A 72089-nucleotide genomic window follows, 5' to 3' on the forward strand; every position below is an offset into this window, starting at 1 on the left:
TCTAGCAATTTCGGGTCACTTTGGCAGTGGGACAGACACAGGGGCACAAAACCATGGGTAGGAGAGAAGGTCAGGATAAGCCTGGTTGGTGTTCACTTTCAAGCTTTCCTTCACTAGAGTCAGGCGCACCGCAGGGAGAGGAGCATCTCATCTCAAGATATTTGCAGATTTATTCACAGAACTTCCCACATATCTGGGTGAGGATATACAACTTGCCCCTGGAGGAAAGAGTTAAATGAATCGCTAAGGCACAAAATGTTCCCGTAAAATTGCTTCCATATTTTATTAGACGCAGACGAGCATGAATTATTGTGAAGCCAACAGAGAAGTTTGCAAATTTGGTTCTTGCCTGTCTCCATCAACAACCCCCCCTTACCTAAATGGTTATGGCAGGACTGGTTGAGGGATGCTGGTTTGGGGTGGGACCACTGAATAAAGAGCTCATTCACTTATTAATTCATCCAGACATCAGATGTTTATGGGGCACCTACTGTATGTCAGGGAAAGCAAGCGCAATTACAGCTTGCAGGTATCATTCCTGTTGATCAACCTTCCAACACCACCACCAAGGTCCTTCTGAGATGTGCCATTTTTGTTTTACGGTTATGCTGGGGATGGCTTTTTGGGGAGGAAGCTTCCTTTTGAGCCTCTCAGAGTGCCACTGTCTTATCTATGCCATAGAAAAGAAGGCACATTCCACGGTCAGAAATGCAAATTAACATTAAATTCCACTTTCCCACAATCTCCCCACTTGCATCAAGGTGTGAAACTCCTTGGGGGGAAAATGGACACAGTTGTGCAAAACTGGTTTTCTAGCTGAATAGATCTGATTAGTTTCTTAGACTCTGTGTGGCTCTGCCAATTTATTTTTTCTATTTATTTATTTATGAGACAGTCTCACTCTGACGCCCAAGCTAAAGTGCAGTGGCACGATCTCGGCTCACTGCAACCTCTGCACCCCAGGTTCAAGTGATTCTCTTGACTCAGCCTCCTGAGTAGCTGGGATTACAGGCAAGCACCACCATGCTCGGCTAATTTTTGTATTTTTAGTAGACACGGGGTTTTACCATGTTGGCCAGGCTGGTCTCGATCTCCTGACCTCAGGTGATCCACCTGTCTCGGCCTCCCAAAGTGCTAGGATTACAGGCATGAGCCACTGTGCCTGGCCACTAGTTTTTCTCTTTTAAAAAGATTTTTGGCCAGACACGGTGGCTCATGCCTGTAATCTCAGCACTTTTGGAGACCAAGGTGGGAGAATTGCTTGAGGCCAGGAGTTTGAGACCAGCCTGGGCAATATAGTGACACCCCATCTCTACAAGAAATAAAAAATTAGCCAGGTGTAGTGGTGCATGCCTGTAATCCCAGCTAGCTAGAAGGCTGAGGCAGGAGGGTCACTGGAGCCTGAAGTTCAAGACCAGCTGAGGCAACATAGTAAGACCCCATCCCTGCAAAATTTATAAAAATTAGCCAGGTGTGATGTCACAAGCCTGTAGTCCAAGCTATTCAGCAGGCTGAGGTGAGAGGATCACTTGAGCCCAGGAGGTTGAGGCTGCAGTGAGCCATGATAGCACTGCTACCTTTCAACTTGGGAAATAGAGCAAGACTGTCTCAAAAAAATTTTTTTTATTCATTTATTTTTGAGACAGAGTCTTGCTCTGTCTCCCAGACTGGAGTGCAGTGGTGTCATCTTGGCTCACTGCAACCTCCGCCTCCCAGGTTCAAGCGATTCTGCTGCCTCAGCCTCCACAGTAGCTGAAATTGCAGGCGCATGCCACCATGCCTGGCTAAGTTTTGTATTTTTAGTAGAGACAGGGTTTTGCCATGTTGCCCAGGCTGGTCTCGAACTCCTGACCCCAGGTGATCCACTTACCTCGACCTCCCAAAGTGTTAGGATTACACGCGTGAGCCACCGCACCTGGCCAAAAATTTATTTTTAAGTTTTTTCATTTCAATAGCTTGAGGGGTACAAGTGGTTTTTGGAGACGTGGAAGAATTGTATGGTGGTGAAGTCTAAGATTTTACAGCATCTGTCACCTGAGTAGTTTACTTTGTATCCAATAAGGAGTTATTCATCCATCACCCCCTAACATCATCCTTCTTCTAGGTCTCCAATTTCGCCACTCTGTATGTCTTTGTGTACCCATAGCTTATTGGTGGGAATATGCAGTATTTGGTTTTCTGTTCCTGAGTTACTTCACTAAGGATAATGGCCTCCAGTTTCGTCCAAGTTGCCGCAAAAGACATCATTCTTTCTTTTTTTTTTTTCTTTTTTTTTTTTTTTTTTTTTTGGAGACAGGGTCTTTCTCTGTCACCCAGGCTGGAGTGCAGCAGTACACGGCTCACTGCAGCCTTGACCTCCCAGGTTCAAGCGATCTTCCCAGCTCAGCCTCCCAAGTAGCTGGGACTACAGCTGTGCACCACCACATCTGGCTAATTTTTAAATTTTTCGCAGAGATGGGGGTCTCACTATGTTGCCCAGGCTGGTGTCGAACTCCTGGCCTCAAGCAATTCTGTCTTGGCCTACCAAAGTGCTGGGACTTCAGGCATAAACCACCTCACCCTGCCCCTATTTCTTTTTTTTTTTTTTTAGATGGTATCTTGCTCTGTCACCCAGGCTAGAGTGCAGTGGCATGATATTGGCTCACTGCAACCTCCGTCTCCTGGGTTCAAGGGATCTTCCCACCTCAGCCGCCCTAGTAGCTGGGACTACAGGTACATGCCACCATGCCTGGCTAATTTTTGTAGTTTTAGTAGAGATGGGTTTTCACCATGTTGGTCAGGCTGGTCTCAAACTCCTGGCCTCAAGTGATCCACCTGCCTTGGCCTCCCAAAGTGCTGGGATTACAGATGTGAGCCACCACGCCAGCCTCATTCTTTTTTTTATGGCTGAGTAGTATTCCATGATACATACACACCATGATATATACATGCTGGAGTGATTGGTGTCTTTCACAGACACTGTCTGTCCCCACAGACAGGAGGGAGTGAGGGTAGTGAAGAGCTTGTCTCTGCTGGCTTTGGCCTGAGCTGCTGGTAGGAACAATCGTGGCTGGCCCCATGGCCTGTGGGTGCTGGCTCAGTCGAGGGGTAGGGGGTGGGTCCTCAATCCATTCCAGGAGGGCTTCCAGGGCTGTGTGGAGCACAACAAATTGACATCTAGAGGCTGTGGAATCTTTTCTATTTTTTTTTTTTTTTTTTTTTGAGACGGAGTCTTGTTCTGTCACCCAGGCTGGAGTGCAGTGGCGCGATCTCGGCTCACTGCAAGCTCCGCCTCCCGGGTTCATGCCATTCTCCTGCCTCAGCCTCTCCGAGTAGCTGGGACTACAGGCGCCCGCCACCACGCCCGGCTAATTTTTTGTATTTTTAGTATATTTTTTAACAATCAGACGGAGTCTCTCGGTTGCCCAGGCTGGAGTGCAGTGGCACGATCTCGGCTCACTGCAACCTCCACCTCCCAGGTTCAGGCGATTCTCCTGCCTCAGCCTTCAGAGTAGCTGGGACTACAGGTGTGTGACCATGCCTGGCTGATTTTTGTGTTTTTTTTTAATTTTTATGTATTTATTTATTTTGGAGACAGAGTTTCACTCTTGTTACCCAGGCTGGCATGCAGTGGCACGATCTTGGCTCACTGCAACCTCCGCCTCCCGGGTTCAAGCGATTCTCCTGCCTCAGCCTCCTGAGTAGCTGGGATTACAGGCACCCGCCACCATGCCCGGGTAATTTTGTGTATTTTTAGTAGAGATGAGGTTTTGCCATGTTGGCCAGGCTAGTCTCAAACTCCTGACCTCAAGTGACCCACCTGCCTCAGCCTTCCAAAGTGCTGGGATTGTAGGCATCAGCCACCACACATGGCCCTGGAAGCTGTGGAATCTGCCTCAAGGGAGACTTTCTGAGGAAAACCAGAGGCCGCATTGATGGCCCTTGGCCTGGGTGGCCACACAGCAGCCCAAAGAAGGGGCTTGAGCAAGGGAGTTCTCCTGGCCCCCAATTTAGGGGCAGAGAAACAGCTCAGCAAGACCGAGAACTCATCTCTGATTACCCAGTGAGTTGTGGAGATCGGATTTCCACTTGTCATACTGCCTTTACATCTTGGCTTTTCAGAGAGAAGCTGTGCATTTGACCCCTTTCAAAGGCAGAAAAGTGTCAAAAAATTTACCAGGGGCCAGGCACGGCGGCTCACGCCTGTGATCCCAGCACTTTGGGAGGCTGAGGCAGGTGGATCACCTGAGTTTGGGAGTTCAAGACCAGCCTGGCCAACATAGTGGAACCCCGTCTCTACTAAAAATACAAAAAATTAGCCAGGCTTGGTGGCAGGTGCCTATAATCCCAGCTACTCAGGAGGCTGAGACAGGAGAGTCGCTTGAACCTGGCAGGCGGAGGTTGCAGTGAGCTGAGACCAGGTCATTGCACTCCAGCCCTGGAGACAACAGATTCCGTCTCAAAAAAAAAAAAAAAAAGAAAAATATACTGGAGAGGCCAGGCACGGTGGCTCATGTCTATAATCCTAGCACTTTGGGAGGCTGAGATAGGAAGACTGCTTGAGGCCAGGAGTTTAACACCAGCTTGGGAAACATACTGAGACCCTGTCTCATAAAAAAAAAAAATAAAAAAAAAAAAATTAGCTAGGTGTGGTGGTGTGCACCTGTAGTCTCAGCTACTGAGGAGGCCAAGGAAGGAGGATCACCTGAGCCCAGGAGTTTGAGGCTGCAGTGAACCATGATCATAATCATGTCAGTACACTCCAGCATGGGCAACAGAGGCCCCTATGTAGGAAAGGGCACCTTTTGCAGCATCTCTCTTTTTTTTTTTTCAGAGATGGGGTCTCGTTGTGTTGGCCAGGTTGGTCTCAAACTCTTGGTCTCAAGCAGTCCTTCCACCTCGGCCTCCCAAAGTGCTGGTGTTATAGGCATAAGTCACCATGACTGGCTGGCATCTCTTTTTGGGTTAAATGGTGAGAATGACCCAGAAAATCTAGAAGTTTCTTCTTCTGCAGTCTGATGGCTGCAGTTTAAGATCAAGCCAGGCAGGCACAGAGGCTATCTGCCCTTCATTCCAAATCATGGGTGCCTGGATTGGTTAGAAATTTGGAAAACAGGCCTGGAACAGTGGTTCCTGTAATCAAAGTGCTCACACCTGTAATCGCAGCACTTTGGGAGGCTGAGGCAGGCGGATCATGAGGTCAGGAGTTCGAGACCAGCCTGGCCAACATGGTGAAACCCCGTCTCTACTAAAAACTCAAAAATTAGCCAGGTGTGGTGGCATACACCTGTAATCCCAGCTACTCGGGAGGCGGAGGCAGGAGAATTGCTTGAACCTGGGAGGCGGAGGTTGCCATTAGCCGAGATAGTGCCATTGCACTCCAGCCTGGGCAACAAGAATGAAAACTCTGTCCCCCCGCCCCACAAAAAAAAGAAATTTGGAAAACAGAATTGGCTAGAAACTGGAATTCACACTACCCCCAGGATGCAGAGGGCTCAGGGAATGGGTGGGTGGGGGAGTAGTGGGTGTCTGGTTCTCATTAGTTGAGTGCTCATCAGGAGGACCCCCCAGTTGAAACTTTCAGATTTATACTAAAAAAATACCCAGAATGTCCACGGAGAAGAATAAATGTGGTTGCACCGTGGCTTGAAGAATTGAGGAACCTTCCAGAGCAGAGTTTTACCTGTGACTTCTCAACCTGGTCTTCTGGAAATGTCCTGGTCTCAGGGCCAGAAGATCCGGGCTAGAGTCTGGCTCTGACATCTCTCCACTGTGGGACTTCAGGCAAGTCCCTGTAGTTGAGCTACAATGCTTTCCCTCTGCAATGGCGGGAGAGAGAGGCATATGCTTTATGGGACATTCAGGGGCATGTAAAGCTCACATTAAATGAGATAATCTGTCTGCTCACTTTGATTTTCACATCACTGTGCAAGCACAGATTACCATTACCAACCAGGTGGGAGGGTGTCAGAAGAGACAGGAACAAATGTCTTCTAAAACTCAGGTTAGGCCAGGTGTGGTGGCTCACGTCTGTAATTCCAGCATTTGGGGAGGCTGAGGCAGGTGGATCACCTGAGGTCAGGAGCTTGAGACCAGCTTGGCTAACATGGTGAAACCCTGTCTCTACTAAAAATACAAAATCAGCCAAGCGTGGCAGCACATGCCTATAATCCCAGCTGCTCAGGAGGCTGAGACAGGAATATTGCTTGAATATGGAAGGTAGAGGTTGCAGTGAGCTGAGATTGCACCACTGCACTCCAGCCTGGGCAACAGAGCTAGACTCTGTCTCAAAAAAAAAAGAAAAGAAAAAGAAAAAACAAAATAAGATCCAGCTTAGACTTAGGAAGTCTCTTCTTTTCTTTCTTTCTTCCTTCTTTTCTTTTTTTTTTTTTTTGACAGGGTCTTGCTCTATCCCCCATGCTGGAGTGCAGTGGCACAATCATAGCTCACTGCAGCCTCGACCTCCAGGGCTCAAGAGATCCTCCCACCTCAGCCTCCTGAACAGCTGGAACCACAGGCCTGGCTAATTAAAAAAAAATTTTTTTTGTAGAGACAAGGTCTCCCTAATGTTACCCAGCCTGGTCTCGAACTCCTGGCCTCAAGGCATCCTCCAACCTTGGCTTTCTAAAGACCTGGGATTACAGGTGTGAGCCACCATGCCTGGCCTGGTCTCTTCTTTTCATCTGTGAGTTGGAGGCACAGTCTTCGGTAGCTCAGCTTCCTGGAAGAGGGAACGAAACACTGAGCATGCCTGGGGCCTGGGTTAGGGCAGAATTCTTGGTGGATATGGGAGGAAGGGGTGAAGTGAGGAATTTGAGCAGCTGTCAAGATGAGGAATTCAAAATGTCAAAGGACAGAGAAAGATCTACAAGAAGCACTAACATATAATCTTTTTTTTTTTTTCTTGCGATGGAGTTTTGCTCTTGTTGCCCAGGCTGGCATGCAATGGCATGACCCTGGCTCACTGTAACCTCTACCTCCCAGTTTCAAGTGATTCTCCTGTCTCAGTCTCCTGAGTAGCTGGGATTACAGGTGCCCACCACTACACCTGGCTCATTTTTGGTATTTTTAGTAGAGACGGGTTTCATCATGTTGGCCAGGCTGGTCTTGAACTCCTGACCACAGGTGATCCACCTGGCTCGGCCTCCCAAAGTGCTGGGATTACAGGTGTAAGCCACTGCACCGGCCTAATGTGTCATCTTAATTGACAGCCATAAGCATTCATTCATCAGATATCACTTGTGGTTTTTATTTAATGGGTATATTTCTTTGAAGGTGATGCCACATTGGAACAGGATCTCATGGAATTAATTTGGATTATATTTAGGGATTGACCATCAAAATTTTGGAACTCAGCTGTTGTGTTCGGTTGAACCACTTATTAACCCAAAGCTAGGTGCAGTGGCTCACACCTATAATCTCAGCATATTGGGAAGGCAAGGCAGGAGGATCGTTTGAGCCCAGGAATTAGAGATCAGCCTGAGCAACATAGTGAGATCTGGCTAAAAAATTAGCCAGTCCGGGCATGGCAGCTTGCATCTGTAGTCCCAGCTATGCAGGAGGCTGAGTGGGGAGGATGGCTTGAGCCTGGGAGGTTAAGGCTGCAGTAAGCCATAATCACACCATTGTACTCCAGCCTGGGCAACAGAGCAAGACCCCGACTCAATAAAATAAAATAATCATGCAAGATCTGAGCTGTTGTGTAATTAAATATTTGTTCTAGAATGGGCGGGGCGTGGTGGCTCATGCCGGTAATCCCAGCACTTTGGGAGGCAGAGGCGGGCGGATCACGAGGTCAGGAGATCAAGACCATCCTGGCTAATATGATGAAATCCCATCTCTACTAAAAATACAAAAAAATTAGCCAGGCATGGTGGCGGGCACCTGTAGTCCCAGCTACTTGGGAGGCTGAGGCAGAAGAATGGCATGAACCTTGGAGGCGGAGCTTGCAGTGAGGTGAGATCACGCCACTGCACTATAGCCGAGGACAGAGCAGGACTCTATCTCTAAAAAAAGAAAGAAATAAATAAAATAGAAGAAAATTCTAGAATGAAGAGTTTCCCTGGTTTCTGAAAGGGAGCTTCTAAATCCTTGGAATTTGCCGAGCGATAGGAGTGTGTGTTACTCACACACTCTGCCCCCGCCTGAGTGTATGTTAATGAGGTGACTCAGGATGGGAGCTGGCCATGCCAGAAATTCCAACCATGTGATTACAGGGTTGGAGCTTTGAGCCAGGGGATATCAGCCCAACCTGTAGGGTGGGGTAGGGTGGGAGGCTGGAGACTGACTTCGGTCACATGGCCAATGATTCACTGAATAACATCTATGATGAAACCCCAATAAAAATTCTGGACACTGAGGCTTGAGGGAGCGTCCTGGTTGGTGAACATAGAGGTGTGCCAGATTCTATGGGGACAGGGCCTGGAACCCGTGCATTTGGGACCCTCCCCTGAGGCCTTGCCCTATATGTCTCTTTGTTTGGTTGGTCCTGATTTGTACTCTTTATAATAAAACTGTAATTGCAAGTATAGAACTTACTTGAATACTGAGTCATTTTAGCAAATTATTGATCCTGAGGAGGGTCATGAAACCCCTTTCCCTCCCAGATTGGGGGCCAGTCGGTCAGAACTGGATGTGGCTTGGTGACCCCTGAAATGGCCTCTGAAATGAGGGTGGTCTTGCTGGGAACCGTGCCCTTCAACCTGTGGAGTCTGATGTTAACTCCAAGTGCCCAGCATCAGAAATGCATCGCAGTAATTGCAGAGCCAAGAGAACACCACACCTTATTTCATTTTGTCAGCCAAGTAGCTGGGACTACACCACTACGTACACTATGTACACCACTATGCCTGGCTAATTTTGTGTTTTGTTGTTGTTGTTTTTATAGGGATGGGGTCTTGCTATGTTGCTCAGGTTCATCTCAAATTCCTGGCCTCAAGCAGCTCTCTTGCCTCATCCTCCAAAAGTGCTGGGATTACAGGCATAAGCCACTGTGCCTGCCTCTCATTTCTTCCTTCTAACCCTTTATTCTATAGGGAACTTATTTTAACATGTGATATGAAGAGTCAGAGGATATGGGTCCAAATCTTATCTTTGCCATCAGCTATGTTACCTTTGATTCATGGAAACAAAAATGACCTCACCTACCTTACAGATTGCTAGTGAATCTGCTGTGAGTTGGTGCATATAGAATTAGTGAGATTTGTTTTAATTGGTTTCCTAGCTCATGGACAAGGGGCTGCCGCACATCACCCCATCTATCAGGAGACCGACAGTAAGAACTGGGGCCGGGCGCAGTGGCTCATGCCTGTAATCCCACATTTCGGGAAGCTGAGGAAGGCATGTCTCTTGAGGCCAGGAGTTTGAGACCAGCCTGGCTAACATAGCAAAACCTCATCTCTACTAAAAATACAAAAAAAATTAGCTGGGTGTGGTGGCATGTGCTTGTAGTCCCAGCTACTCAGGAGGCTGAGATCGTGCCACTGTACTTCAGCCTGGGCAACAGAGTGAGACTCTCTTTCCCCCCAAAAAGAGAGTGAGAGAATAGGAACTGGAATGGTTGGAGAAATCTATGTGGAAAATGCAATCCTGAATCATTATTAAAAATAAGGAGAGGCCAGGTGCTGTGGTTCATGCCTGTAATCCCAGCACTTTGGGAGGCCAAGGCGGGTGGATCACGAGGTCAGGAGTTTGAGACCAGCCTGGACAACATGGTGAAACCCTGTCTCTACTAAAAATACAAAACTTAGCTGGGTGGGTTGGCAGGTGCCTGTAGTCCCAGCTACTTGGGAGACTGAGGCAGGAGAATTGCTTGAACCCAGAAGGCAGTTATAGTGAGCTGAGACAGTGCCACTGTACTTCAGCCTGGGTGACAGACACTGTCCCCCCAAATATAGAGAGAGAGAGAATAAAAACTGGAATAGTTGGAGAAATCTATGTGGAAAAGGCGATCCTGAATCACTCATTAAAAATAAGGGCCAGGCGCGATGGTGGCTAACACCTGTAATCCCAGCACATTGAGAGAGTGAGGTGGGCAGATCACTAGGTCAGAAGATCGAGACCATCCTGGCCAACACGGTGAAACCCTGTCTCTACTAAAAATACAAAAAATTAGCCAGCCATGGTGGCACATGCCTTAGTCCCAGCTACTCGGGAGGCTGAGGCAGGTGAATTGCTTGAACCCGGGAGGCAGAGGTTGTAGTGAGCTGAGATCATACCACTGCACTCCAGCCTGGGCAACAGAGTGAGACTCCATTCCACCCCTCCCCACCACCCCCGCGAAAAAAAAAAAGATGAAAGATTTTCATTTCTAGCCATGAAAGGAAAACACGGATCAGAGTTCCACTCCAGCCTTAAATGACCAGAACACCAGATAAATGGAAGAACCAAGTGTTTTCAGAGATTGAAAAATAGACAACACAGGACATTGATCCCTGCAAGAAGAACAGCAAATGAGGTGAGCTGTAGGAGTGCCCCAACTCACCACCTGCAGAGAGGTGCCATGGCTAATCCCAATGGACAGGGAGCACAGCAAAGCCAGGTGGCCTTGCAGAATTGAAGGGCCAGAGTGTGGTTCTAGGGCAGGTGGCTGGAATTGGCATGGATGTTTCTTGGAGGTAAGGAAGCCAAGCCAGAGAGAGAGATCCAGTGATTCATAGACCAGCCTGGGTAACATGGCAAAACTGTCCCTACCAAAAATTAGCCGAGCGTGGTGGTGCGCACTTGTAATTCCTGCTTCTCAGGAGGCTGAGGCAGGAGATTCATTTGAACCCTGCTGGGAGTGGAGGGTGCAGTGAGCTGAGATCCCACCACTGACCTCCAGCCTGGGTGACAGAAGGAGTGAGTCTCTGCCTGAATCTTTGAATACTGCTTTGTGCATGTGTAAGAAGAAACTACCCAAATTGGGGGGTGAGGAGAGGGCATCCCTATCCTTCCCAAACTGGGTCACTATTGTAATGGTAGGGGTGGAGGATACTTCTAGGTAACATTGAAGTGGTGATCAAAGTCCTCCTTAAAGCGTTCCCCTTTAGTGATATCCAACTGCCCCCCTACTCACTGGCAAATTTTTATTTACCTGGAACACCAACCCCAGATCTTTTTATTTTTTCTTTTCAGACAGGGTCTCCCTCTGTCACCCAGGCTGGAGTGCAGTGGCATGATCAGAGCTCACTGCAGCCTCGACCTCCTGGGCTCAAGCGATCCTACCTCAGCCCGAGTAACTGGGACCACAGGCATGCCTCACCACGTCCAGCTCACTTTAAAAAATTATTTTTTGTAGAGATGGGGGTCTCCCTATATTGAGAAAGCAAGTCAGGGTCTTGCTCTCTCACCCAAGCTGGAGTGCAATTCTGCAGTCATAGCTCATTGCAGCCTCCAGCTCCTAAGCTCAAGCAATTCTCCTGCCTCAGCTTTTCAAGTAGCTAAGATGACAGGTGTGCACACTATGCCTGTCATAGTGTGCCTGGTTTATTTTGTTTTTTTGTTTGTTTTTTGTTTGTGTGTGTGTGTGTGTGTGTGTGTGTGTAGAGATGGGGTCTTGCTATGTTGCCCAGGTTGATCTCAAACACCTGGCTTCAAGCAATCCTCTCACCTAGGCCTCCCAAAGTCCTAGGATTACAGGCATGAGGCACCACACCCAGTCTGAGCCCAAATCTTCCTATGTCTATACTGCTTTCTCTCCAAATGCAAGAACCTAAAAATACGTTCAGCCCAAGGCTACATCCTGACCACAAATACATAAAAACCACCGCAAACACAACTATGGCCTTCTCCATTCACTATTGGGGACTGAAATTGTTGTTGTTGCTGCACACGTAATATTTTATATATTCCTAATAATAACACTGTGAATGAAGGATGGTAAATGTGCTTTGCCAGCTTTAAGAAACCTAGTACACAGAGAGGTTTATTAACTTTTCCAAATCTGCACAGCAAGGGGAGAAGTGGAACCAGAGTTGAGGTTATCTAGTACTTAAGTTGATTCTTCCCATGAAATAAAAAATAAACTTGTAGGCCAGGCACAGTGGCTCACGCCTGAAATCCCAGCACTTTGGGAGGCTGAGGTGGGTGGATCACCTGAGGTCAGGAGTTTGAGACTAGCCTGGTCAACATGGTGAAACCCTATCTCTAAAAATACAAAAATTAGCCATGTGTAGTGGTGCACTCCCAGCTACTAGGGAGGCTGAGGCATGAGAATTGCTTGAACATGGAGGACAGAGGTTGCAGTGAGCCAAGACTGTATCACTGCCCTCCAGCTTGGGCAACAGAGCAAGACTCCATCTCAAAAATGAATAAATAAATAAACACATTCATTAAGATACTCCTTAGTATTCATCATCATTCCCCAGACACCTGGAAAATAAGAAACTCTACCTTTTCTGTGCATGAAACCAAACTCTGCAGTAAGAACCCTTCTTGAGTCTGAATTTATTAGAAAATCTGCATTTATAACATGCTGGATCTCTGTAGGATGTAACTTTGCGTCCAGATGAAAATACGGTTTGACAGCACAATCATGCTATGAAAGCAAGATCATGTTCCAGACGGCATGCCCTCAATAGATACTATTTAGCACGTGCTTTGTCAGACATCACAGAGTACCTGGGAAGCAACAATACATAGAACTCCTCTCTCCTGAGCCCACAGTCCAGTCAAAGAGAGGCAAAGAAATATCGGCAGTGCCTAGCAAGAACACTGGGAGAGCCAGGTTCGGGCTGCAACAGGGGTAGAGCATGGGAAAGGTTCCCTCAGCCTGGCACAGGTGGGGTAAACTTCCCCACAGGGGGACAGCTGTCAGGAGACTCGAACAGTGAATAGAAATCTTTTCAGCCATGCATCGTGTGACTCATGCTCGTATTCCCAGTACTTTGAGAGTCTGAGGTGAGAGAATCACTTAAGGCCAGGAGCTCAAGACCAGCCTGAGAAAAACAAAAATTTTGTTTTTTGGTTTTTTTTTTTTTTTTGAGACAGAGTCTCGTCCTGTCACCCAGGCTGGAGTGCAATGGTGCAATCTCAGCTAACTGCAACCTCCACCCAGCTAATTTTTTGTATCTTTAGTAGAGACGGGCTTTTCCCATGTTGGCCAGGCTAGTCTTGAACTCCTGACCTCGTGATCTGTCCGTCTCAGTCTCCCAAAGTGCTAGGACTACAGGTGTGAGTCACCACGCCCGGCCCCCAAAATTTTAAAAATAGGCTGCCCATGGTGGTTCATGCCTGTCGTCCCAGCTACTCAGGAGGCTGAGGCAGGGGAATCGCTTCAGCCCAGGGGTTCAAGGCTGCAGTGAGCTATGATGGCACCACTGCACTGCAGCCTGCGCAACACAACAAGACCCTGTCAAAAAAAAAAAAAAAAAAAGGCTACCACAGTGGATCACACCTCTAATCTCAGCACTTTGGGAGGCCAAGGCAGGAAGATCAATTGAGCCCAGGAACTCGAGACCAGCCTGGGCAACGTAGCAAGAACCTATCTCTAAAAAAATAAAGAAAAAAAAAAGGATCTTTTAGTTGGTGATTTTGGTGCCAACATGGGCATTCCAGGCAGAAGAAACAGCTCAAGCAAGAGCAGGAGAGCAAGCGAGGGCAGTGGAAACAGATCAGTGGCTGGGAGTGAGGGGAAGAGGATGAAAACCCAGGAGAGAGCAGAGGACACTGAGTGTCCTGACCAGGGGTTAGGGCTTTGTCCTGTGGGCCTCGGGGAGCCAATGACAGGACTCTCAAATTTTGATCTGTGGCTAGATGCAGTGGCTCACACCTGTAATCCCAGTGCTTTGTGAGGGTGAGGCAGGAGGATCACTTGAGCCCAGGAATCAAAACCAGCCTGGGCAACATAGCAAGACCCCATCTCTACAAAAGCAAAAAAATTAGCCAGACATGTTGGCATGTGCCTATGGTCCCAGCTACTCAGGAGGCTGAGGTGGGAGGATCGCTTGGGCCCAGGAAGTTTAGGCTGCAGTGAGTAGTGATCACACCACTGCACTCCAGTCTGGATGAGAGAGAGAGACCCTGTCTCACAAACAAACACATACAAATTTGGATTTGCCAGAAAGGCCACTTGGGCACGGGTCATAGGAGGCTGTCTGGAAACAAAGCCAGTAAGGAGGCCACCTCTGAGGATCAAGTGAGTGGGGCAGAGGCCTGGCTGCTGGCGGGGAGGGAACGTGGATGGGGCAGTGGGAGATGAGCCCAAAGCTGAAGCAAGGGGAGCAGTGCAGTGGACGCGGGGCAGGCCGGGAGAGGCGAGTGATATCTCTGCCCCGAGAGAACACACAAGCAGAAAGTTCAATACCGCTTACCTGATGAAAACCTGCAATTGTTTCTGCTCTGTACTCGCTCTGAATAATGGGCTTCTCAAACTGGGTGGCCAGCTACAGCTGAATCAACTCCAGGTGCCTGTAGTCATGATACCAAGAGTAGTAGCTGTTCACACGGATCATGTCCACATATGGAGCCTAGGACCAGAGCAGCAGAGCCCGTTCAGCGCCAAGACCACATGACTCAGTACTCACATGCTTTAGGGGCTCTTCTGGCAGAGAAGGTAAGAAGGGGATGTAATCCAGGCACTATGGGAGGCTGAGGCAGGAGGATGCTTTGAGGCCAGGAGTTCGAGACCAGCCTGGGCAACACAGCAAGACCCCGAATCTAAAAATATAGTAGTAAGACAATTAACAGGGCACAGTGGCTCATGCCTGTAATCCCAGCATATTGAGAGGCCAAGGTGGGAGCAATGCTTGAGCACAGGAGTTTGCGACCAGCCTGGGCAATGTCACGCGACCCCATTTGTACAAAAATAAATAAATAAATAAATAATAACTAGAAGGGGAAGAGCCACCTCTTGAGGCTGAGAACATCCAAGTTCACCAATTTAGATCCTGAAATTATCCTCACAGGCAGGAAACATGGTCACAAAGTGGCCCAAGGGAGGCAGGCCTGTGACTCTGCACCAACGTGCGCAGCTGAAAAGGGCTGTGAGAGGCAGAGCAGCTGCCAACACGCAGTCCTCAGCCAAAGCCCAGGGCCCCTGCCCCTGGAACTGACTCCCCTCCAGGCAGCAGTCCCATCACTGGGCTTCCCCTCACCTTGCCCTGGAGAAGCACTCCCATCCAAGGGGCCGATGCCGTCAATCTCACAGAAAATCTTTTTTTTGTTTGTTCTGGATACAGAGCCTCACTCTGTTGCCCAGGCTAGAATGTAGGGGCGCGATCTTACCCACTGCAACCTCTGTCTCCCATCGTCAAGCACTTCTCGTGCCTCAGCCTCCCAAGTAGCTGGGATTAGAGGCGTGCGCCATCATGTCCAGCTAATTTTTTGTAGAAACAAGGTTTCACTAGTTGGCTGGGCTGGTCTTGAATTCCTGACCTCAAGTGATCTGTCCACCTTAGCCTCCCAAAGTGCTGGGGATACAGGCATAAGCCACCATGCCCAGCCGTCACAGAGAATCTTGAGGCAGCTTTCACCGGGCAGCATTGTGGGCTGCAGAGGGCCTGAGAGTCCCACCTAGGAGCACGGCAGAGATGACCAAGCCACCGTCAGCTTCAGTAAAGTGGTGCTCAGGGCTGAGCAGCAGAGGCTTCTGTGTCCAACTGCCTAGTTTCTAACGCATCCTGAACACACTTCTTTCTAGTAAGAATGCTGGCCGGGTGCAGTGGCTCACGCCTATAATCCCAGCACTTTGGGAGGCCGAGGTGGGTGGATCACCTGAGGTCAGGAGTTTGAGACCAGCCTGGCCAACATGGCAAAATCCCATCTCTACTAAAAAATACAAAAATTAGCCGGGCATGGTAGTGTGTGCCTGTAATCCCAGCTACACCGGAGGCCGAGGCAGGAGAATTGCTTGAACCCGGGAGGGGGAGGTTGCAGTGAGCCAAGATTGCACCTTTGCACTCCAGCCTGGGCAACAGAGCAAGACTCCATCTCAAAAAAGAATGCTAATGGCAGCTTGTGCCTGTAATCCCACCACTTTGGGAGGCCAAGGTAGGAGGATCACTTGAGCTCAAGAGTTTGAGACCAGCCTGGGCAACATAATGAGATCCCATCTCTACAAAATAATTTAAAATTAGCGAAGCACAGTGGTGCACACCTGGAATCCCAGCTACTCGGGACACTGTGGCAAAAGGATCGCTTGGGCCCAGGAATTCAAGGCTGCGGTGAGCTGTGATCACACCACTGCACTCCAGCCAGGGAAACAGAGAAAGACCTTGCCTCTACAAAAGAAAAAGAAAAACGCAGGCTCCAACCCTGGAGTTACTGAATCAGGATCTCAGAATGCAGAGATCTGCCATTTCAAAAAAACTTTCCCTAGATATTCTGATCAGCCAGGTGTGGGCCAGATGAACTCTAAGCTCCCTTAAACCTTTGACATTTTATGAGTCTATTAAATCAAAGTACAAAAAATGCTGAGTCCAAACTGAGCAAACCAATCCCATCTATGGGATTTGTCCTATGCCCAGCCTCCTTGTATTGAGAAAGCCACACTTGCCTGGCGAATAAGCAGGGAGAGAATTCTCATTAACCTAACGATCATCTTTGAAAACAGACTAGCTGAGGCTCGGTGTGGTGGCCCACACCCATAACCCCAGACCTTTGGGAGGCCGAGGCACAAGGATCACTTGAGCCCAGGAGTTCAAGACCAGCCTGGGCAACATGGCGAGACCCTGTCTCTATCTTTTTAAGTAAGAAAACAAAATTTTAAAAAAACCCAGACTGGCAGCTCATGGTCCTTTCCAGCTGTTCTACGATCAGGCTTCAGGACAAGCCAAGGCAAAGGTGGGGAAAAAATGGGGTGGGGACCCCCAGGCTCACCCCTTTATCTGCTGCACAGTTGGAGTTGGTCACAAAGGTCACAGGCCAGGAGGGGTCCAAGACTTTGGTGTGAGCGATCGCCATCCTGTCTACAAAAGGCAGAAGACACAGGTTCTGTCAGTCCAGGAATGGCTCAGACACCCTCCCATCCTCTCTGTCCCATCTTCCCCCGCCAGAATACAACACAAGACCAGGCATGATGGCTCACACTGGTTATCCCTACACTTTAGGAGGCTGAGGCAGGTGTACCACTTGAGGTCGGGAGTTCAAGATCAGCCTGGCCAACGTGGCAAAACCCTGTCTCTACTACAAATACAAAAATTAGCCGAGCATGGTGGCACACGTCTGTAACACCAGCTACTCAGGAGGCTGAGGCACAAGAATCACTTGAACCCAGAAGGTGGAGGTTGCAGTGAGCCGAGATCATGCCACTGCACTCCAGCCTGGTCCACAGAGCAAGACCCTGTACCAAAACAAACAAACCAACAAACAAAACAAAAAAGAAAAGAGAAAAAAAAGCATGAAGCCACTGCTTTCTTCCCTAACTTCAGATGTATTTATGTAAGGGCACACGATCCTGTAGTCCTAGACTGAGCTCTCTAACATCACTCTTTCCTCCCCTGCCTCCGAATCCTGTTCCCCCAGAGGAGTAGCCACCCTTCCAGGTACACAGAGCTGAGGTCACTGGGCTGAACACTGGCAAAAATGAGGTTGACTCCCTGAAACAGCTCTTGAACACAGGAGCAGATGGATGCAGATTTGGGTGGGATATTTATTAATGCATCAAGCAAACAGGGAGTGCTGGCTCTCAGATGGCAAGCTTCAAAGCCTTGTGACAGCCTGGCTGAACCACTCCAGCCTGGGCAGCTCCCTCCAATTCCTGCCCCAGAAAACAAGCATCTCCTCTGGCCACCTCCCAAAGAAGCCTGTCTGTCAGGCACCTGCTCCTGGAAGCCTGTGCTCTCCACCTTCGCAACAAAGGACCTGTCCACCCAGTCCTGCTGAGCACAGCCCTGTGCCCCCAGCTCTGAACTATCCTTTGCCCAGGCTGGGACGACTTCTCAGAGCCTTCTGCCTACTGTAGACTTGGCTCAGCCCAAAGCACTCCATGAAATTGGGGTGTGGCGCCTGCCTCGAGGAGCATTTCTACAACCTCTACTGCCTCTGCTGCAAGTAAAAAATCCATCTCTGAATGCTGAGTTAGAATTGCATGATTGTAAGGAAAAAAGGGAGGCCGGGCGCGGTGGCTCACACCAGTAATCCCAGCACTTTGGGAGGCTGAGGCAGGCAGATCACTTAAGGCCAGGAGTTCAAGGCCAGCCTGGCCAACATGGTGAAACCCCATCTCTATTAAAAATACAAAACTTAGCCAGGCACAGTGGCTCACGCCTGTAATCCCAGCACTTTGGGAAGCCAAGGCAGGCAGATCACCTGAGGTCAGGAGTCCAAGACCAGCCTTGCCAACATGGTAAAGCACTATCTCTACTAAAAAATGCTGAAGTTAGTTGGGCGTGGTGGCATGCACCTCTAATTTCAGCTACTTGGGAGGCTGAGGCTGGAGAATCACTTAAACCTGGAAGGCGGAGGTTGCAGTTACCCAAGATTACGCCACTGCACTCCAGCCTGGGCGACAGAGTGAGAGTCCATCTCAAAAAAAAAAAAAAAAAAGCCAACAATTAGCTGGGCATGGTGGCACACATCTATAATCCCAGCTACTTGGGAGGCTGAGGCAGGAGGATAACCTGAGCCTGGGAAATTGAGGCTGCAGGGAGCTGAGATTGTGCCACTGCACTCCAGCCTGGGCAACCAAAGTGAGACCCCGTTCAAAAAAACAAAAAACAGGCCAGGCGCAGTGGCTCATGCATGCCTCTAATCCTGGCTACTCAGAAGGCTGAGCCAGGAGAATCACCTGAACCCGGGAGGCGGAGGTTTTAGTGAGCCAAGACTGCGCCACCACACTCCAGCCTGGGCGACACAGCAAGACTCCGTCTCAAAAAAAAAAAAAAAAAAAAAAAAAGAAAAGAAAAAAAAGCAAGCAAGCAAAAGAAAACCATAATTTGGGTGGGTAGATATTTGGTCCCCTGAACTGTCCAGGTATGGGCAGCCCTCCCATTTGGCTGAGACAGGAGGCTGATCTTGAACAGCACACGCCCACGCCAGTGAGCCACCTGCCTGGGTCTCCTTCCCGATCCAGCCCAGGGCAGGCAGGGGGCACTCACTTGAAGTAGTAGCCAGCAGATTCCAGGTAGCATGCAGGCTCTTTGGCCACAGACCACATTACCATGGCGGGGCGTGTCCATGCGCACCAGTTCCTCCATCACCCGCACGTGGTGATGCAGATACATTGCTGAAGAGCTGCCTGCAGGCCAGGAGGGAAGGGACAGAAGATCACGGTGAGGCCCGCGTGCTGGGCAGGCGGAGCGGGTGTATGGCGGGGACTCATGGCAGCACCAGGCCCATGGCGGGACACTACTCATCGATGACCACAATCCCATAGTGGTCACACATCTGCAGCACTTCCTCGGCATAGGGGTAGTGGCTGGTGTGGAAGGCACTGGCACCAAGCCAGTGAAGCAAGTTGAAGTCCTTCACCAGCAGCAGCCAGTCGAAAGCCTTCCCTCAGATCTAGGAGACAGCAGAGCCGAGTGACCCATGTCCCTGTTGAAGCTGCACTTCTTCCAACAGCCAGAACCCTGGAGAGCCACCCCATGAGCTCCCTCTCCAGCCCAAGCACCAGCTCCACCGCAGGGCAGTTCGGAGCCATTTGCCTCATTGCCCTGAGCTATGCTCAACTGCGTGACACAGGGAAGGCAAAAGTAGAAGGTGACCACAAGCAGCCCCCACGAGGACCCAGGAGCCCCAACACACGTCCACATCCTCGTGCTCGTTGATGTCATGGAAAATAGAAAGGTTTCCCATTGATGAGGAACTGGCTCTCGGTGACAGCCACAGTGCGGATCCCCACAGGAAGTGTGTAGAAGTCAGACACAGGCCCCAGTGACGTCTGTGCAGTCAGCCGCACCTACGACAGCCAAAGCGCCAGTTGTGAGCACCCCAACAGCCTGAACCCCATCTGGCCTGCCCTCTGGCAGGAAGGCCCCTCGTGCACCCCAGCAGCTGCCTCGGGGTTGCAAGCAGAGATGCAGCAAACAGAGGCTCTGCCCTTCCCTGGCTGACCCTGGGGACCTGCCCTTCAAAACTGGGCCTTCCCCTTGACCAGACAAGGTGGCTCATGCCTGGAGTTCCCACGCTTTGGGAGGCTAAGGCAGGAGGATCACTTGAGTCCAGGAGTTCAAGACCAGCCTGGTGACAAAGTGAGACCCCCATCTCTAAAATTAATTTTTTTTTTTGAGACAATCTCACTGTCACCCAGGCTGGAGTGCAGTGACATGATCTCAACTCACTGCAGTCTCTGCCTCCCGAATTCAAGCAATTATCCTGCCTCAGCCTCCTGAGTAGCTGGATTACAGGCGGGTACTACCATGCCTAGCAAATTTGCATTTTTTTTTTTTTTTGAGACAGAGTCTCACTCTGTCGCCCAGGCTGGAGTACAGTGGCGCGACCTTGGCTCAATGCAAGCTCTGCCTCCTGGGTTCATGCCATTCTCCTATCTCAGCCTCCCGAGTAGCCGGGACTACAGGGGCCCACCACCACGCCTGGCTAATTTTTTTGTATTTTTAATAGAGACGGGGTTTCACCATGTTAGCCAGGAGGGTCTTCAAATCCTGGCCTCAAGTGATCCACCCACCTCCGCCTCCCAAAGTGCTGAGATTACAGGTTGTAAGCCACCATGCCCAGGCTACAAAAAAATTTTTTTTAATTAGCCAGGCATGGTGGCATGTGCCTGTAGTCCCAGCTACTCAGGAATCCAGGTGGGAGGATTGCTGCAGTCTAGGAGCTCAAGGCTGCAGTGAGTTGTAATCGGGCCATTGCATTCCAGCCTGGGTGACAGAGTGAGATCATCTCAAGAAAAAAAAAAAAACCTGGGCCTCCCACCAAGGGTAGGAAACATCAGAGGACCACACCTGCCCATATATACCTGTCCTGAGCTCCTGCTGAAGCCAGGGCCACCAGATAGGGGCAAAAGACCTCCCTTAAGCAAGTCCCAAACCACCATTACCTCCAACAAGTACAGACAGGTGGAGCATTCATGCATCAAGTATGGTGACCAGAGGCTAGCACTCGGCACCTTCAGCTGCCCCTGGGTCCTGGCTCCATTGGCCATGACTTTGTTTTCTGCATCCAGAAGAGGCACTTCCAACTCGAACTGGTTACTGCACTTGACGGAGATCTGGTAATTCACCAGCCCTGCAGGAGGCAAGAAATACCAGGGCTGAGGGAGGGACACGACCTGAGCCACACAAACGGGAGTGCCCCACAGTCACCACTCCCAGACAATCATTTGTTTCTGTTGCTTTTTTTAAATTTTAAATTTTTTTTTTTTTTTTTTTGAGACAAAGTCTCGCTCGATCCCCCAGGCTGGAGTGCAGTGGCGTGATCTTGGCTCACTGCAATCTCCATCTCCAGGGTTCAGGTGATTCTCCTGCTTCAGCCTTCCAAGTACGTGGGATTATAGGTGTGCACCACCATGCCCAGCTAATTTTGTATTTTTAGTAGAGATGGAGTTTTGACATGTTGGCCAGGCTGGTCTCCAACACCTGACTTCAGGTGATCCTCCTGCCACAGCCTCCAAAATTGCTGGGATTACAGGTGCGAAACCCCACACCCAGCACTTTTTTTTTTAATTTAAAAAAAGACTTTTTTGGCCAGGCAACGTGGTCACATCTGTAATCCCAACACCTGGGGAGGCTGAGATGAAAGGATCGCTTGAGCCCAGGAGTTCAAGATCAGCCTTGGTGACATATTAAAACCACTTCTTCCCTAAAAATACAAAAAATTACCAGGCATGGTGGTGCGTGCCTGCAGCCCCAGCAGCCCCAGCTACCTGGGAGGATGAAGTGGGAGGATTGCTTGAGCCAGGAGTTCAGGGCTGCAGTGAGCTACGATCTTGAGGCAGGGTAGGTAGTCAAGAAAGTGACCGTGTCCTTTGGATGTGCCATCCACGGCGCTGAGACAGGTGATGTGTAAACAAGCAAGTACAGCTACTGTGCATGTGCACCAAGAGGGCGACCCAGAACTTCCTTAGAGTAACACCTCTTCCCAGCTCCTTAGGAATTCATCATGGAAGACTCCCAGTGTCTCCCAGTAATAATCAGCGCTGTCTCATCCTTACGAGCAGCCTGCCTTGAATTCTCTCTCTCTCATGGTGAACTGTGTATTTTGCACTTCACTATTTTTTCTGAGACGGGGTCTCGCTCTGTCACCCAGGCTGGAGTGCAGTGTTGCAATCACAGCTCACTGCAACCTCCACCTCCCGGGTTCAAGCAATTCTCCCATCTCAACCTCCCGATTAGCTGGTATTACAGGCACATGCCATCACGCCCAGCTAACGTTGGCCAGGCTGGTCTGAACTCCTGAGCTCAAGTGATCCACCCACCTCAGCCTCAGAAAGTGCTGGGATTACAGGCATGAGCCACTGCGTCCACGCTATTCTGCACTTAACTGTCAAAACACTTTTTCCTTTGCAATAAATTGCTGTATGCTGCATCATCTTTGCTGTGTGGTTCTTGTTTAAATTCTTATTTACTTATTTATTTTATTTATTTATTTTTTTGAGACAGGGTCTCACTATGTTGCCCAGGTGAGTCTCCAACTTTTGGCTCAAGTCATCCACCCACCTTGGCCTCCCAAAGTGCTGGGGTAACAGGCATTAGCCACCACACCCAGCCTAAATCCCTTTAAACTCAGAACTGTGGCCCCACAACAGCTGTCAATAATCTCACCACTGCACATCAGCCTGGGAGACAGTGCAAGGCCTCATCTCAGAAAAAGAAAAAGATATATTTTAAAAAAGAAAAAAACTTAAACAATTTTTTTTTTCCCTTAAAGACAGAGTATCCCAGCTGGGTACGGTGGGTCACGCCTGTAATCCTTACACTTTGGAAGGCCGAGGCAGGTGGATCACCTGAGGTCAGGAGTTCAAGACCAGCCAGGCCAGCAATGGTGAAACCCCATCTCTACTAAAAAAAAAATACAAAAATTAACCGGACATGGTGGCGGGTGCCTGTAATCCCAGCTACTCGGGAGGCTGAGGCAGGAGAATCCCTTGAACCCGTGAGGTGGAGGTTGCAGTAAGCCGAGACCCCACCACTGCCCTCCAGCCTGGGTGACAGAGCAAGAATCTGTCTCCAAAAAAAGACAGGGTCTCCCTCTGTTGCCCAGACCAGAGTGCAGTGGCACAGTCATAGCTCACTGCACCCTTGACCCCCAGGCTCAAGTGATTCTCCAGCCTCAGCAGCTGGGACTACGGGCACATATCACCATGTCTGGCTAATTTTTTAAGGTGATGGTCTCGCTATGTTGCCCAGGCTGGTCTTCAACTCCTGGCCTCAAGTGATCCTCCGACAGGAGTGAGCCACTGTGCCCGGCCCCCCGAAGCTGCCTCTTCCTTGAACATAATGTGTAGCAAGGGGAGCTGGAGTGAGAGCAGCACCGTGGGGAAGGGACAGGATGGCCACCCTGAGCTGTGTGACCTTAGGCCGGACCCCTCCTCCAAGCAAGGTCAACCACATGGGTGATTTCGGGAGCCTGTGCCCGCTCAGACAGGCTGGATTTTAGCTTCGTAGGTGGATGGGAACCTGTGAGGGTTTAGAGATGCTGGGAGAACCCTTTTCCTGGGAGAGCTTTCCAAAGAGGGAACAAACAGAGCCACCCTGGGCCCGCTGAGGGAGGATCCTTCCAGAAGCCCTCACCACTGTCGTGCTCTACACTGGTGGTGACGGTGATGTCGTCAATGCAGGTGGTGGGTGTCATGTACAGAAGCACAGCCCACTGCAGTCCCATGTAGTTGAAGAAGTCCACTCTGCGAAGGCCACCCTGTCCCTAGCAAGAAGACCACGGGGTGGGACGGGAAGGTGGGTGGGTGTGATGGAGACAGGATGGTACCCACTTGGAGGTGTTGGTCATGTAGCGGATGGTCCCTGGTGGCAGGGCGGAGGGAGTGAGCATGTTGTTGATGGTGATAGCGATGGGGAGGCAGGAGGCCAGGGGCCCCACCTAGACCAGGCTGCTGATGTCTGCCCTTCATGCTCTAGCGTGTCAACCCCATTCACCCACTGCAGGCACAGGGGATAAGGGGAGGGGGCGGCAGGTCAGGGCAAGAGGCGGGGTATCAGGCACTCCCTCACATAACCTGCAGCATGGGGCTCAGGGGCCTGCCAGCCAGATGGGAAGAATGACATCCCAATGGGGTAGATCAGGCCACCTATCCCCTTACACAGCGCACAGCCCCCTGGGCAGGGGAGTGCCCCCTACTGTCCCATCCCAGGAGACAGACTGTGGGTGGCAGATGATGGAGGTCCCATGCTGTTCAGCAGCCGTGCGCACTCAACCTGCCCTGCCTGCTCCTGGCCGCGCTGACCACGATGGCATAGGAGTGGGCACTGCCAATCCTCAGCACCACTCTTTGTGCGCAGGTCCTGGGTCCATCGCTCCGGCAGGATCACCTCCCATTCGTACCACACCTAGCCAACAAAATGCCACAGCCACCAGTCCTGGCCAATGTCGTTGAAGCTGGAGAGAATTCACACGTCCAGGATGGGGCCCGACTGCAGAGAGAAAGGCCGAGCTCAGCTCCTAGGACCCCAAAGAGATCCAGGACCAATATGCTTCACAGCTGTGTCCCCAGGACTAGTGTAAGTCCTGACACATAGCAGGGACTCTGCGGAACGGACAGAAAACTTGCTGATGACAGGTCAACTGCCAGGGCAGTTTGTGCACCTGGGCCAGTGGGGCCAGGAGTTCCTCTTCGAGTGGATGGGCCCAATATCTCCTGAGAGGGGAGAGCCCAGGGCCACATCCAAGCCTGAGGCAAGAGGGTTCAGACCCATGACTAACAGGCAGATGACCCACTGCCTGTCACAGGGAGGAAGGCTGGTTGGGGGATGGGGGGACTTTGCTTAGGACACTGTGAGTGGGGCGCACGCTGGCACCCAGCCCTCTCCTCTCTTCCTCCTGTACTAAATGCCACAAAGTCAGAAAAAGAGGGTGTAGACCAGGCAAAAGCAGCCCAGACCTCACCTGGTGCCACTTCTCTGCTGACCACATCCAAGTCAGGAGGGGGACAGGGGTGGCATCCTTCACCTGATGTCACATCTCATCCTTTATCTGAACCTTGAAAACCAACGGATCTTCCTGCCTTGGCAGAGTTGACCTCAGGATGTCTTAACTGTCCCCTCCTCCCGATCCCCGGGCCCAGCTCTGTGCAACACATGCCACTCTGGCAGGATGAGTGTCTGGGTGGCTCATGCTTGTAATCAGCGCTTTGGGAGGTCAACGTGGGAAGACGGCTTGAGGTCAGAAGTTCGAGAACAGCCTGGGCAACATAGTGAGACCCTATATCTTAAAAAAAAAAGTTTTTAGTTTTTCTTTTTTGAGACGGAGTCTTACTCTGTCGCCCAGGCTGGAGTGCAGTGATGTGATCTCGGCTCACTGCAACCTCTGCCTCCCAGGTTCAAGCAACTCTTCTCCATCAGCCTCCCAAGTAGCTGGGATTACAGGCATGTGCCACCATGATCAGCTAATTTTGTAGTTTTAGTAGAGATAGGGTTTCACCATGTTGGGCGGCGTGGTCTTCAACTCCCGACCTCATGTGATCTGCCCACCTCAGCCTCCCAAAGTACTGGGATTACAGGCTTAAGCCACCGCACCTGGCCCAGGCAAATTTTTAAAAAAACATTTATTTTAGAAATGGGGTCTCACTATGTCGCTCAGTCTGGTATCAAACGATCTTTTTTTTTTTTTTTTTTTTTTGAGACGGAGTCTTGCTCTGTCACCCAGGCTGGAGTGCAATGGTGTGATCTCAGCTCACTGCAACTTCCACCTCCCGGGTTCAAGCGATTCTCCTGCCTTAGCCTCCTGAGTACCTGGGATTACAGGCACCTGCCACCACGCCTGGCTAATTTCTATATTTTTAGTACAGCTGGGGTTTCACCATATTAGGCTGGTCTCAAACTCCTGACCTCGTGATCTGCCGCCTGGGCATCCCAAAGTGCTGGGATTACAGGTGTGAGCCACCACGCCCAGCCCTCAAAAGATCTTTCTACCTCAGTCTCCCAAGTAGCTGGGACCCCAGGCATGCGCCACCACACCTGGCTGAGTTTTCTAATGTGTTTCCAGTATTTTTTTTTTTTTGAGGTGGAGTGTCACTCTGTCACCCAGGCTGATGTGCAGTGGCGCAATCTCGGCTCACTGCAAGCCCCGCCTCCTGGGTTCACGCCACTCTCCTGCCTCAGCCTCCTGAGTAGCTTGGACTACAGGCGCCCGCCACCACACCCAGCTAATTTTTTGTATTTTTAGTGGAGACGGGGTTTCACCGTGTTAGTCAAGATGGTCTGTATCTCCTGACCTCGTGATCCACCCATCTCAGCTTCCCAAAGTGCTGGGATTACAGGCGTGAGCTACCGCATCCGGCCATGTTTCCAGTGTTTATAACATTAGGATCTGATGGACTTAGACGTCCCAGTTCGCAGGATCATGGTAAGCAGAATACTTTCTTTTTTTTTTGGCTGGGCGTAGTGGCTCACGCCTATAATCTCAGCACTTTGGGAGGCTGAGGTGGGTGGATTGCTTGAGCTCAGGAGTTTGAAACCGGCTTAGGGAACATAGCATAACCCCATCTCTAAAAAAATACAAAGATTAGCCAGGCGTGGTGGCACATACCTGTGGTCCCAGCTACTCAGGAGGCTGATGTGGGAGCATAGCTTGTGCATGAGAGGTTGAGGCTGCAGTGAGCTGTCACTGCACCACTGCACTGCAGCCTGGGGGACGGAGCAAGACCCTGTCTCAAAAAAAAAAAAAAAGTGGGTAGTAGAGAAGTAACAGAAGGCTGGGTGCGGTGGCTCACGCCATCAATACCAACATTTTGGGAGGCTAAGGCGGGCAGATCACCTGAGGTCAGGAGTTCGAGACCAGCCTGGCCAACATAGTGAAACCCTGTCTCCACTAAAATACAAAAAATTAGCCCGGTGTGGTGGCACGCAACTGTAATCCCAGCTACTCGTGAGGCTGAGGCAAGGAAATTGCTTGAACCCCGGAGGCAGAGGTTTCAGTGAACTGAGATTGTGACACTACACTCTAGCCTGGGAGACAGAGCAAGACTCTGTCTCAAAAACAAACAAAAAAAAGGAAAAAGAGAAAAAAGAAATAACATTTGATATATATGGACCCAGAAGCTAATGTGTGTGAAATACTTCGAGTCGTCAAAGAAGTACAATTGTAAGCATATAATTTCATTCTTGTTGCTACCTAGTCATAACATGTCATCGCTCATAACAGAATGGCCTCAATCATTTGGTGTGTGCAATCTCACACACACAGAGTTTTTATTTTGCTTCGTTTTGCTTGCATGTTTTAGAGACACGGATGTGCTCTGGCACCCAGGCTGGAGTGCAGTGGTGCGATTATAGCTCACCGCAGCCTCCAACTCCTGGGTTCAAGCAACCCTCCTGCCACTCCTGAGTAGCTGGACACAGGTGCGTGCCACCACACCCGGCTAACTTTTTTAAAATAGGGTTTGCATTTTTATGATAATTATGTGCACTAGAAGTTATTATAATTATTGTGTTTATAGGGTAGAAACCTGTATAAACAATGATAATATCTTTTCATGAAGTCACAGCCCAATGTATCAGTTCACATATTTTTTTTTTTAGATGGAGTCCCACTTTGCCTCCCAGGCTGGAGTGCAATGGCGCAATCTTGGCTTACTGCAACCTCTGTCTCCTGGGTTCAAACGATTCTGCTGTCTCAGCCTCCCGAGTAGCTGGGATTACAGGCACACAACACCACACACAGCTAATTTTTGTATTTTTAGTAAAGACTGTGTTTCACCATATTGGCCAAGCTGGTCTCAAACTCCTGACCTCAAGTGATCCACTGCTTCAGCCTCCCAAAGTGCTGGGATTACAGGCATGAGCCACCACACGCAGCCAATTTTTTTTTGAGACAGATCTCACTGTGTTGCCCTGGCTGGAGTACAGTGGCACCATCACATCTCACTGCAGCCTCGACCTTCTAGGCTCAAGTGATCCTCCCATTTCAGCCTCCCAAGTAGCTGGAACCACAAGCATGTACCACCATGCCCCGCTCATTTTTAAATTTTGGGGTGACATTTTGGGGTCTATGTTTCTCAGGCTGGTCTGTCTCAAACTCCTTGGCTCAAATGATCCTCCCACCTCGGCCTCCCAAAGTGCCAGGATTAAAGGTGTGAGCCACCCTGCCCGGTCTCCTGGTGCACTGGAAATATAATTCAAACTCCTTACTATGGCCAAGAAGGCTTTGTGTGACCCAGACCCTGCTCAATTCTTACTCTCATTCACCGTTCTCCAAACATCCAAGCCACTTTCTGTTCCTTAAAAGCCCATTCCTGCCTTAGAGACTTCGCGCGTGTAGCTCCAATAATTTCCGCTTCTTTGTCATCGAAGCCTCAACTCAAATGTCGCATCCTCAGTGAGCTCCCCTCTGCCTACTTTTTAAATCATGATAACTAACCATAGAGGTTAACCAAATATTTCTTTTTCCCTCTTTAGACACGAAGTGGAACTGCATGTCTTTGACCCTGTCATGTGAGGGGTGACCGTGTGACTTTTTGGTCAATGAAATGTAAACAGCAATTTTTTTTTTTTTTTTTTAGAGAGAGAGGGGTTCTCAGTCTGTCACCCACACTAGAGTGCAGTGGCACGGTCTCGGCTCACTGCAACCTCTGCCTCCCAGGCTCAAGCAATCCTCCCAACTCAGCCTCCCGAATAGCTAGGACTACAGGCGCATGCCACCATGCCGGGCTAATTTTTTGTAGAGACGGGATTTTGCCATGTTGGCCAGGCTGGTCTAGAACTCCTAAGCTCAAGTAATTTGCACCCCCATTGGCCTCTCAAAGTGCAGGGATTACAGGCATGAGCCACCATGCCCAGCCTGAAACAAACAAACAAAAAACAAAAACAAAAAAATTTTTTGAGACTGGAATCTCACTCTGTTGCCCAGGCTAGAGTGCGGTGGCATGATCTCGGCTCACTGCAACCTCCACCTCCCAGGTTCAAGTGATTCTACTGCCTCAGCCTCTCGAGTAGCTGGGACTACAGGTGTGCGCCACCACATCTAGCTAAATTTTGTATTTTTAGCAGAGAAGGGGTCTCACCACATTGGCCAGGCTGGTCATGAACTCCTGACCTCAGGTGATCCACCCGCCTCAGCCTCCCAAAATGTTGGGATTACAGGCATGAGCCACCGTGCCCGGCAAACAGCAATATTTTTAAGAGCCAATGCCTGATTTTCTGCATCCCTTTTTCCTGCCTTGGTGATCATGGAAGCACGTGTGAAATTGAGCATCCCTCAGCTGGGATCCCTGAGCAACTTATGGAAATCAAAGCCCCCTTTCCAACCTGTCATGGATGTGTAGCATGAATGAGAAATAAATATTTTATTGATTCAAACAACTGAGGTTTGGGGGTTGTTTGTTACTGCAGCTTAATTAGCCTGTCCTCACTGATATACTACATGCCAGACAGACCCTCATCTGGGGGCTCTACCTGTATTATCTCATCTACTTCTCACAACAACCCGATAAAGTAGCTTCTCCTCTTAGGTTGTTATAAAGGAACAGCTGAGGCTGAGGCTGAGGCTGGGTCATTTGTTTCTTTTTTGTCAAAAACAGATTTGTTTAACTCACAGTTCTGCAGGCTGTACTAGAAGCACGGCCCTGGCATCTACTTCTGCTGCAGACTTGGAAGCTTCCACTCACAGCAGAAGGGTGAAGGGGAGCTATGTGCGGATCACATGGCAAAGGAGGAAGCAAGAGAGAGGAGGTGCCAAGCTCTTCCAACAACCAGTTCTTTAACTTTTTAACTTTTTGTTTGTTTGTTTGTTTTAAATGGAGTTTTGCTCTTGTTGCCCAGATGAGTACAATGGCACGATCTTGGCTGACAGCAAACTTCACCTCCCGGATTCAAGCGATTCTCCTGCCTCAGCCTCCTGAGTAGCTGGGATTACAGGCATGCGCCACCACACCTGACTAATTTTGTATTTTTAGTAGAGACAGCGTTTCACCAAGTTGATCAAGCTGGTCTGGAACTCCCGACCTCAGGTGATCCACCCGCCTCGGCCACCCAAGTGCTGGGATTACAGGCGTGAGTCACAATGCCTGGCCCATTTCTGAACATATTAGAGGATTGTGGCAACTCTGCATTGAGCTAGTGGATTGGTGCCATTTTTCCAACAGCATGTGCTCATTTGGTGTCTTTGTGTCACATTTTGGTAATTCTTACTGTATTTCAAACTTTATTACTATTTTTTTGAGATAGAGTCTTACTCCACTGCCCAGGCTTAAGTGCAGTGGTTTGACCATAGCTCACCGCAGCCTCAACCTCCTAGACTCAAGTGATCATCCTGCCTCAGCCTTCTGAGTAGCTGGGACGACTCCTTGTGCCACCATTCCCGGCTAATTTTTAACTTTTTTTGTAGACATGGGTTCTCACTATGTTGATCAGGCTGGTCTCAAACTCCTGGATTTCCAGCAATCTTCCCGCCTCAGCCTTCCAAATTACTGGGATTACAGGCGTGAGCCACGGCGCCTGTCTCTCTTTCCTTTTTTTTTTTTTTTTTTTTGAGACAGAGTCTCACTCTGTCGCCCAGGCTGGAGTACAGTGGCATAATCTCAGCTCACTGCAACCTCTGCCTCCCGGGTTCAAGAGATTCTTCTGCCTCAGCCTCCTTAGTAGCTGGGGCTACAGGCATGAGCCACCGAGCCCAGCCCAGCTTTTTTATTCATCCTCCTTCCTTCCTCCTTTCCTCCTCTTGTTTCTTTTTCCTCTTCCCTCCTTCCTCCTTTCCTCCTGTTTCTTTTTCCTCTTCCCTCCTTCCTCCTTTCCTCCTCTTTTTTTTTTCCTCCTCCCTCCTTTCTGCTTGCTGCCTCACCACCTCCCAAACTGCTGGGATTAAAGGCATGAGCCACCACACCTGGCTGTTTTTTCTTCCTCCTCCTCCTCCTCCTCCTCTACCTTTTTTTCCTCCTCCTCCTCCTCCTCTACAGGTGTGAGCCACCCTGCCTGGCTGTTGGGAGCCAAAGAGCCTGACTGTTTTTGCCTCCTCCTCCTCCCCCTCCCCCTCCCCCCCTTTCTCCCTCCCCCTTGTCCTCTACAGGCATGAGCCACAGGGCCTGGCTGTTTCCTCCTCCTCCTCCTCCCTGTTTCTTCCTCCTCCTCCTCCTCCTTTACAGGCACGAGCCACCACATCTGGCTGTTTCCTCCTCCTCCTCTTTTACAGGAGTGAGCCACCTCGCCTGGCTGTTTCCTCCTCCTCCATTACAGGCACGAGCCACCACACCTGGCTGTTTCCTCCTCCTCCTCCTCATTTACAGGCATGAGCCACCTCGCCTGGCTGTTTGCTCTTCCTCCTCCTCTTCTACAGGCGTGAGGCACTGTGCCTGGCTGTTTCCTCCTCATCATCATCATTTACAGGCATGAGCCACCTCGCCTGGCTGTTTCCTTCTCTTCCTCCTCCTCCTTCACAGGTGTGAGCCACCTCACCTGTCTGTTTCCTCCTCCTCCTCCTCCAACTCCAACTCCTCCTCTACAGGCATGAGCCATCACGCCTGGCTATTTCCACTACCACCACCACCACCACTTCCTCCTCCTCCTCCTCTTCCTTTACAGGCGTGAGTCACCTCACCTGGCTGTTTCCTCCTCCTCCTCTTCATTTTATTTCTTTTTTAGACAGAGTCTTGCTCTTGTCAACCAGGCTAAAGTGCAATGGCATGATCTCAGCTCACTGCAACCTTCCCCTCCTGGGATCAAGCAATTCTGCCTCAGCCTCCCAAGTAGCTGGGATTGCAGGTATCCACCACCACTTCCAGCTAATATTTCTATTTTTAGTAGAGACAGGGTTTCACCATGTTGGCCAGGCTGGTCTCGAACTCCTGACCTCATGTGATCCACCCACCTGCCTTGGCCTCCCAAAGTGCTGGGATTTCAGGCATGAGCCACTGTGCCCAGAATAACAATAATAATAATAATTGTTATTATTATTTGAGACAGAATTTCGCTCTTGTTGCCCAGGCTGGAGTGCAATCTCAACTCATTGCAACCTCCACCTCCTGGGTTCGAGCGATTCTCCTGCCTCAGTCTCCCAAATAGCTGGGACTACAGGCATATACCACCAAGCCCAGCTAAGTTTTTGCATTTTAATAGAGACAGGGTTTCACCATTTTATTCAGACTAGTCTTGAACTCCTGACCTCAGGTGATCCAACCGCCTCAGCCTTCCATAGTGCTGGGATTATAGGCATGAGCCACCAAGCCCACCCTATAATTATTATAATAATATCTGTCACGCTGATCTGTGACCAGTGATCCTTGATGTTACTATTATATTGGTGCAAAAGTAATTGCGGATTTTCCCACTGAAAGTAATGGGACTAGGCCAGGTGCGGTGGTGGCTCATGCCTGAAATCCCAGCACTCTGGGAGGCCAACGTGGGTGGATCACCTGAGTTCAGGAGTTTGAGACCAGCCTGACTAACATGGTGAAACCCTATCTCTACTAAAAATACAAAAATATTAGCCAGGCATGGTGGCAGGGACCTGTAGTCCCAACTACTTGGGAGGCTGAGGCGGGAGAATTGCTTGAACCCGGGAGGTAGAGGTTGCAGTGAGCCGAGATCACGCCACTGCACTCCAGCCTGGGTGACAGAGCGAGACACTGTCTCAAAAAAAAAAAAAAAAGTAAGATCAACAATGGAAGCAGAGAGAGACTGAAGATGCTACACCACTGGTCTTGCAGATGGAAGAAGGAACTACAAGCCAAGGAATGCAGGTGGCCTCTAGAAACCGGAAAAAACAGGGAAATGGATCCTCCTCTAGATCCTGGCTGACGCTTGATTTCATCTCAGAAAAAACAATTTTAGACTTGTGACGTCCAGAATTATAAGATAACACATATTACGTTGAGTCACTGAATTCATGGTTTAGGCCGGGCATGGTGGCTCATGCCTGTAATCCCAGCACTTTGGGAGGTTGAGGCAGGTGGATGGCTTGAGCTTAGGAGTTTAAGACCCCATCTCAGTTTTTAAAAAATAAAGTGAAATTATTTTTGTAGTTTGGTTTCTCTTTTTTCTTTCTTTAGGAAGGAATCTCACTCTATTATCTAGCCTGGAGTGCAGAGGCATGGTCTCGGCTCACTGCAACCTCTGCCTCCCAGGTTCATGCGATTCTCCCACCTCAGCCTCTCAAGTAGCTGGGACTACAAGCACATGCCACCACGCCCAGCTAACTTTTGTATTTTTAGTAGAGATGAGATTTCACCATGTTGGCCAGGCTGGTCTTGAACCCTTGTGACCTCAAGAGATCTGCCTGCCTCGGCCTCCAAAAGTGCTGGGATTACAGGTGTGAGCCACCATGACTGACCAAAATCATTAAATTTTTTTTTTTTTAAGTTTGTGGTAATGTATTACAGCAGCCATAGGAAGCAAGTACTGAGCTTTGGTGTAAATCGATGTTAAAAGACAAAGGAAGAGGAAAAGGTCAAGCCAGTAGACAGCAGAACAGGAGAGGCAAATGTTGAGTAGTAGCTCAGTCCTGGAGAAGAGCTATGCAAACCCTGGATCTCCCTGAACTAAGACAGGCTCGTTCCTTCTGGTGGGGTCAGACCACATGTGTTCAAGTTCATGGGTGACAGGCACTAGTCAGCTGACTGTAGTTGGGTTAGGGAGAAACATTTTTCCTTTCTTTTTTTTAGAGATCAGGTTTCACTCTGTTGCCCAGCCTGGAGTGCAGTGGTGTGATCATACCTCCCTGCAGCCTCAAGAACTCCCAGGCTCAAGGGATCCTCCTTCCTCAGCCTCCTGAATAGCTAGAACTATAGACATACACCACCACAACTAGCTAATTTTTCATTATTTTTATTTTTTGTAGAGAAGGGGTTTTGCTATGTTGGCCACGATGGCCTCCTACCTTGGGATCAAAAGATCCTTCCCTATCAGCCTCCCAAAGTGCTGGGATTATAGGTGTGAGCCACCATACCCAGTGACAGGAACTTTTTAATGGAATTGTCTAAAAACAGATTTCCCACTTAGATTGGGGTGTGCCCCATCAATGGAGGCAGTAGAATTGTCACCACAGCAATCTTCTGGTTCTCTATTCCAGTTCTCCTTGTGTTATAGGTATTACAATAATTATTTTAATACTATCTGCTGTTTCATGGACATAAGGCCTTCCTTCATTTCTGAGAATAGATTTTTAGACACTCTCTCTGGATCAGCACTTCTGGAGTCCCTCTGACTGCTCCTACTATCATGACCCCTAGCCATAATATGATTTATCTCTACATTAGCAGAAACTAACCGAGCCCCTTTTGACCTAACAGGAGAATCAGTCTCAGGTTTCAACATCGAATATACTGCAGGTCCATTTGCCCTCTTCTTCATAGCAGAATACATGAATATTATCGTAATAAATGCCCCAACTACTACAATTTTTCTAGGAACATTACACACTATATATTCACCAGAACTCTATACTACATATTTCATTACCAAGACCCTCCTCTTAACCTCCCTATTTTTATGAATTCAAACAGCATATCCCTGTTTCGGCTACAATCAACTTATACACCTCCTATGAAAAAATTTTCTGCCACTTACACTAGCATTCTGTATATGACATATCTCAATACCCATCCTAATCTCTAGCATCCCACCTCAAATGTAAGAAATATGGCCAACAAAAGAATTACTTTGATAGAGTAAACAATAGAGGATTTCAACCTCTTATTTCTAGAACTACAGGAATTGAACCCACCCCCGAGAATCCAAAATTCCCCATGTTACCTATCACACCATGTCCTAAGGTAAGGTCAGCCAAATAAGCTATCGGGCCCACACCCCGAAAATGTTGGTTATACCCTTCCCATCCTAATTAACCCATTAGCTCAACTTATTATTTACCTTACTATTTTTACAGGTACTCTTATCACAATGCTAGGCTCACACTGATTTTTCATCTGAACAGGCTTAGAAATAAACATATTAGCCCTCATCCCAATCTTAATTAAAAAAACAAACCCCCGCTCTACAGAAACAGACACTAAATATTTCCTTATACAGTCAACCATATCTATAGTCCTCATAATAAGTATTCTCTCCAATAACCTGTTCTCCAGACAGTGAACAATAATAAATACTATTAATCAATTTTCATCCTTAATAATAATAACAGCCTTAGTAATAAAACTAAGGATAGCGCCTTTTCACTTCTGAGCTCCAGAAGTAACTCAAGGAACTTTCCTAACATCCGGTATACTCCTCCTTACATGACAAATCTAGCCTCTATTTCAGTTATACATCAAATTTTTCCATCAGTAAACACAAACATCCTCCTATCTCAATCCTACCTATTACAGTGGGCAGTTGAGGAGGACTTAACCAAACACAACTACGTAAAATTCTAGTCTACTCCCCAATTACTCATATAGGTTGAATAAGAGCAGTACTAATATATAACCCAAACATTACCATTTTTAACCTATTTACTTCATCTTAACCACCACTTATTCCTAGCACTCAGCCTGAATTCAAGCACCACAACCCTATCACTATCCCACGCCTGAAACAAATTAACATGGTTAGTATCTATAATTGTCAATGTTATTATCCCTAGGAAGTTTACCTCCATTAACAGGATTCCTGCCTAAATGAATCACCATGCAAGAGTTTACAAAAAATAAGTCTTATTATCCCAACCATTATAGCTATCATAACTCTACTCAATCTGTATATTTACATATGCTTAGTTTACTCCACTTCAGTGACAATATTCCCCACATCCAATAATATAAAAATAAAATGACAGTCTGAAAACACAAAACCCATATTACTTCTCCCCCCACTTACCATCTTCTCTACCCTCCTCCTACCAATCTCTCCACTAACACTACCTATAATCTAGAAATTTAGGTTAAGTAAGTCCAAGAGCCTTCAAAGCTCTTAACAAGTGAATTATACTTAGTTTCTGCAAAAAACCTAAAGACTGCAAAACTGCATTCTGCATCAATTGAATGCAAATCAATCATTTTAATTAAGCTAAGCCATGGCTAGACTGGTGGGACTTAAACCCATGAAAATTTAGTTACCACCTAAACACCCTAATCAACTGGCTTCAATCTACTTCTCCCGCCTTTGGGGAAAAAAAGGCGGAGAAGCCCCGGCAGGATTGAAGGTGCTCCTTTGAATTTGCAATGCAACATGAAAATCACCTCGGGACTGCTAAAAAGAGGCCTTGACCTCTGTCTTTAGATTTACAGTCTAATGCTTACTCAGCCTTTTTACCTTTTCTCACTTCACTTATGTTCACCAACCGTGGATCCAACCATAAAGATATCGGGACATTATACCTGCTATTCGGTGCATGAGCAGGGATAGTGGGTACAGCCTTAAGCCTCCTTATTCGAGTGGAACTGGGCCAACCAGGTACTCTACTAGGAGATGATCAAATTTACAATGTCGTTACCGGTCATGCATTTGTCATAATTTTCTTTACAGTAATACCAATTATAATTGGAGGTTTCGGCAACTGGTTAATCCCTCTGATAATTGGCGCCCCCGACATAGCATTTTCCCAGACAAATAATATGAGTTTCTGACCCCTGTCACCCTCTTTCCTACTATTACTTGCATCCACTGTAGTAGAGGCCGGCGCTGGAACTGGCTGAACAGTCTAACCCCTCCTTAGTAGGAAACCTAACACATGTAGGAGCCTCTGTAGATTTAACCATCTTCCCACTCCATTTGGCAGGTGTCTCTTCTATTTTAGGGGCCATTAACTTTATCACCACAATTATTAATACAAATCCTCCAGCTATGTCCCAATGTCACACACCCCTTTTCATCTGATCAGTCCTAATTACAGCAGTTCTCCTACTCCTTTCTCTCCCAGTCCTAGCCGCCGGCATTATAATACTGTTAACTGACCGCAATCTTAATACTACTTTTTTCGACCCAGCTGGTGGAGGTGAATCCTATCGTATATCAGCACTTATTCTGATTCTCTGGTCACCCTGAAGTCTTCCTACCGGGCTTCAGGATAATTTCCCATATGACAACATTACTACTCTCGAAAAAAAGGGCCATTTGGGTACATGGGCATAGTGTGAGCCATAATATCAATTGGCTTCTTAGGGTTTATTGTATGGGCTCACCACATATTTACAGTAGGAACAGATGTAGACACATGAGCATACTTCACCTCTGCTACTATAATTATTGCTATTCCTACTGGTGTCAAAGTCTAGCTGATCAGCTACACTACATGGCAGTAACATCAAATGATCTCCCACAATACTCTAAGCCCTGGGATTTATTTTCCTTTTTACAGTAGGAGATCTAACCGGCATTGTACTAGCCAATTCAACACTAGATACTGTTTTACATGACACATATTATGTTGTAGCCCATTTCCATTATGTCTTATCAATAGGAGCCGTATTTGCTATTGTAGAAGGCTTTGTCCACTGATTCCCCCTATTTTCAGGTTATACGCGTAATCAAATCTATGTTAAAACTGACTTTGCCATCATATTTAGAGGTGTCAATTTAACTTTTTTCCCCCCCACAGCATTTCCTCGGCCTATCCAGTATGCCTCGCCATTACTCCAATTATCCCGGCGCATACACCAGATGAAATATTATTTCATCCAAAGGCTCATTTATTTCCCTAACAGAAGTAATGCTAATAATTTTCATGATCTGAGAAGGCTTTGTTTCAAAACGAAAAGTTCTAAAAATTGCACAACCATCTACCAACTTAGAATGACTGTATGGCTGTCCACCACCCTCTCACACATTCGAAGAACCAACCTACATGAAGACCTAAGTGAAAAAGGAAGGAATCGAACCTCCACAGACTGTTTCAAGCCAATCCCATAACCTCTGTAAGTTTCTCAATAAGATATTAGTAAAATTATTTCATAACTTTGTCAAAGTTAAGTTACAGGTTAAGCCCTATATATCTTAATGGCCCATCCAGTTCAATTAGGTCTTCAAGACGCTTCATCCCCTATTACAGAAGAACTACTTACCTTCCATGACCACACTCTTATAATTATTTTCCTAATTAGTTCCTTGGTTCTATACATTATTTCTCAACACAACAAAACTAATTCATACTAGCACCACAGATGCCCAAGAATTAGAGACTGTCTGAACTATCTTGCCTGCCATCAGCTTATTCTTAATTGCCCTCCCATCCCTACATAGCCTGTATGTAACAGATGAAATCAATAACCTTTCTCTCACTGTTAAAACAATTGGACATCAATGGTATTGAAGCTACGAGTATACAGATTACGAAGAATTAAGCTTCGATTCTTATGCTTCCAACAGCCGACTTAAAACAAGAACTTGGACTCCTGGAAGTCAATGACCGAACAGTCCTCCCAAGAGAAATTCCCATCCGCGCGCCCAAAGATGTCCTGCACTCATGAACTATTCCCTCACTAGGGTTAAAAACAGATGCAATCACTGGACGCTTAAACCAATTTGCCTTACCTGCTACATGACCAGGCATCTACTACAGACAATGCTCAGAAATTTGTGGATTTAACCACAGTTTTATACCTATTGTTCTAGAATTCGTCCCATTAAAAACTTTCAAAACTTGGTCTATATCTGCACTATAATATCACTGTAAAGCTACCCCAGCGTTAACCTTTTCAGTTAAAGACTGAAAGAAATCACACCTCTCTACAGTGAATGCCTCGACTAGATACTTCCACACAACCTATTATTACCATATCAACAATCATAACTTTATTATCCATTATTCAATTAAAACTATCAAAGTTCATTTACCACACACCCCCTACACCAAAAATAATTAAAACACAAAAACGTAACAACCCTTGAGAACTAAAATGAACAAAAATCTGCTCACCTCATTTACTGCCCTGACAATCCTCGGTTTACCCGCAGCAGCATTAATCATCTTCTTTCCCACCACACTACTTCCAACCTCCAACTACCTAATCAATAACCAATTGATTTCTATTCAACAATGACTAGTTCAACTTGTTCTAAAACAAATAACAATCACGCATACTATTAAAGGATGAACCTGATCCCTTATACTAATATCCCTAATTCTCTTTATTGCCTTAGCCAATCTCCTTGGGTTTCTACCCCACTCATTTACACCAACTACCTGATTATCAGTAAATCTCGGTATAGCAATCCCCTTATGAGCAGGCACAGTAATCACAGTCTTCTACTTTAAAACTGAAAACTCCTTAGCTCACTTCCTACCACCAAGCACACACATTCCACTTACCCCTATACTAGTAATCATCCAAACCATTAGTCCACTTATTCAACCAATGGCACTAGCTGTACGTTTAACAGCCAACATTACAGCCGGTCACTTACTCATACACTTAATTGGAGGAACCACACTAGTATTACCAACTATTAACCTTCCCACAGCTTCAATCACCCTTATTATTCTAATTCTATTGACCACTCTCGAATTTGCTCTGGCCCTTATCCAAGCTTGTGTCTTTATGCTATTAGTAAGCCTTTATTTATATGACAACACATAATGACCCACCAAACACACACCTCTCATTTAGTCAAACCTGGCCCTTGGCTGTTAACAGGGTCTCTCTCAGCTCTCCTAATAACATCTGGCCCAGCTATTATGATTTCACTTTAACTCTATTACTCTTTTAACCTTAGGCCTACTAAACAATACACTGACTATATATCAATGGTGACACGACATTATCTGAGAAAGTACATTTCAAAGCCACCAGACAACAACTGTCCAAAAAGGCCTCCGATATGGAATAGTTCTATTTAATATCTCAGAAGTAATTTTTTGTGTTTTTTTGCTGGGTTCTTCTTGGCATTCTACCATTCTAGTCTAGCCCCAACTCCAGGACTAGGAGGACACTGACCCCTAACAGGCATTTCTCCCCTCGACCCTCTGGAAGTACCCCTCTTGAATACATCTGTATTACTTGCATCAGGGGTTTCAATTACTTGAGCCCATCACAGCCTAATAGAAAATAATCGAAGACAAGTAATTCAAGCACTACTTATCGCAATTACCTTACGTATTTACTTTACTCTCCTACAAGTCTCAGAATACTTCGATGCTCCCTTTGCTATTTCTGATGGAATTTATGGCTCAACATTCTTTACACCTACAGGCTTTCACGGACTTCACATCATTATTGGATCAACATTCCTCACTATCTGTCTCCCCTGCCAATTAAAATACCACTTTACATCTAGCCATCACTTAGGCTTTGAAGCCGTGGCCTGATATTGACACTTTGTAGATGTAGTATGACTATTTTTCTCTATTTCTATTTACTGATGAGGATCTTACTCTTTTAGTATAAACAGTACCATTGACTTCCAATCAGTTTCGACAACACCCGAAAAAGAGCAATTAACCTGCCCTAGCAGTCAACACCCTATTAGCCCTATCACTAACGGTTATTACATTTTGGCTCCCACAACTTAATATTTATATAAAAAAAATCCAACCCCTACGAATGCGGATTTGACCCATTACCCTTCACCCACGTTCCCTTCTCCACAAAATTTTTTCTAGTAGCCATCCCATTCCTCCTATTTGACTTGGAAATCATCCTACTACTACCCTTGCCATGAGCCCTTCAAACAAGCAACCTGACACTAATAATCACCACAGCCCTTAATACTAGTTATCATTTTAATCCTAGGGTTAACTTATGAATGAACTCAAAAACGATTAGATTGAACTGAATTGGTAGATGGTTTAAGTCAAAATAAATGATTTTGACTCATTAGATTATGATAGAACATATCTACCAAATGCCCTCTATTTGTATAAATATCATATTAGCATATACTATATCACTTCTGGGGATATTAATCTATCCATCCCACCTGATATCATCCCCACTATGCCTAGAAGGAATAATATTATTCATCATAAATACCCTTATAACTTTAAATATACATTTCACCCTAGCATTCATAATACCCATTACCCTCCTAGTATTTGCAGCCTGCGAAGCCACAGCGGGCCTTGCCTTACTAGTTTCAATCTCCAACACGATGGCCTAGACTATGTACGTAACCTAAACTTACTTCAATGCTAAAAATTATTATTATTCCAATAATTATGCTGTTACCAATAAAATGACTCTCTAAAAACTCTATAATCTGAGTCAGTATGACTATTCACAGCCTAATCATCAGCTTCATTGCCCTATTATTTTTTAATCAATTCAATGACAATCTATTCAACTTCTCATTAACTTTCTCTTCTGATATGCCGACATCACCCCTTCTAATCTTAACAGCCTGACTACTACCTCTTATAATTATAGCAAGCCAGTATCACCTGTCCAATGAGTCACCCCCATGGAAAAAGCTCTATTGTTTCCATATTGATTTCCCTACAATTTTCTTTAATTATGGAATTCACAGCCACAGAACTAATTATATTTTATATTCTCTTTGAAGCTACATTTATCCCTACCTTAATTACCATCACCCGCTGAGGTAACCAACCAGAACGCCTCAACGCAAGCTCATATTTCTTATTTTACACACTAGTGGGATTCCTTCCCCCTGCTTATTATACTTATTTATACTCAAAATACCTTCGGTTCACTGAACAGGATAATAATAATATTTAACACCAAAGAACTATTAATTTCCTGATCCAATAACCTTATATGATTAGCATGTATTATGGGTTTTATAGTAAAAACACCCCTACACGGACTTCACCTGTGACTTCCTAAAGCCCACGTACAAGCCCCTATTGCAGGCTCAATAGTACTTGCAGCGGTTCTCCTAAAACCAGGCGGCTATGGCATAATACGGCTTACCCTTACCCTCAGCCCCCTGACAGAATATACACCTTACCCCTTCCTCATGTTATCCTTATGAGGGATAGTTATGATAAGCTCTATTTGTCTGTGACAAACTGATCTAAAATCACTTATTGCATATTCCTCTGTAAGTCACACAGCACTTGTTATTATGTCTATCCTCATTCAAACTCCCTGAAGCTTTACCGGTGCAATTACCCTCATAATTGCCCATGGACTTACTTCATCCTTACTATTCTGCCTAGCAGATTCAAACTATGAGTGAATCCATAGCCGAATCATATTACTCTTTTGAGGTCTTCAAACACTACTCCCACTAACAGCCTTTTGATGACTTATAGCAAACCTTACTAACCTTGCCTTACCCCCCGCCCCGCCCCACCATTAATCTAATAGGAGAACTCTTTGTAATGGTGGCTTCATTCTCCCGATCAAACATCATCATTATGCTTATAGGACTAATATATTAATCACAGCCCTTTATTCCCTATACATGCTTATCACAACACAAGGAACACTTGCATATTACATTAACAGTATTAAACCTTCCTCCACATGAGAAAATATGCTAATAATTATACACCTTGCACCTATTCTCCTATTGTCCCTAAACCCTAAGATTATTGTAAGTTTTATACCCTGTAAATATAGTTTAATCAAAACATTAGATTGTGGGTCTAGTAATAGAAGTCTGCAATTTCTTATTTACTAAGAAAATATGCAAGAACTGCTAACTCATGCCCCCGTGCCTAACAACATGGCTTTCTCAAGTTTTAGAGGATAAGAGCTATCCATTGGTCTCAGGAACCAAAAATATTGGTGCAACTCCAAATACAAAGAATAATCATGTATTTTTCCATTATTATAAATCTCCTTAACCTTACAATCATTACTACCTTAATCAACTCTCACAAGAACTCGTATCCATATTACGTAAAAATATCTACTGCATGCACCTTCACCATTAGCTTCATTCCCACAATGTTTGTGTATATAGACCAAGAAGCCATCATCTCAAACTGATACTGAATAACAATCCAAACCTTAATCTCTCACTAAGCTTCAAACTAGACTACTTCTCCATAAAATGTATCCCAGTAGCACTATTTGTCACCTGACCTATTAGAGAATTCTCAATATGGTATATAAAATCAGATCCTAACATTAATCAATTTTTCAAATATTTATTTTCCTCACCACAATATTAATTCTAGTTATCGCCAACAACCTTTTTCAACTTTTTGTCAGATGAGAAGGCATAGGAATTATGTCTTTTTTTACTGATTGGCTGATGTCTTTTTTTTACTGATTGGCTGATGACATGGCCGAGCAGATGCTAATACAGCAGCCCTCCAAGCGATTCTATATAACCACATTGGCGATATTGGCTTCATTTTAATTACAGCATGATTCCTCTCATCCTGCAATACATAAGAACCTCAACAAGCATTTATCCTAAATCCTTCCCCCAATCTTCTTCCATTAATTGGCCTTCTCTTAGCAGCAGTGGGAAAGTCAGCTCAATTTGGCCTCCACCCCTGACTTCCTTCCACCATGGAAGGCCCAACCCCAGTCTCAGCCATACTCCACTCTAGCACTGTAGTTGTAGCAGGAGTTTTCCTGCTTATCCACTTCCATCCCTTAATAGAAAATAGTATATTAATCCAAACCCTTACACTGTGTTTAGGGGCTATTGCCACCTTATTTACAGCAATTTGTGCTCTAACACAAAATGTTATCAACAAAATCGTAGCATTATCCACCTCAAGTAAACTAGGCCTTACAATAGTCACAACTGGCATTAATCAAGCACACCTAGCATTCCTTCACATCTGCACCCACGCCTTTTTTAAAGCTATATTATTTATATGTCCAGGATCCATCACCCATAACCTCAACGATGAACAAGATATTCGAAAAATAGGAGGACTATTTAAGACTCTACCCCTTACTTCCTCCTCCCTTATTATTGGCAGCCTGGCACTTAGGGCTATGCCTTTCCTCACAGGCTTTTATTCTAAAGATCTCATTATCACAACTGCAAACACATCATATACCAAAGCCTGAGCCCTCTCTACTACTCTTATTGCCACCTCCCTAACAAGGGTCTATAGTATCCAAATTATTTTCTTCGCTCTAATAGGACAACCCCGCTTCCCAACCCTAATCAGCACTGATGAAAACAACCCTTCCCTAATAAACCCAATTAAATGCTTTATAGTCGGCAGTATCTTCCCTGGGTTTCTCATCACCAATAGCATTATCCCTAACTTCATCCCCCCAAACAATTAAAACTTACAGCCTTGGATGTAACCATCCTAGGACTCTTACTGGCAATGGAACTTAGTTTTATAATCTTAAGATAACATATCCATTACAAACATTCAACTTCTCCAATATATTAGGATTCTACTCAATCGCAATTCACCGTACAACCCCTCACTCAAACCTACCTGCAAGCCAAAACCTGGCATCATTCTGCTAGATCTAACTTGACTAGAAAAGTCCATACCAAAGACAATTTCATAGACCCAAATCACAGCCTCCATTACCATAACTACTCAAAAAGGGCTAATTAAATTTTATTTCTTCTTTTTTTATTCCACCCTTTTTAACTTTACTCTTATCTAATCTATTACCCCAAGTAATTTCAACTGCAACATAAATACAAACAAACAACGTTCAACCAGCAACTACCACCAATCAACACCCATAATTATATAAACCACCAGCACCAGCAGAATCCTCACAAATCAACCCTGGCCCCTCACCCTCAAAAATTATTCAACTTCCCACACTAATAAAATTAACTATGATCACCACCCCATCATACTCACTATTCATCAAAGTAACACCACCTCTATTTAGTAGCCCCAGTAATAAAGTTCCTAAAACCTCAATACTTGATCCTCATGCCTCAGGGTATTCCTCAATAGCCAACACCACAGTATAACCAAAAAACAACCATCATCCCCCCCAAATAAATAAAAAAGACTATTAATCCCATAAAATCCCCACCATAATTCAACACAACACAACCTACAGCACCAGTAAGAATTAACCCTAAACCCTCATAAATAGGAGAAGGTTTAGCAGAAAAACCTACAAATCCCATAACCAAAAGAACACTTAATAAGAATAAAGCATATGTCATTATTCCCACATGGGTTATAGCCATGACTAATGATATGAAAACCATCATTGTACTTCAACTATAAGGACACTAATGACCATGATATGTAAAACAAACCCACTAATAAAAATCATTAATTACTCATTCATTGATCTCCCCGCACCATCTAATATCTCTATATGATGAAACTTCAGCTCACTTCTTGGTACCTGCTTAATCCTCCAGATCATCACAGGGTTATTTCTGGCCATACACTATACACCAGATACCTCATTTGCTTTCTCTTCAGTCTCCCATATTAACTGAGATGTGGACTACAGCTGAAGAGTCTGCTATTTTCACACTAACGGCTCTTCAACATTCTTCATCTGCCTCTTCCTACACGTCGGCGGAGGCTTATATTATGGGTCATTCATATATTTAGAAATCTGACATAGTGGCATTATCCTCCTACTCACAACCACAGCAACAGCATTTATGGGCTATGTGCTTCCATGAGGCCAAATATCACTGAGGCGCTACCGTAATCATAACCCTACTATCAGCCATCCCATATATTGGAACTGACCTTGTCCAATGAATCTAAGGTGGATTTTCAGTTGACAAAGCCACTCTTACATGATTCTTCACCTTCCACTTCATCTTACCTTTCATCATCATAGCCCTAACACTTCTCCACCTTTTATTCCTACACGAAACAGGGTCTAATAACACTTCAGGAATTTCATCACATTCTGACAAAATCACCTTCCACCCTTACTATACAACCAAAGATATTCTAAGTTTAATTTTTCTCCTCCTCCTTTTAATAATTCTAGTACTGTTTCCGCCTCACCTCCTGAGTGACCCAGATAATTACACCTTAGTCAACCCCCTAAATGCCCTGCCCCACGTTAAACCACAGTGATACTTTTTATTTGCATACGCAATCTTATCATCCATCCCCAATAAACTAGGAGGCGTACTGGCCCTTCTAGTATCCATTCTCATTCTAGCAGTTATTCCTGCACTCCACACATCTAAACAACAAAGCATCATATTCCGCCCATTAAGTCAATATCTGTCCTGAATCTTAGTCACCGACCTATTCACACTCACATGAATCGGAGAACAGCCAGTTGAACATCCTTTTATTACCATCGGACAGATAGCATCTGATATATTTCTCTATTATTCTTGCCCTCATACCACTCACCGCCCTAATCGAAAATAAACTACTTAAATGAAACTGCCCTTGTAGTATAATCCAATACACCAGTCTTGTAAAACAGAAACGGAGAGTCCCCTCCCCAGGGCAACTCAGAGAAAAAGCATTCCCACTTCACCATCAACACCCAAAGCTGAGATTCTAATTAAACTATTCTCTGTATTCTTTTTGGCACGCATTTTAACTACTATGTAAGTGCCGACCATCAGCACTAATACATTAATACTTTTATGTACTTTGTGCATTACTGCTAGTCCCCATGAATATATAGCACTATCAATGCTTGATTGTACACAGTATATTCACAGATTATATGACATTACAAGCTTGCTCCACATGTATATAAGCAAGTATTAGCAACTTCTTAACTATCGTACATAATACTACCTTTACATACAGAACTAGTTCCACATGGATATCGACCAGTACTCAAAATCCTTAATATTACATAGTATATTCATTTGTTCATTGGACATAGCACATTTCAGTCAAAACCACCCTCCCAACATGGGTATCTCCTACCAAAATTTGGTCTCTTAATCTACTAACCTCGGAGAAATCATCATCCCGCTCAGGCATGTTACCCTCCTCACTCCAGGCCCATAATACTTGGGGGTGACTATACTGAAACTACACCCGGCATCTGGTTCTTACCTCAGGGCCATAAAACTAAGATTGCCCACACGTTCCCCTTAAATAAGACATCTCGATGGACTAGTGACTATCAGCCTATTAACCAGTCACGGGAAAACTGTCATGAATTTCATATTTTTAACTTTTGGGGATGCTATCACTCACCATCACAGAAGGCCTGGTCCCCTGTCCATCGGCTGTAGTAGTACTTGGATTTGATTTCCACCAAACCAATCGTAGAAGTCGCACCTACTCCTCAGGTGATCCACCCGACTCGGCCTCCAAAAGTGCTGGCATTACAGGCATGAGCCACCGTGTCTGGTGCTTTTTTTAAATTTAAAAAAAGATTTTTTTGGCCAGGCACATGGTCACACCTGTAATCCCAACACTTAGGAAGGCTGAGGTGGAAGGATCGCTTGAGCCCAGGAGTTCAAGACCAGCCTGGGTAACATAGGGAAACCAATTCTTCCTTAAAAATACAAAAAAAATAGCCGGCCATGACGGTGCATGCCTGCAGCCCCAGCAGCCCCTGCAGCCCCAGCTACTTGGGAGGCTGAAGTGGGAGGATTGCTTGAGCCAGGAGTTCGGGGCTGCAGTGAGTTACGATCTTGAGGCAGGGTACGCAGTCAAGAAAGTGACCGTGTCCTTTGGATGCACCAACCACGGCACTGAGACATGTGACCTGAGAAAAAGCAAGTACAGCTACTGCGCATGTGCACCAAGAGGACAACCAAGAATGTGCTTAGAGTAACACCTCTTCCCAGCACCTTAAAGGGAGTTTCCCTTGTAATAATCAGTGCTGTCTCATCCTTATGAGCAGCCTGCCCTGAATTCTCTGTCTCAGGGTGAAATGTGTATTTTGCACTTCACTATTTTTTTTGAGACTGGGCGTTGCTCTGTCACCCAGGCTGGAGTGCAGTGTTGCAATCTCAGCTCACTGCAACCTCCACCTCCCGGGTTCAAGCAATTCTCCCATCTCAACCTCCTGAGTAGCTAGTATTACAGGTACACACCACCACGCCCAGCTAATGTTGGCCAGGCTGGTCTGAACTCCTGAGCTCAAGTGATCCACCTGCCTCGGCCTCTGAACATGCTGGGATTACAGGCATGAGCCACTGTGCCCTGGCTATTCTGCACTTAACTTCCAAAATACTTTTCCTTTGCAATTGCTCTATGCTGCATTGTCTTTGCCTTGTGATTCTTGTTTAAATTCTTATTTATTTTTCATTTAATTAATTTATTTATTTTGAGACAGGGTCTCACTATGTTACCCAGGCGGGTCTTGAACTTTTGAGCTCAAGTGATCTGCCAAACTTGGCCTCCCAAAGCGCTGTGATGACAGGCATTAGCTACAACAGCCAGCCTAAATTCTTTTAAACTTAGTACTGTGGCCCCACAACAGCTGTCAATAATCTCGCCACTGCACTCCAGTCTGGGTGACAGTGCAAGGCCTCATCTCAGAAAAAGAAAAAGATATATTTTTAAAAAGTAAAAAAACTTTAATTTTTTTTTTTTTTTTTTCTTAAAGACAGAGCATCCCAGCCGGGCGCAGTGGGTCACGCCTGTAATCCTTACACTTTGTGAGGCTGAGGTGGGTGGATCGCCTGAGGTCAGGAGTTCAGGACCAGCCAGGCCAACATGGTGAAATCCCATCTCTACTAACAACATACAAAAATTAGCTGGGTGTGGTGGTGGGTGCCTATAATCCCAGCTACTTGGGAGGCTGAGGCAGGAGAATCGCTTGAACCCATGAGGCAGAGGTTACAGTGAGCTGAGATCACAACACTGCCCTCTAGCCTCTAGCCTCTCGTTCAACAGAACGAGACTCCATTATAAAAAACAAAAAACAAAAAACAAAACAGAAAGACAGGGTCTCCCTCTGTTGCCCAGACCGGAGTGCAGTGGCGAGGTCATAGCTCACTGCACCCTTGACCTCCCAGGCTCAAGTGATTCTCCTGCCTCAGAAGCTGGGACTACTGGCACACATCACCATGCCCGGCTAATTTTTTAATTTTTTTGTGGTGATGGTCTCGCTATGTTGCCCAGGCTAGTCTTCAACTCCTGGCCTCAAGTGATCCTCCTACCAGGGCCTCCTTGCGAAGAGCTGGGTTGACAGGAGTGAGCCACTGTGCCCAGCCCCCCGAAGGTGCCTGTTCCTTGAGCACGACGTGCACCAACGGGAGCTGTAGTAAGAGCAGCACCGTAGGGAAGGGACAGGATTGCCACCCTGAGCTGTGTGACCATAGGCCAGACCCCTCTTCTCCAAGTCAGGTCAAACACATGGGTGATTTCAGGAGCCCGTGCCAGCTCAGACAAGCTGGATTTTAGCTTCCTAGGGGGATGGGAACTTGTGAGGGTTTAGAGATGCTGGCAGCACCTTTGTCCTGGGAGAAATTTCCAAACAGGGAACAAACAGAGTCACCCTGGACCCGCTGAGAGAGGATCCTACCAGAAACCCTCACCACTGTCATGCTCCACGCTGGTGGTGACAGTGATGTCGTCAATGTAGGTGGCGGGTGTTGTGTACAGAAGCACAGACCGCTGCAGTCCTGCATAGTTGAAGAAGACAAAGTCTGTGTTCCAGACAAAGTAACCCTTGAAATACCTAGGGTGGGAGGACTACGGTTCGCGGGGCCTTTGCCCTGGGTCCCTTGACCTCAGTTCACAGGCCTCCCCAGCCTCCCCAGATCCAGGGCCTCCACTCTGCGAAGGCCACCCTGTCCCTCGCAGGAAGACCACAGGGTTGGGCACGAAGGTGCGTGCATGCGGTGGAGGCAGGATGGTACCCACATAAAGGTGTCGGTCATATCGTGGTTGGTCCCTGGTGGCAGGGTGGAGGGAGTGAGTGCGTTGTTGACAGCGACGGTGATGCGGAGGTGGGAGGGCAGGGGCCCCACCAGGACCAGACTGCTGATGTCAGCCTGGAAGGGGCGATAGCCCCTCTCACCCTCCAGCACTTCGATCCCATTCACCCACTGCAGACACAAGAGATATGGGGAGGGGGCGGCAGGTCAGGGCATGAGAGGGGGCCCTGCTATCGGGCACTCCCTCACATAACTTGCAGCATGGGGCTCAGGGGCCTACCAGCCAGACGGGAAGAATGACATCCCAATGGTGTAGAGCAGGCCACCTATCCCCCTACACAGGACACAGCCCCCAGGACAAGGCAGGGCCCCCCACTGTCCCACCTGAGGAGATAGGCTGTGGGTGGCAGTTGGGGGTCCCATGCTGTTCAGCAGTAGTGCCCACCCACCAACCCTGCCTCCTCCTGGCCACACTGACCACGACAGCATAGGAGTGGGCACTGCCAATCCTCAGCACCACTCTTGTGCACAGGTCCTGGGTCCGTCACTCTGGCAGGGTCACTTCCCGTTCATACCACATCTGGCCGACAAAATGCTGCAGCCACCAGTCCTGGCCAATGTCGCTGAAGGTGGAAGGAACCGGCATGTCCAGGGTGGGGCCCGACTGTGGAGAAAAGGGCCGGGCTCAGCTCCTAGGACCCCAAAGGGATCTGGGACCAGTGTGCTGCACAACTGTGTCCCCAGGCCTAGCACAAGCCCTGACACGTAGTGGGGACTCTTGACAGAACAGACAGATAACTTGCGGATGACAGGTCAATTGCCAGAGCAGTTTGTGCACCTGGGCCAGTGGAGCCAGGAGTTCCTCCTCGGAGTGGATGGGGCCCAATATCTCCTGAGACAGGAGCGAGCCCAGGGCCATATCCCAGCCCAAGGCAAGAAGGTTCAGACGCATAACTAAGAGGTAGATGACCCACTGCCTGGCACAGGGAGGAAGGCTGGTTGGGGGGATGCGGGGGGCTTTGCTTAGGACACTGTGAGTGGGGTACACACTGGCACCCAGACCTCTCCTCTCTTCCTCCGGTACCGAATGCTGCAAAGTCAGAAAAAGAGGATGCAGCCCAGGCAAAAGCGGCTCAGATCTCACCTGGTCCCACTTCTCTGCTGACCACATCCAAGTCAGGAGGGGAACAGGGGTGGCATCCCCGGCCTGTCACGTTCTGTCCTCTATCTGAACTTGAAAACCAAGGGACCTTCCTGCCTCAGCAGAGCTAACCTCAGGACGTCTCAACTGTCCCCTCCTCCCCAGCCCCGGGCCCAGCTCTGTGCAGCGCCTGCTGCTCTGGCCAGAGGAGTGTCTGGGTGGGTCATGTCTATAATCAGCGCTTTGGGAGGTCAACATGGGAGGATGGCTTGAGACCAGAAGTTCGAGACCAGCCTGGGCAACATAGTGAGACCCTATATCTTAAAAAAAATAAGTTTGTTGTTGTTGTTGTTTGAGACAGAGTCTCACTGTCACCCATGCTGGAGTGCGGTGGCGTGATCTCGGCTCACTGCAACCTCCGCCTTCTGGGTTCAAGCAATTCTCCTGCCTCAGCCTCCCAAGTCGCTGGAATTACAGGCATGCACCACCACACCCGGGTAGTTTTCATATTTTTAGCAGAGACAGGGTTTCACCATGTTGGCCAGACTGGTCTCGAACTCCTGGCCTCAGGTGATTTGCCCATCTCGGCCATCCAAAGTGCTGGGATTACAGGCGTGCGCCACCGAGCTCGGTCAAAAAAAATTTTTTTTCATTAGCCAGGCGTGGTGGCCGCAGCTAACTTGCAAAGCTGGAGAGGGAGGATCGCTCGAGCTCAGAAATTAGGATTGCAACACGGCGCTCCAGCCTGGGCGACAGGGCCAAACCCAGTAAAAAAAAATTTTTAAATTAAAAATAAACATAAAAAAACGACACTGCTAGGGCTCAGCCTTCGCCTCGGGAGGGGGCTCAGCAGGAGTGCTTCCTCCTTCTTCCGCCTTCTCCGCCTTGGCCCTCCTGGTTCCCCCTGGACCCCTGTTCTCCAACCCCGCGCCCCCAAGCCCGCTGACCTTTAACCTCCTCCCAGTTGGGCTCCCAGTCCCAAGGCGCCCAGGTTAAGGAGCCTGCGAGGGTGCCCGTGCTCCCCCACTCCCACTCTCGCCGCCGGGCTTCCGTGCGCCTGCCGGCCCTGTCCCGAACACGCACCTCTGGCAGCCGACGACTGTAACACTGCTCCTAGAAGCCCAGGCGCCGGTTGTCGGAGAAGTCGGCGCCGAAGCTTCAGAAGCCGTCCAGCTTCTTGAGCTTCCGCGACTGGCTCTTCCGGGGGTACAGCAACCTGCCCTGCAGCGCCAGCGCGCAGCCCCATAACTGCGCCGGAGCGCCCCCAGGGCAACGTCCAGACCGTGCTTCCAGCCCCTTTGCTCTCCCGCCGTCTGCGGGCCTAAGAGCAGCGCGGGAGGAGCCTTGCAGGTGGGTCGCGTGACGCACAGGTCACGTGACTCGCCTGAGGCCGTTCGCGCCATCTTTGTTGAGGGCGACTGCCAGACCTTGAGGGGCTGGGCAGGGCCGGGCGCTACCTAGTGGAGCCAATGCCTGGGAATCCCGGGCTAGGCCCTTGGGGAAGCGGGAACCACACCCTCGGCCCCAGCCAAGAAGGGCGACGTCTGCTCTCCTCCTCCGCCCAGGCTGGACTATCCAGGGCCGCAGGCCAGGAGAGAACCCCTGGGATTGGTGGGATTCCTGTTTCTTCAAGGAGCACCTCCACTCACTTTCCCCAGCGGGAATCTTCCATAGCTGTGGCTCACGCCTGTAATCCTAGCACTTTGGGAACCCGAGGGAGGGGGATCACTTGAGGCCAGGATTTGGAGACCCGCCTGGCCAACATGTCGAGGCACCGTCTCTATTAAAAATACAAAAAAAAAAAATTAGCCGGGCATGATTATGGGCGTCTGTAATCCCAGCTACTAGGGAGGCTGAGGCTGGAGAATCGCTTCAAGCCGAGAGGCGAAGCTTGCAGTGAGCCAAGATCGCGCCACTGCACTCCAGCCTGGGTGACAGACTGAGACTCTGTCTCAAAAAAAAAAAAAAAAACGCAGGGAGAGGGTGCCCTGCAGGACCCCACTTTACACCAGTAGGGAAGGCACCATGTGGGAGAGGTAGAGGAAGAGATCTGGAGAGAGCAAAGTTTTATTGAGGGGACTTTCATACAGGAAAGGTGCAGTGGATGTGGCTGGTCATGCTATTTGTAAAAAGCATGCAGCTTACATAACATTTTCACCTAGCATCCTCCACCTGTTACTGGTGGTAGGTATCCGAGTTCCTGGTGATGAATCTGTACACATCTGCAACAACTTCAATTCTCGCCTCCTCAGAAGAAAGAATTCGACTGACGGTCATAAGGCATAAAGCCAGACGCAGGCAAGTTGCAGAGCAGGAGTAAAAGTTTATTAAAAAGCAGGTCTGGCACAGTGGCTCAAGCCTATACATTTAAATGTTAAATCGGCATCCCAAAATGAACACGGGTCTTATATTACATTCATATTTATTTGTTCAATGCACACGTGTCAGGACCGCCTTCGTGATTATTCACAGCTCCTCCTGTAACCTGTTAAATACGTTTAACCATTCTGCTGTCAGATCACCATAGAGGCTGTGGGTACAATTGATAGTGCAGAACTTAATTATTAATCCATTTAATAATTAAGATTGAATGCTGGCTAGGCACGATGGTTCACGCCTGTAATCCCAGCACTTTGAGAGGCTGAGCAGGTGGATCACCTGAGGCCAGGAATTCATTCGAGAGCAGCCTGGCCAACATGGTGAAACCCCATCTCTACTAAACATTAAAAAAAACTTAGCCAAGCATAGTGGTGCACACTTCTAATCCCAGCTATTCGAGAGGCTGGGGCACGAGAATTGCTTGAACCCAGGAGGCAGAAATTGCAGTGAGCCGAGAACACACCCCTACACTCCCGCCTGGGCCACAGTATGAGACTCTGTCTTAAAAAAAAGATCAAATGCTGTGTGTACTTCCACGATAACTCGAAACACCCTCAGCCCTACGAGACATGCACAAGCAAACCAGTCCAGTGCTATGTCTGATCCCACAATGTCTTTAAATCAATGGCTGTCCTCTTGATTTGTATCAGGCCTCCTGGTGGGAAAAGTTGCTCATGAGTATAGCCATGATTTCAGGGATAGGATTATTCTTCTGCTGTGGTCTGTATTGCTGTTACACACTCCCCATGATGCTCCAGTGGATCTCTTCTCTAAGCCCAGGGACTCTTGAGTACTTTCAACTCCGGGTGGATAGGTTCATTCCGCGGCCCCCTGACTATGCCCCTATTCAATAGGAAGTAGCCAGAATGAATCAGTTGTCTGTTTTCCATAGAGACAGAATGAAATTGACAGTGGGGAGTTTGTAACCAGGGACCTCAGTTATTTAAATCACCCTCTTTCTTTTTCTTCCTTCCCTCCTCTCTGAATGCTTTACTCCTAACCTCTCTAGATACTCCCCTCTGGCAATGCCTGATTATCCAATTACGCGCTTAAAAAGTCCAGGCCAGGTGCAGTGGCTAATGGTGACCATGTGACAGTGAGGTATCCTCACCCCACACTTCCTGAAGATCTTTATTAACATCCCTGTTCAGCAATCATTCAACAAGACTTCCTTGCATATGTTTCAGCAAAAGTATTCCCACTCGCCTCATTTTCTCTATTTTTTAAATTTTTATTGATTTATTTTTTGAGACGGAGGTTTGCTCATTGCCCAGGCTGGAGTGCAATAATGCGATCTCAGCTCACTGCAACCTCTGCCTCCTGGGTTCAAGTGATTCTCCTGCCTCGGCCTCCTGAGTAGCTGGGATCACAGGCGTGCACAAACATGACTGGCTAATTTTGTATTTTCAGTAGAGACGGGGTTTCTCCATGTTGGCCAGGCTGGTCTTGAACTCCTGACCTCAGGTGATCCACCTGCCTCAGCCTCTCAAAGTGCTGGGATTACAGGCATGAGCAACCACACTGGCTAGCCTCATTTTTCTCTTTAACTGGGGGGAGTCTTCCTTCTCTGCTGACTCATTGACATGTATATCTCGCTGTGGCCCGGTTTCCTCCTCCATTCAGCCTAGTTAATCTACTTCTGAGGGCCGGGAGCAGCCCAGCACAGACTTATCCCCAAGGACAGAGACCCCCCACCAGTGCTCCATGGGCAACATGGGGTGAAAGAGATAGTTTTAGGGTAACGCACTGTACTTTTTTTTTTTTTTGAGAGGGAGTCTTGCTCTGTCGCCTAGGCTGGAGTGTGGTGGTGTGATCTTGACTCGCTGCAACCTCTGCCTCCCAAATTCAAGCGATTCTCCCACCTGTCTCCCGAGTAGCTGGGACTGTAGGCACATACCACCACGCCTAGCTAATTTTTGTATTTTTAGTAGAGACAGGATTTCACCATGTTGGCTAGGCTGATCTCAAACTCCTGACCTCAGGTGATCCTCCCGCCTCAGCCTCCCAAAGTGCTGGGATTACATATGTGAGCCACTGTGCCTGGCCCCATACTACTTTTTTTTTTTAATACTTATGAATTGATTTTAGTGTACCTTAGGAAAATAGCAAACCCATGAATTCTTACATACTCTATATTATTTAATTTCAAAAAGTGAAAGGATGAGTTTGCCCGTGATCTGAGAATTCCTGCTTCAGTGGATTCCAGGGAAAGGTAAACGTGGAGACTCAAAGTTCTCCTGTTAGGAAAACTCATATTCTTTTCCTGCAAGTTTTAAGTCATTTCATGAAGACATAAAAGTAATTCCAGTTATTTTGCATTTGTATTTTGAGACTTCTTTTGCATATTATTCTCGATAACTCACAATAGCATACTTATCTGCCTTAAAATACGTGAATTTACATAGAAGCTGCAAATTTAAAGTGTAATTTTTATAATAGTTTGGGACTAAAATTCTTTTTCCTGAAGGGACACATTTTCTGTTTTATAGTGAAAGTCAGCTGGAATATAAGATTCTGCACATAATAGACTACTTTAGAGACAAATTTTCGATATCTTTTTACTTATAAATGAGTTGTGTTGTTATTAAAAAGCAACTTTATTCAATTATGTTTATTTATTTTATACTCTGACTCATTTCATGTTGATCTGAGATAACTTAGAGTGAGAATACACATGATAAAATAAAAATTAAAAATCAAAAGCTGGGAGTTAAAAGTAAGAAGTCAAGGTAAGGGAAAATAAAACAAACAGAAACTCTCCAGACCTAAGTGGTTAAGAGTTGAGTTTCAGGCCAGGGTCAATGGCTCACGCCTATAATCCCAGCACTTTGGAAGGCTGAGGCAGGCAGATCACGATGTCAGGAGATCGAGACCATCCTGACCAACATGGTGAAACCCCGTTGTTGCAGGAAGTCAGGGACCCTGAACGGAGGGACCGGCTGAAGCTGTGGCAGAAGAACATAAATTGTGAAGATTTCAGGGATATTTATCAGTTCCCAAAATTAATACTTTTATAATTTCTTATGCCTGTCTTTACTGAAATCTCTGAACATAAATTTTGAAGATTTCATGGACATTTATTACTTCTCAAAATTAATACTTTTATAATTTCTTATGCCTATCTTACTTTAATCTCTTAATCCCATCATCTTCATAAGCTGAGGATGTATATTGCCTCAGGACCCTGTGATGATTGTGTTAACTGTACAAATTGTTTGTAAAACATGTGTGTTTGAACAATATGAAATGAGTGCACCCTGAAAAAGAACAAAATAACAGTGATTTTCAGGGAACAAAGAAAGATAACCATAAGGTCTGACTGCCTGCGGGGTGGGGCAGAATAGAGCCATATTTTTCTTCTTGCAGAGAGCCTATAGATAGACGTATGAGTAGGAGAAATATCACTGAATTCTTTTCCCAGCAAAGAATATTAATAATTAATAACCCTGGGGAAGGAATGCATACCCAGGGGTAGGTCTATAAACGGCCTCTCTGGGAGTCTCTGTCTTATGTGGTTAAGATAAGGGAGGAAATACACCCTGGTATCCTGCAGTGCCCTCTGGCTTACTAGGATTGGGAAATTCCAGCCTGGTGAATTCTAGTCAGACCGGTTGTCTGCTCTCGAACCCTGTTTCCTATTAAGATGTTTATCAAGACAATGCATGCCCAGTGGGACATGGACCCTCATCAGTAATTCTAGTTTCGCCCTTGCCTTGTCATCTTGCTCTGCCCTTTGCCTTGTTATCTTTTATTGCCCTTTGAAGCATGTGATCTCTGTGACCCACTCCCTATTCGTACATCCCCTCCCCTTTTGAAATCCCTAATAAAAACTTGCTGGTTTTGCAGCTTGGAGTCGCCATCACAGTCCTACCAATACGTGATGACACTCCTGGAGGCCCAGCTGTAAAATTTCTCTCTTTCTACTCTTTCTCTTTATTTCTCAGACCAGCCAATACTTAGGGAAAATAGAAAAGAACCTATGTTGAAATATTCGGGGCTGGTTCCCCCGATACCCTGTCTCTACTAAAAATACAAAAATTAGCTGGGCGTGGTGGTGCATGCCTGTAATCCCAGCTACTAAGGAGGCTGAGGCAGGAGAATCACTTGAACCCAGGAGTCGGAGGTTGCAGTGAGCTGAGATTGAGCCATTGAACTCCAGCCTGGCTACAGAGTGAAACTCCGTCTCAGAAAAAAAAAAGAAAGAAAAAGAAAAAGTGTATCAGAATCAAGAGAACAATGGGGGTTTTGTTTTGTTTTTGTTTTGTTTTGTTTTGTTTTGTTTTGTTTTGTTTTATACAGAGTTTGGCTCTTGTTGCCCAGGCTGGAATGCAATGGTGTGATCTGGTCTCGAATTCCTGACCTCATAATCTGCTTGCCTCGGCCTTCCAAAGTGCTCAATTACAGGCATGAGCCACTGACCTGTTTTTGGGCTGTTCACCAGGAGAGAGAGTGAAGCCAGACAGTCTCTCTCTTTCCTGTTTTGTGTCTGGATTTCAATGTTCATTTCCTCATTCTGTCTTTCTGGGCTCTTGCTCTTGCAGAATTCATAGGTCTTTCTTGAAGAAATCTGTAGTCAGAACTTTGTGCTCCATTTTTATCTAGGGAAGAAACAGGAAGAGAAGAGTGTGGTCTCCTAGAAATCTAGCACTGGAGAAACATGAGTCTGATTTGTCTTTTTTTTGGTTTTGTTTTGTTTTGTTTTTGCTGTCATTGTAATTTATTTTATGCATTGGACTCTTATATGTTTCTCTATCTGCTATCAGTTTACTCTTTTTTTTGAGACAGAGTCTTGCTCTATCACCCAGGCTGGAGTGCAGTGAAGCGATCTTGGCTTACTGCAACCTCCACCTCCTGGGTTCAAGTGATTCTCCTTTCTCAGCCTCCTGAGTAGCTGGGATTACAGGTGTGGGCCACCACGCCTGGCTAATTTTTGTGTTTAGTAGAGACAGGGTTTTGCCATGTTGGCCAGGCTGGTCTTGAACTCCTGACCTCAGGTAATCCACCTGCCTCAGCCTCCCAAAGTGCTGGGATTACAGGCATGAGACACCACAACCGGCCAGCAGTTTACTCCTCACCTGAATTTTAAAAATCAGTGTCGACTATGTGGCATGCAGAAGATCTCAGCTTCCCAGAATTGCTGGTTATATTATGTATCATTTCAACTTCTATTTCAGTTTCAAGGAGTACGTGTGCAGGTTTGTTACATGGGTATATTACATGATGCTGTGGCTTGGGGTATGATTGATCCCATCACCCAGGGTTTGAGCACAGGACCCAGTAGGTAGTTTCTCAGTCCTTACCCTCCCTCCCCTACATTGTTGTTGTTGTTTTTTACACAGAGTCTCGCTCTGTCACCCAGGCTGCAGCCCAATGGTGTGATCTCAGCCTCTGCCTCCCAGGTTCAAGTGATTCTCCTGCCTCAGCCTCCTGAGTAGCTGTGATTACAGGTGCCTGTCACCATGCCCTGCTAATGTTTGTATTTTTAGCAGAGACAGGGTTTCACCATGTTGGCCAGGTTGGTCTCGAACTCCTGATCTCAGGTGATTCACCCACCTAGGCCTCCCAAAGTGCTGGGATTATAGGTGTGAACAGCCACGCCTGGCCATCAGTGTGTGTTTTTTCCATCTTTGTATCCATGTGTACCCAATGTTTAGCTCCCACTTATAAGTGAGAACATGTGGTATTTGGTTTTCTGTGTCTGCGCTAATTCACTTAGGATTACAGCCTCCAGCTGCATCCATGTTGCAGCAATGGACATGATTTCATTCTTTTTTATGGCTGTGCTGGCTTCAAAAACAAATCATAACATACAGCATAAGGCTGGGTGTGATGGCTCACACCTGTAATCCCAGCACTTTGGGAGGCTGAGGTGGGCAGATCACCTGAGGTCAGGTGTTCCAGACCAGCCTGGCCAACATGGTGAAACCCCGTCTCTACTAAAAATACAAAAATTAGCCCAGTGTGGTGGTGCATACTTCTGTTCCCAGCTATTCAGGAGGCTGAGGCATGAGAATCACTTGAACCCGGGAGGCAGACTGCAGTGAGCGGAGATCGTACCATTGCACTCTAGCCTGGGTGACAGAGCAAGACTACATCTCAAAAAAAAAAAAAAAAAGATAAAATAAAATATAGTGTAAGTGCATGGGCTGGGGACCCCAGCCCTTGTTACAGGGAGCCTCTTTGACCCTCCTCTGATTCAGAACTTTTGCAGAATCTACTGTGTACTCATTCAATGCCTAGGGGTCTGAACAAATTTATCCCTACTACCAAAGCAAGTAAGCATGCTTCTTGCAACTATGTGTGAACCTCACAACCTCTGTACCGGCTTTTATTTTTTCTTACACAGGTGAAGATAAGAGGTCAGTCCTAACAAAAGATGACGGAAGTAAGGTGATCTTAGAAGCCTCTTGAAAGGTACAGAGATTGAGAAGTTGGGAAAGCATATGTTTGGGTAAGGAACTTTTTTCCTCTTATCCAAAATCAGGCTTCCAAAGGCTGGTCCTGCAGGAAAATTTGCTTTTGTGCTTTGGAACTAGTGGCGAGAAGGCCTTGTCAGCAGTGGCTTCTTTCTTGTTTCTTGTTTTTCTTTTTAATCAGTTGGCCCTATGCTTGCCCCAGATAAACTAGCTGGGGCCAGCAAGGCAGAAGTTCTGTTCTGAGCTGCAGAACGCAGTGGTCAGGATGGGGCCTGGGAGCCGCTGTGTCTGAGAATCTGAGAATAGACCTTCCCACGGGGATGTCTTCTACCCCTGGCTCTGCCCTCTCCCTCCCTGTTACAGCCAAATATGAAGAATCCAGGGTCCATTCTCTGGCAATGATTTTTCCATGTTTGAAATTCTAATGTAAACAATTTACTTTGAAGCAACTGAACTTACTCAGCAGATTTTTTCCCCTATAGCCACGAGAATTTTAAATATGCAGGAATTGTGAGTCACTCGTGGCGGAGACAATGAAAAGAGGAGGAAATCTGCCAGACATGGTGCTTCACACCAGTCATTCCATCACTTTGGGAGGCCAAGGCAGGTGGATCACTTGAGGTCAGGAGTTTGAGACCAGCCTGGCCAACATGGTGAAACCCCGCCTCTACTAAAAATACAAAATATTTAGATAGACGTGGTAGCAGGTCCCTGTAATCCCAGCTCCTTGGGAGGCAGGAGAATCGCTTGAACCCAGGAGGCCGAGATTGCAGTGAGCCAAGATCACATTACTGCACTCCAGCCTGGGCAACAGAGTTAGACCCTGTCTCAAAACAAGTAAAACTGAAAATAAAAAAAGAGGAAATCAGAAGTGTACAGGGAGGTACAGCATTTTGCAGAGCAGGATGGGAAGAGCTAAAAGGAGCTGTGGCTGAGTTTGCTCTGCTGCTCAATCGAGCAGGGAGAGAGTTGATATTCTTGTAACCCAACGGGTGAAGCCATCTCCCCTGGCCTGACCATTGCATGGGCAGAGTTAAGGTCCTAAAATCCAGCTCGCTCTCCTAGGGAGGGTGTGGGAAAAGAATCACCCTTCCAAGTAAATTCAACATGAAGTGAGTCTCTAACATTCTATTTTGGCCAGCATGGTGGCTCACGTTTATAATCCCAGCACTTTGGGAGGCCGAGATGGGAGGATCATTTGAGGCAAGGAGGAGACCAGCCTGGGTAACATAGTGAGACCTCATCTCTGCAATAATAATAATAACAATAACTTAGCTGGGGGTGGTGGTGCATGCCTGTAGTCTCAGCTACTCAGGAGGCTGAGGCAGGAGGATCACTTCAGCCCAGGAGGTTGAGGCTGCAGGGAGCTATGATTAGACCATTGGCACTCCAGTGTGGGTGACAGAGTGAGACCTTGTCTCTAAAAAAGCCACAAATATTCTCTTTTCTCCTTGGGACCACATTACAACCTAGGAGGCAGGTGTCAACAATTCCGAGCTGTAAGTCAGACCTAGTGTTCAGCTGGGGATGTGTAAATCAGTTCTCACTTTTACTGGAGGAAATGTACATTTCCTTTCAAACTCAAAGCTGATGGTCTCGTTTTTTGTTGTTGTTTTTTGTTGTTGTTGTTTTTTGTTTGTTTGTTTGTTTTTTGTGACAGGGTCTCACTCTGTTGCCCAGGCTGGAGTGCTGTGGCCTGATCTCAGCTCACTGCACCCTTGAACTCCTGGGCTCAAGCCATCCTCCTGCCTCAGGCTCTTGAGTATCTAGGACCACAGGTGTGCCCCACCATGCCCCACCAGTTTTTTTTTTTTAAGATAAGGAATCTCGCTATGTTCCCCAGGCTGGTGTCAAACTCCTGGGCTCAAGCAATCCTGCTGTCTCAGCCTCCCAAAGTGCTGGGATTACTACAATGTGAGCCACCACACCTAGCCAATCTCATCAAAGCTATTGCTAGTGTCAGTGATTGGAAAGAGGTTCAAGTACCTGGTTTGCCTTTTTTTTTTTTTTTTTTTGAGACGGAGTCTTGCTCTTGTTGCCCAGGCTGGAGTGCAGTGGCGCGATCTCAGCTCACTACAACTTCTGCCTCCTGGGTTCAAATGATTCTCCTGCCTCAGCCTCCTGAGAAGCTGGGATTACAGGCACCCAACTAATTTCTGTACTTTTAGTAGAGACAGGGTTTCACCATGTTGGCCAGGCTGGTCTCAAACTCCTGACCTTAGGTGATCTGCCCGCCTCAGCCTCCGAAGATGCTGGGATTACAGGCATGAGCCACTGCTTCTGGCCAAAGTAACTGGTTTTTCAAACATGGGCAGTAACTATTTGTCTGATCATCTAGACAAGACTGGAAGCTTCTTGAAGACGGCACCCATGCATTCCTCGCTTGGAATGTGTTAGGGACCCTGGGTACTGGCTTTGAGGTGCTGGTGCCCATGAGTCATTCTCAGGAACGTTGCCCATTCTTAATTATGTTGTGTTGCCTCATGAACCTTCTTTTTTATTTATTTATTTTTTTGAGATGGAGTTTCACTCTTGTTGCCCAGGCTGGAGTGCAATGGCGCAATCTTGGCTCACCACAACCTCCTTCTTCCAGATTCAAGAGATTATCCTGCCTCAGCCTCCCGAGTAGCTAGGATTACAGGCATGCACCACCACACCCGGCTAATTTTGTATTTTTAGTAGAGACAAAGTTTCTCCATGTTGGTCAGGCTGGTCTCAAGCTCCTGCCCCAGGTGATCCGCCCACCTCAGCCTTCCAAAGTACTGGGATTACAGGCATGAGCCACCACACCTGGCCTTCTCATGTACCTTCCTAAAAAGTTCTTTAGTGGACTGGGCATGGTGGCTCACACTTGTAATCCCAGCACTTTGGGAGTCTGAAGCAGGTGGATCACCTGAGTTAGGATTTCGAGACCAGCCTGGCCAACATGGTGAAAACCCATTTCTACTAAAAACACAAAAATTAGCCAGGCGTGGTGGTGGGTGCCTGTAATCCCAGCTACCTGGGAGGCTGAGGCAGGCGAATCACTTGAACCTGGGAGGCGGAGGTTGCAGTGAGCCGAGATCACACCACTGCAATCCAGCCTGGGCGACAGAGTGAGACTCTGTCTCAAAAACAAAAACAAACAAACAAACAAACAAACAAAACACACACACACACACACACACACACACACATGAACACGTGACATGCTTAAGAAACAAGCCTGGCTGGGTGCAGTGGCTCAGTCGTGTAATCCCAGCACTTTGGGAGGCTGAGGCGGGCAGATCACCTGAGGTCAGGAGTTCAAGACCAGCCTGGCTAACACAGTGAAACCCCATCTCCACTAAAAATACAAAAATTAGCCGCATGTGGCGGCACACACCTGTAGTCTCAGCTACTCAGGACACTGAGGGAGGAGAATTGCTTGAACCCAGGAGAAGGAGGATGCAGTGAGCTAAGATTGCACCGCTGCACTACCCCCCAGCCTGGGTGACAGAGCAAGACTCTGTCTCAGAAAAAAAGAAAAGAAAAGAAAAAGAAACATGTTCTTAGTATTCCTTGAGCCATAAATTGTGTGTGTGGCCAGGCACGGTTGCTTACGCCTGTAGTCCTAGCACTTTGGGAGGCCGAGGAGCATGGATTATTTTAGGCCAAAAGTTCGAGACCAGCTTGGGCAACATGGCAAAACACCGTCTCTACTAAAAATACAAAACATTAGCTGGGCATCGTGGTGCATGCCTGTAGTCCCAACTGCTCAGGAGGCTGAAGTGGGAGAATTGCTTGAGCTAGGGAGGCAGAGGTTGCAATGAGCTGAGATTGCACCATTGCACTCCAGCCTGGGTGACAGTGAGGCCCTAACTCAAAATAAAAGTGTGTGTGTGTCCGTGTGAATAATGTGTGTGTGTAAAAATGTGTGTGTGTGTGTGTATGTGTATTTGTGGGGAATGAGGTTGGTAAAATACACAGGCATAGGAGCCAGATCATGAAGGCCATAAATTGTGTAATAAAGACATTATATTAATTGGCCAGATGTGGTGACTCTGGTAGGGCACAGTGGCTCACACCTGTAGTCCCAGCTCTTTGGAAGGCCTAGGAAGGTGGATCACTTGATGTCAGGAGTTCAAGACCAACCTGGCCAACATGGTGAAACCCCATTTCTACTAAAAATACAAAAATTAGCTGGGTGCGGTGGCGGGAGACTGTAATCCCAGCTATGCGGAGGCTGATGCAGAATAATCATTTAAACCTGGGAGGCAAAGGTTACAGTGAGTCAAGATTATGCCACTGCACTCAAGCCTGGGTGACAGAGTGAGACACCTTCTCAAAAAAAAAAGTATTAATAGACATTGAAATTTGAATTTCATTTTTATTTATTTATTATTATTATTATTACTTTAGAGACAGGCTCTCACTCTGTCACCCAGGCTGGAGTGCAATGTCATGGTTGGAGCTCACTGCAGCCTCAGACTCCTGTGCTCAGGCAATCTTTCTCCCTCAGCCTCCTGAGTAGCTAGGTCTGTGGGCACATGCCACCACACCTGGCTAATTTAAAAAATACTTTTGTAGAGATGGGATCTTGCTATGTTGCCCAGATTGGTGTTGAACTCCTGGCTTCAAGTAATCCTCCTGCCTCAGCCTCCCAAAGTGCTAGGATTACAGGTGTGAGCCACTGCAGCCAGACTGAAATTTGAATTTCATTAATTTTTACATGTCAACAAATATTGTTCTTCTAATGATTTTTTTCCAACTGTTTAAAATGTAAAAATCAGCTGGGCATGGTGGTTCACACCTGTAGTCCCAGCTACTCGAGAGGCCAAGATGAAAGGATCGCTTGAGTCCAGGAGTTTTGGGCTGCAGTGAGCTATGATGGCACCACTGCACTCCAGCTTGGGTGACAGAAGGAGATCCTATCTCAAAAAAAAAAGTAAAATAAAATGTAAAATTCATTCTTATTTGTGAGCCATACAAAACCAGGTGGCAGGGTGGATTTGACCTACAAGTCATAGCTTGCTGACCCCTGACTAAAAATATTTTTTTTTTCCAGGTCAACTTTAAATGGCATTATTCTGCCAACTGCATTGGTTGGAAATCAGTTGAACAGTGGGTTGGTCAGCTGCTTTGAGTCTGTTACCACAATCTATTCTAAATATAGATTACTTACATCATCTGTATATGACATATTAGTCTCTGATGGGAGGCTGGTCTAGGCAACCTTGAGGATCCCTTTCACCCTAATTCTAGTCCAAAGATTTCTAAAAAATAAAGGCCAGGCATGGGGTCTCATGCCTGTAATCCTAGCACTTTGGGAGACCTAGGTGGGAGGATTGCTTGAGTCCAGGAGTTCAAGACCAGTCTGGGCAATATAGCAAGACCCCCATCTCTACAAAAATTTTTTTAAAAATTAGCCAGGCATAGTGGTGCGTGCCTGTAGTTCCAGCTTCTTGGGAGGCTGAGGCGGGAGGACCGCTTGAGCCCAGGAGTTGGAGGCTGCAGTGAGCCAAGATCACACCACTGCACTCCAGCCTGGGTGACAGAGTGAGAACTTGTCTCAAATAAATAAATAAATAAAATTCGTTCTGACTTTCTGTCCTCTGCAGCTTCTGCGGCTTGTGCTTCCCAGAGTTTCTTCCTGTAACTTCACCATTTTCCTTCTCCTTTCCAGGCTCAAGTCAGGACGTAAAGGTGGTGGTCCTGCCAGCTCTGTCCTTAGCACTCTTCTCTTCTCCCTCTCTCTGTTATCCCTGAACTTTATTTTTAAAATTTTTTGTTTTCTTGAGACAGGGTCTCACTCTGTCACCCATGCTGGAGTGCAGGGCCATGATCTTGGCTCACTGCAATCTCTGCCTCCCAGGTTCAAGCAATTCTTCTGCTTCAGCCTCCCGAATAGCTGGGACTACAGGTGCATGCCACACTGCCTGGCTAATTTTTGTATTTTTATTAGAGATGGGGTTTTGCCATGTTGACCAGGCTGTTCTTGAACTCCTGGCCTTAAGTGATCCTCCCGCCTCAGCCTCCCAGAGTGCTGCGATTACAGGCATGAGCCACCATGCCCGGCCTTTCCCTGGACTTTAATCAGACCATGTCTTCAACTATCCCCTCTACGTTGGCGACATTGTGTATATTTAGCCCTTATATTTAGCTCTGACCTTTCTTCTGAGGCTTAAAGCATTTTCCAGCACCTGGAAGTTAAAGTCTAAACTCCTTAGCCTGGCCCTAGGACCCGCTTAGTCTAAACTCCTGATGCACTGCCAGGCCCCTGGGCCGAGCCATGGGGTAGCTTCCAGCAGGTCATCTACTTCTTCCTCCTCCTTGTCTTTGCTCACACTCCTCCCTCTACCATCACAAGCCTCTCTCCTTGTCTCCACCTCCCTCCCTCTTCTCCCAGCACATGCCAAATTGATGCCCAGCCATTTGACAACCCATGCAGAGGGCCACTTACCTGTCAGATTCAGCTCAAATATTTGTGCCTCCTTGAAGTATTCTTTCTTTTCTTTTCTTCTAGTTAGAGTCAGGGTCTTGCTCTCTTACCCAGGCTGGAGTGCAATGTTGCGATCTTGCCTCTCTGCAGCCTCCACCTCCCAGGTTCAAGTGATTCTTCTGCCTCAGCCTCCTGAGTAGCTGGGATTATAGGCACGTACCACCATGCCCAGCTAATTTTTTGTATTAATATTTTTAGTAGAGACTCAGTCTCTCTATGTTGCCCAGGCTGGTCTCAATCTCCTGGCCTCAAGAAATCCTCCTGCCTTAGCCTCCCTAAGTGCTGGGATTACAGGCCACCATGCCCAGTCTGAAGTCCTGTTTCATAGATAAGGCTAAACATTTTTCCTATGTGCCCATAGAGCCTTATGCGCACCTCTGCTTTAGTGCTTGCTTGGTTGCTACAATTAGGTCAAAAATAATTGAATATTGTTTCAACTATATATATATATTTGATAATATATATATATTTGATGATATATATATATTTGATGATATATATATATATATATTTTGAGATGGAGTCTTGCTCTGTGACCCAGGCTGGAGTGCAGTGGTGCAATCTCGGCTCACTACAGCCTCTGCCTCCCAGGTTCCAGCGATTCTCCTGCCTCAGTAGCTGGGATTATGGGCGCACACCACCATGCCTGGATAATTTATATTAATTTTTATTTTTAGTAGAGACAGGGCTTCACCGTGTTTGCCAGGCTGGTCTGGAACTCCTGACCTCAGGTGATCTGCCTGTCTCAGCCTCCCAAAATGTTGGGATTATAGGCGTGAGCTACCGTGCCCAGCCTCAACATCAAATATATATAAAGTTGGTACCAGCTGGGTGCGGTGGCTCACACCTGTAATCCCAGCACTTTGGGAGGCCGAGGCAGGTGGATTACCTGAGGTCAGGAGTTCGAGACCAGCCTGGCCAACATGGTGAAACCCCATCTCTACTAAAAATTAAAAAAAAAAAATAGCTTGGTTTGGTGGCATGTGCCTGTAATCCCAGCTACTCAGGAGGCTGAGGCACGAGAATCACTTGAACCCAGGAGGTGGAAGTTGCAGTAAGCTAAGATCGTACCACTGTCCTGCAGCCTGGGTAACAGAGTAAGACTCCATAATACAAAAAAATACAAAAAAAAAAGAAATAAAGAAATAAAAAAGAAATTGGTGTCATGTGGGAAGTAAAAAATAAAAAAGAAAAGGAAAAAGTAATGAATGAATTCATGAGTACACTCTTATGTGGCCTGCACTGACTTTGACACAAATTAGATTGGCTTAGTAGGCAAGGTGGGATCTTTTCATAATTTTGTTTGATGTCTTTAAATACATTTATCTTTTTTTCTTGTAGGAGGAAAATTCTTCCAAGGATGGTCTCCCACTCAGAGCTGAGGAAGCTTTTCTACTCAGCAGATGCAGTATGTTTTGATGTCGACAGCACAGTCATCAGAGAAGAAGTAACCAATGAGCTAGCCAAAATGTGTGGCATTGAGGACGCAGTGTCAGAAACGTAGGGATAGCATTTATTCACTTTATGAAATGATAAAGAATTTCTAAAGAGTGACTGTTTTGGATGAAGTGCTAGACCCTGGCTATGGAACATGAGCACTAGGCTTTTTCTTTCATTCCTTAGAGCTGAATTTGATATATTCATTCATTTATATAAATATTTACGGCAAACAAATATGGAAAAGACATGTTCTTAGCTTGATCAGGGGGATGATGACCGTCACTAACCAAAGAAGATGGCTTGGGGGGCAGGGCCGAAGTGTCCAGCGGGTTTGTGTCGTGGTTGAAATTGTGGCCTTAGTGGTTCCCTGGAAAGGTTCAGAGCCTCTTGGTGGATCCTGGGTCAGAGCCCCTCCCCTCCTGCCCTCCTGCCGTGCAGGTGGGCACCTCCCTCCACAGCCCCAGTCCCCCAGTCATACACCATGTCATTTTCTTTTCTTTTCTTTTTTTCTTTTCTTTTCTTTCTTTTCTTTTTTTTTTTTTTTGAGATGGATTCTCACTCTGTCTCCCAGGATGGAGTGCAGTGGCACTATCTCGGCTCACTGCAACCTCCGCCTCATGGGTTCAAGTGATTCTCCTGCCTCCACCTCCTGAGTAGCTGGGACTACAGGCATGCACCACCACACCCAGCTAATTTTTGTATTTTCAGTAAGACAGGGTTTCAACATGTTGGTGAGGATGGTCTTGATCTCCTGACCTCATGATCTGCCTGCCTCAGCATCCCAAGTGCTGGGATTACAGGCATGAGCCACCGCACCCGGCCTCTTTTTTTTTTTTTTGAGCCTGAGTCTCAATCTGTAGCCTAGGCTGGAGTGCAGCAGTGCAATCTTGGCTAACAGCAACCTCTGCCTCCCAGATTCAAACAATTCTACCTCAGCTTCCTGAGTAGCTGGGATTACAGGCATGCACCACTATGCCTGGCTAATTTTTGTATTTTTAGTAGAGATGGGGTTTCACCATGTTGGCCAGGCTGGTCCCGAACTCCTGACCTCGTGATCTGCCTGCCTCAGCCTCCCAAAGTGCTGAGATTATAGGCATGAGCCACTGTGCCTGGCCACCATTTCATTTTCAACTGCCTTTCATGGAAGAATGTTTAGCCTTTGGTATCTTTCTTGATTTTGACAACTCACAGCTTTCCAGAAAACTACCTTATAGATAGGCTGTGTGGCTTCTTTTGTTTTGAGACTGAGTCTCACTCTGTCATCCAGGCTGGGGTGCAGTGGTGCGATCTTGGCTCACTGCAACTTCTACCTCCTGGGTTCCAGCAATTCTGCTGCCCCAGCCTCCCAAGTAGCTGGGATTACAGGCACGCACCACCATGCCTGGCTAATTTTTGTCTTTTTTTTTTTTTTTTTTTTTTTAGTAGAGATGGGGTTTCGCCATGTTGGCCATACTTGTCTCGAACTCCTGGCTTCAGGTGATCTGCCCACCTCAGCTTCCCAAAGTTTTGGAATTATGGACATGAGTCACTGCACCCAGCCTGTTAATGTTATTTTCACGCAAACCTTCAAAAGTTGATTCCAAGGCCTTGCTCTCATAGCAGCAAAGCCTGTCTGTTGCACAGTGGGGCTCTTGGTAGCAACTTCCTTTTGGTGGATGTTGTGTAGACCCAAAGCAGTAAGGCAGGTTAACCTTGAGGACATTGGACCTGGCTGGCCTAACTGTTGGGTCTCCCTCCTAGGACACGGCCAGCCATGGGTGGCTCAGTGCCTTTCAAAGCTGCTCTCGCGGAGTGCTTAGCCCTCATCCAACCCTCCAGGGAGCAGGTGCAGAGACTCACAGCAGAGCACCCTCCACCCCTGACCCCCAGCATAAGGTAAGAGGAGCCCCTACTCCAAGTGTATTTCAGCACCAGTGTTGGGGGCACATCCTCCTGAGATCATCTATTGTTTTAGAGCACCATCTGGGTGGTTTATTTTCATTTTTATTCTTTAATTTTAATACTATTTTTTAAATATTTATTTATTTATTTATTTATTATTCTTTTTGAGGCAGAGTCTTGCTCTGTTGCCCAGGCTGGAGTGCAATGATGCGATCTTGGCTCACTGCAACTTCCACCTCCCGGGTTCAAGCGATTCTTTTGCCTCAGTCTCCTGAGTAGTTGGGATTTCAGGTGCCCACCACCATGCAAGGCGAGTTTATGAATTTTTAGTACAGACGGGGTTACGCCACATTGGTCAGGCTGGTCTCAAACTTCTGACCTCAGGTGATCCACCCACCTCAGCCTCCCAAAGTGCTGGGATCACAGGTGTGAGCCACTGCGCCTGAAAAATTTTATTTATTTTTCAGAGACGAAGTCTCACTCTGATGCCCTGGCTGGAGTGCAGTGGTGTGATCTCAGCTCACTGCAATTTCTGCCTCCCAGGTTCACGCAATTCTCCTGCCTCAGCCTCCAGAGTACCTGGGATTACAGGCATCTGCCACCACAGCCAGCTAATTTTTGTATTTTTAGTAGAGACAGGGTTTCACCATGTTGGCCAGGCTGGTCTTGAACTCTAGACCTCAGGTGATCCACCTGCCTCAGCCTCCCAAAGTGCTGGGATTACAGGCGTGAGCCACCATGTCTGGCCCCTGGTATATTTTTCGACAACACTTTTCTGCCTTTGAAAGGGGCTGAATGCACAACTTCTCTCTGAAAAGCCAAGATGTAAAGGCAGTATGACAAGTGGAAATCCGATCTCCACAACTCACTGGGTAATCAGAGATGAGTTCTCAGTCTTGCTGAGCTGTTTCTCTGCCCCTAAATTGGGGGCCAGGAGAACTCCCTTGCTCAAGCCCCTTCTTTGGGCTGCTGTGAGAATCCCATGTGGCCACGCAGGCAAAGGGCCATTAATGCGGCCTCTGGTTTTCCTCAGGAAGTCTCCCTTGGGGCAGATTCCACAGCTTCCAGGGCCGTGTGTGGTGCTCATGCCTATAATCCCAGCACTTTGAGAGGCCGAGGCAGGTGGATTACCTGAGGTCAGGAGTTTGAGACTAGCCTGGCCAACATGACGAAACCTCATCTCTACTAAAAATACACAAAATTACCCGGGCATGGTGGCGTGTGCCTGTAATCCCAGCTACTCAGGAGGCTGAGGCAGGAGAATCGCTTGAACCTGGGAGGCAGAGGTTGCAGTGAGCCGAGATCGTACCACTTCACTCCAGCCTGGGCAACAAGAGTGAAACTCTGTCTCCAAAATAAATAAATAAATAAAATTTTTAAAAAAATACAAAAATTAGCCAGGTGTGGTCACACGCCTGTAGTCCCAGCTACTCGGAAGGCTGAGGCAGGAGAATCGCCTGAACCTGGGAGGTGGAAGTTGCAGTGAGCCGAGATCGTGCCACTGCACTCCAGCCTGGGCAACCGAGAGACTCCGTCTGATTGTTAAAAAAAAAAAAAAAAAAAAAGATTCCAGAGCCTCTAGATGTCAATTTGTTGTGCTCCCGACAGCCCTGGAAGCCCTCCCAGGAAGGGTTGAGAGCCTACACCCCACCCCTCAACAAAGCCGGCACCTACAGGCCATTGGGCCAGCCACTATTGCTCCTACCAGCAGCTCAGGCCAAAGACGGCAGAGACAAGCTCTTCACAACCTTCACTCCCTCCTCTCTGTGGGAACAGACAGGGTCTGTGAAAGAATCCAATCACTCCAGCTTCCAGTGATCCTACAAGCCTTTCTGTTATACCCAACCTCTAAAGGAGAGCTGAGAAACACAACATATGCATTCCCTCATCCCCAGTTCCCTTATCCTGGGATGGGGTACTAACGGGCAGACAGGCCCCTCAGATGTCCAGCTGGGATCAAACTGGCAGAGCCCATCAGCAGATGAGTGGATAAAGAAAAATGTGCCGTGTATATATCATGGAATACTACTCAGCCATAAGAAAAAAGAGGCCAGGCATGGTGGCTCACGCCTGTAATCCCAGAACTTTGAGAGGCCGAGGCAGGTAGATCATTTGAGGCCAGGAGTTTGAGACCAGCCTGACCAACATGGTGAAACCTTACCTCTACTAAAAATACAAAAATTAGGCTGGGCACGGCGGCTCACGCCTGTAATCCCAGCACTTTGGGAGGCCGAGGTGGGCGGATCACCTCAGGTCAGGAGTTTGAGACCAGCCTGGCCCACATGGTGAAACCCCAACTCTGCTAAAAAAATTACAAAAATTAGCTGGGTGTGGTGGCACATGACTGTGGTCCCAGCTACTTGGAAGACAGGCAGGAGAATCACTTGAAGTTGGGAAGCAGAGGCTGCAGTGAGCCAAGATCACGCCACTGCACTTCCAGCCTGGGTGACAGAGTGAGACTCTTAGAAAAAAAAAAGAAAAAGACGGAGACTTCAGAAAGGAGTTTTGTAAATGGATTACTGAACTACAGCTGCCCTTGGGGAAGCCTGTTGTCCCCTCTCTGGTCCATAGCGGTGCCACAGCTATTATCTTATCTCAGATCTCCAGATATATCAATGAATGACTGATAGTGATATTCTTTTTCTTTTTATTTTTTATTTTTATTTCTTATTTTTATTTTTTATTTTTATTTCTTATTTTTATTTTTTTGAGACAGGGTGTAACTCTGTTGCTCCGGTTGGTGTGCAGTGGCTCGATCTCGGCTCACTGCAACCTCTGCTGCCCAGGTTCAAGCGATTCTCCTGCCTCAGGCTTTGGAGTAGCTGGGACTA

General features: G+C 47.1%; 1 protein-coding gene across 1 annotated transcript; it reads right to left on the reverse strand.

The window, feature by feature from the left end:
• Nucleotides 1-2935: 2935 nt before the first annotated feature.
• GUSB (glucuronidase beta) lies at nt 2936-52959 on the reverse strand. Its single transcript, XM_058438018.1, is given in 16 exon segments — nt 2936-3130; nt 5663-5798; nt 14271-14426; nt 16777-16861; nt 18996-19070; nt 19072-19116; nt 19118-19131; nt 19216-19401; nt 19645-19677; nt 19679-19798; nt 20897-21084; nt 49200-49342; nt 49528-49712; nt 50020-50205; nt 51766-52003; nt 52862-52959. Coding segments are annotated over 15 exon segments (1791 nt in total). The 3' UTR covers nt 2936-3130; nt 5663-5759.
• Nucleotides 52960-72089: the final 19130 nt, after the last annotated feature.

Source organism: Hylobates moloch, unplaced genomic scaffold (genome assembly GCF_009828535.3).
Source record: "Hylobates moloch isolate HMO894 unplaced genomic scaffold, HMol_V3 SCAFFOLD_1, whole genome shotgun sequence".
In the NCBI taxonomy this organism is placed as follows: Eukaryota; Metazoa; Chordata; class Mammalia; order Primates; family Hylobatidae; genus Hylobates; species Hylobates moloch.